Here is a 63,560-nt window from a genome sequence, read left to right as displayed (position 1 = left end):
TTATTTGATTTCAGCATTCTTTTTCAGTGTTTTCCTTGACTGCATGTTTGGAATGCATAATGTATTCTTCCACAAGTTGAAATAAATAGAAGAAATTTTAAAATTTTAAAATTATTTTAAAGGATTTATATTAATTTCAAATGTGTAGTCTTCCTATGCTACTGAAATAAAATAGAAAAATAGAAATAAGAAATTCCATAAACTAAAACTTGCGTTAAGAATTTTTCTGCTAGGGCAGAGTTCTAGCAGGTGTCTGCACTGCATGGCCAGGGCTGTTGCCAAGACATGCCCTATTGTACTCCTTCTTTATCTCTGTGAAATCCCCTTTGTAGCCTTGCTAATGTTCCATTTCTGCCAACACACAAATTTACAGAGGTAGTTACTGGAGAGGGCTGATAAGTATTCAGGTGTATTCTTGTGTTAAAGTGCAGGCTGTGCCTCTGATCCTGTCTTTTTTATGTACAAAATCCAAATGATCTGGACAAACCCCTCTAGATGCAAGAGAGAGATCTGTCCTTCCTTCCTCTCCCAACACCTCAACACGGATGCTTTTTTGCAGGAAAGTGAAGGAAAATAGGAAGGATTTGGTCTGTATGTCTGTCCTTTGTCAAATAGTGGCTCTTCATTAAAGAAACAGCAGATCCTGTGAGAGTAACAAGTAAGGTTAAAGTTTTATTTTATTTCCGTTTTTTGCGCTTTGTTTCATTAATGAGCTGCTAGAACTTTTTCATTTCCTTGCCTTCTGTCAATTTATGTTTTCTATTCTCATTATGCAGATTAGATGAACTTGAAGCCTGCAGTCAATCATATATTAGCCATATAATAAAAATTTTGGTTTAAAATTTTTTGCCATCAGTCCTATGTGCTGTTTGCAATATATTTCTGGAAATCTGGTGGGATTTGTTTCCCCTCCTCCCTATGCAATATGTGTTCATTTGTGCTGTGGATAAAAGTCACCAAGGTCTAAAGATAACTTGACATCTTTGATATAGAAGAGCCAAGCATCAAGCAAGCCTTTTCATCAAGACTATTGCAGACATCATTTCAAACTCAAGGTATAGTCCCTTTTTCTTGGAGAAGTGTTTGTTGGAGTAGTAGTTTTTCCTTTATAAAAGGTTTAAGGTCCTTCTGAAAAACTTTCTTTACACAAAGATCTTTGTCATGAAGTGGTAGCTGGATATCAATTAAAATAGATCTAATTAAGAGTTTCAGATGCAAACCTGGAAAATATTTGTCATAGTCTTATTTGTCACCAATCTAATGCTCTATGCAAAATATCCTTTATAAACCATTTCAGTGCATTTTTGCAATCTAATGTCAGTTGCAAGGAATTTTCAAGAAAAACACAGGAAAGCAAATTTTAAAAAAATAATCATTTTAGAATGTGACTTTCATTATGCTTTGATGAATATGCACTTTCTAGTAGTGTATTCAGTAATATATTTCTGAATGTATTGGTTGCATTCTGAATGTGCAGGACTTGTGTGTGTGTGTACATTTGTATTTTCATTTGTAAATTCACACACCTGTATAAATTCATACTGCCTTAAGGTACTGAGGAGGGTGAGGTGGCTTTTGGAGAGGAGAATCTTCTAACTTTACTGACAGCAAAGTTTGGATTCTTTATTAACATGTTCATGAGTCTGTCTGATATTTTCACATAAAGCAGTTATCATGACATACATGTGTTGTAATGTCATGATAACTGCTTTATGTGAAAACATCAGTCATGAATCCTGTGGTGGTTTCCTCTGCTGAGGATAAAATATGAGATATTTCAGTATTTCATTTTACCCAAACTTAAACAGTTCAGAGGCCAAGTATTGAGTAGATGCCTCAAGTTGGCAGAATTGATGCAGATGTGATAAGCATTTCTTTTTATCAAAATAAGTGATGTTTAGAGGGAAAAGAAATAAGACACACTGAATACTAATTCAGTCACTTTCAGCACTGAAATTGCAGCTGATTGACCTTTAATGATTTTTCTCTGTGAAGTTACTCATTCTTTCTGTTGAATGTGTCCCCTGTAATAAATGTAGAGTAATTTATGGTAATTTAAGGTTGAGCAGTTTGTGGGAATTTTCTGAATAACTGAATTATGCTTGCATATGTGGTATCTAAAATATGAGTGTGAGGTACAAGATGAATGCACCCAGTCATAAAGAGAGCAGGGACTCAGGCTCTTGATTTGATCAAGGGTTGGTGACCATCTGAGCAGAAATAAAAATGGATGCTTTAAAGACATTTTCATGAGTTGCAATTTCAGATTCTAAAAAGAGTAAAAAATGGGAATCTGTGCAGAAGCATTATAGAATCCTAGAATGGTTTGGGTTAGAAAGGGCCTAGTTACAACACTCCTGCCATGAGCGGGGGCACCTTTCACTAGACCAGGTTGCTCAGAGCTCTGTCCAACCTGCCTTGAACATTTCCAGGGATGGAACATCCCCATCTTCTCTGGGAAATTTGTTCCAGTGCCTCACCATCATCACATTAAAGAATTTCTTCTTAATATCTAATCTAAACCTGCCTCTTTTCATTCAATATCCTTACCCTTGTCCTAGTCACTGCATGTCCTTGTCCAAAGTGCTTCTCCAGCTCTCTCATAGGATTTCTTTAGGTACTTGAAGGTGTTCTAAGGTCTCCTTGGAGCCATATCTTCTCTGGGCTGAACACTATGCCTGTCTTCACAGGAGAATAAGCTAACTTACGTAATAAACCATACACAGAGTCCCTTTTAAAATCTAGGGATATATGCAATACTCTGTTCAAAGCAGCTGGATCAGTCAGAAAGAGAACTTGTTTGTTACAGAGACCTCCTCTGTTGTCATTTTCTTTGCATGTGGCAAGGGTAAGTCATTAGTAATACCATGGATGCTGTTGTGATTGTAGTCACTCTTTTTGTCCTCTTTCTTACCTGGTCTAGCTCCAGGTGGTTGCTGCTGTCTGAAAAATTCAGTTAATAGTCCTATGATATATAGTTAATAGTTATATTAACTATAGAAACAGATATATATATATATATAACTATATATATGCATGAAATTATAGTTTCATAATATATAGTTAATAGTTATAAGCTATAAGAATTGGCTTCTGTTAGCAACACAGTTTTGAGCCTCTTTGCATCCAATGTGACATCTGATAAAATCTGCCTTTTCAAATAAAACAAATGAACAAAAAAGAAGACAAAAAACCGCAATCAAACAAACAAACAAAAAAATGCCCAAATTAAAAACAAACAAACAAAGAAACATACAAAAAAGCCCCAAAATACCTAAAACTTGGGCTGCTTTTTTTTTCTCCACTTTTCTGGGGGTGGAAGTATGCCAATAATTTTTTTATTTCTGCTCTTAGAAATGTTTTCCTCTGCTATAAAGAAAGATGCAATACCCTCAAAGTTTAAGCCTCACGTCTCTTAATGCCATGGGGACAGCAGGGTATCTGTCACTGATTCAGCTGAGTTTCAGGGACAAATAATGTGCAACGTGGTTAGACTGCCAGCTGTTCCCTTAGGAAGTGGGGAAAAGTGAAGTCAGGTTATTTTAATAGGTTCACTGTGTCTGTTTGCATGGCTGCACTCTCTGAGATCCATATAATTCAACCTACTGGGAGGTTCAGGTGCCCAAACAGGGAGCTGTGAGCACATTTCACTGTGTGAACCCATCTGATGTATCTACACAGTGTGGTGCTCTTACTCTGTTACCTGCCCTCTCAAATTGTTTTCCATTAAAGTTAAGTTGCTGACTGACTGCAGTGTCTGCTGTGGAAGGAAAGAGCACACAGTAGATTCTTGAAGATATATTTCTATATCTAATGTGATTTATACCATGACAAATCAGTTACATGGTTTTGACTACAAGTTGATTAATGTTTACAGTTAATGAATTCCCTCAACTCACATTTTCTGGTGGAATTATTCAGAGATTTTTAAGCAAACATATGGGAACATTAATTCAGAACTGGAGATAATTAGCATTTCTCAGTTAGTTTTCAGTTGATTATTCTGCCTTCATTATATGAACTAAATCTCTTGAAACCTGTAAGAGCTAGTTTACTTTGTAATCTTAAGTGATACTGACTAAGAAAGTGGAGCTTTGCCTCCTAAGTACCGGCAGGGGTCAAAGTCCATTGGTAATTTAAAAGCATCCTGTTAAAAGCAACCTACCAATGCAAAGGGAGTGCAGATGCCCAAATCCCACCACTTCTGGATGAGGAACTCCTGAGTTTAGCAGCCCTCATTGTTCCAAAGCAAGATTATAGCCTAGGAAGAAGCATCCTGCAGAACCCAACCCTTCTGCTTTCCAGCTCTGCAGAGATTCTGAATGGGTGAATTAAAACAGTAATGTGTTTGTACCAGTGATGTCCAGCTGTGTCCATACCCACAGCACATTTCTCTGAAATGTGTGTGGTTGGATGTGAGATATAAAACATAGAACAAAGTGGTCAAAGCTCAATCTGTCCATCTCTCATTTCACTTAAGCAACCACTTTTGGGTGCACATTTCCTGCTGCTTTGTCATGAGCAGACAGGCAGCCAGAGCTGTGCTGTCTGCAGCCCTGAGCCCTTCAGCTGTGGGCTGCTGGCTTTGTAGCCAGCTGTGGTGCTGGTACCAAATGGCACAGCTCCAGCTTTCCTTGTCACCTGCCAGGTTGTGCCCAGCTCTTGGTGTCTCTGCCTCAGTTAGAGGAAACTGGCATGTGCTGGGAGTAGCCAGGGTTTGCCTTTGGTTGTGGCTGTCGTGGTTTAACAGTGCAGGGAGCTGAACACCACATGGCCACTCCCTCACTCCCCATTGCCAGTGGGATGGGGGAGAGAATCAGGGGAAAAGAAGTCAAATTTGTGGGTTAAGATTAATATGGGTTAATAATACAGAAACCGAAGACAAAATAATAACAATATTAATAACAACACCACCACCACCAATTTGTTGTTTTGTTGTTGTTGTACAGAACAAGTGATGCAAAATGCAATTGCTCACTACTCATTGACCAATGTCCAACCAGTTCCTGAGCAGTGGTCCTCTGCCAGATTTCCCCGATTATATGCTGAGCATGACACTATATGATATAAAATGTTCTTTTGGCCATTTGGGGTCAGCTGTCCCAGTTGTGTCCCCTCCCAGCTTTTGGTACACCCCCAGCCTCCTTATTGTCAGGGTAGGCTGAGAAGCTGAAAAGTTCTTGCCTTAGTATCAGCACTGCTCATCAGCAAATAAAGCAATGTGTTATTAAAATTATTCTCATCCTAAATCCAAACCACAGCACAAATAGCTAGGAAGAAAATTAACTCTATTCCAGCCAAAACCAGGACAATGGCAAAACTGAGCCCTCCTGTGCTTCAGGCAATGTGTCTGTGCACCCCAGGCACACCCAGGCAATGGGAGTGTGCTTGAACAGACCAGAGGGAACTGCTAAACTGCACCCTGGGGGATTGCTGGAGGATTTCCTCATCTGTGAGCACAGGTAAACTCTAAACATGTTTCCAGGGGCAGGGGAGTGAAGGCTTTAAGATGTTGGGAATGGGTTTGAAGAGTTGTAAAAAGAGGAGTTTAAGGTAGTATGATAGGTATGAGGAGGTCTGGTCCAAAGGGTTTCTGTGAGAGATGGTGCAGTTTTTTGAGCCATGGCTAAGCTGTGTTGCTTTAATTTCCCTTTTGAGCCAGCTTTCACTTCCTCCTCTATTTTAATGGTGGAAACTTTTGTGCCTTTAGCTGTGGTGTGGGTTACAATTCCTGTGATGCCAGCACAGAGCCCAGATTCAGGGAAATTTTTCAAAAGCCAGGCCAAGGAAGGTACATTGTCTTTAAAGCTGTTTTAAGTTTTTCCCATTAAAATTGAGTGGCCCGAGGGTATATGATTACTGCCAACTGAGAAAATTATTCAGAGGATGACAAGGGTGCATTTTAAATAAATTGAGTATCATATGTGTTTATATGCATGCAAATGTGCACAGAGGATGAGGAGAGAAGAGAAGAGAGCCATATGGCAGTGGGTTACAAATGGCTCTACTGCTTAGGGAAATTAATAACTCTAAGCTTTGATATATATGAGCCTGCTGGGGTTCAGCTGTTCTCATGCTGGTGCTTTAAGAAACCAGCTGAATTAATAAACAAACATTTGAAAGACAAAACACTCAGCCAGCATCCAGCTTAAAAATTCAGAGAAGATGCCTTTAAAAAAGACTTAGAAAAAAGGTTGGGGCTTCTGTTAAGACTGAAATTCATATAAGATTAAAATGAGCTATTTATTTTTATATGTTCTGCTATTGTGTAGCTACGGTAAATACTAAGTATGCTTCCTGCTCTTTACAGGTTTTTTTGTCTTAGCCTCTAAAAATATTGTATTAACATCAATATTAACTTCTTTAATTACTAAATTAGAGTAATTAAAAGAACTCTTTAGAGACACCAATCACAAAATACAGGCTTTCCATCTTCATTTTAAAAAAAAATTGTATACAAGATTCCTTCCTTTCCTCTGTGTCTTTGTCAGAAGACCAAACATTTATCAGGAAAGACATGCAGTGGAAATATCACAAAGGTAATTTCTCCACAGCAGAACATAAACAGCCCAGTAAAGGTTCACAGTAGAGGTTTCTTTGCACTTAGGCTGAGACTTTGCAAGGCCTATATGCCCTAAGCCACATGAGTGGGACTTAATGTTGTGCTTTCCTAGGAAAGAAAAGGAACAGGCATGGTAAACAGTAATAGTGCATCACACTCTTTGTGTAGATTTGCTCTGAAGGAATATTAAAAACCACATCATATTCATGTGAGACTGGAGAGTGGTATTGCCAAATTTATAAGGAGATGTAATCAGGTATTAATTAACTGACAGCCAGCAGCATTCAACGTCTCCAGTAACCTGAGGAAGTCCAAGCCATGAGCAGCCAGCTTTTCCAAGGGAGTGCTATTGGAAGTGACATCAAAGGCTTTTCTGAAGACCAAGCAGACAAAATCCACAGTCTTTCCCTCATCCACCAAGCAGGTGACCTTGTCCTAGGAGCTCAGGTTAGCCAAGCAGGACCTGCCTCTCACAAACCCAGGCTGGCTGAGAGTGATCCCCTGGTTGTTCTGCTGTGCCATGTGATGCTGCTCAAGATAATCTGCTCCATGACTTTCTCTGGCATTGAGCTCAGGCTGACAGGTCTGTAGTTCCCTGGATCCTCTTTCCCAGCCTTTTTGTCACACTTACTGAGCTCCAGTCAACTGGGATGCCCTGGATTAGTCAGGACTGCTGTTAAATGATGGAGTGTTGATGCTTTTGTAAGTGCAAGAGAGTTGATGCTCTTGCTGAGCATCTCTGCCAGCTCCAATGTGTCCTGGATAGACTTGATCTAAGTGGTGAACATGAAGAATGTGCTCCAGTCTCAACACGTTGCTCAAACCCATTGCTGATGTGACTGTCAATAACTTGCCTTCACAAGCATTTTTTTATAGATGTACATATCTGGCATTTTAATGTTTTTGTTTCTCTTGGGGGGAGGAGAGGGGATTAATTTATTTTTAGATTAAATAACTGTGCACATCCATTCTGACTTCCCTTTCTACCTGTATTCTTTTACATCAAGTCCTGAGTTGTCCTGTTTGCAAAGACATACTCTGTGGCCATCCTGTACAGATGCTATCTCCTGGTTTTCTTGTTATGTTTGGTTTGGGTTTTGGGTTTTTTTTTGCTTTTTTTTCGGGGGGGGGGCGGGATGTAGGTGGTTTGTGGGGTTTTTTTTGTGGGAATTTTTGGTTTTTTGTTTGTCTGGTTTTGGGCTTTTTGTTGTTTGTTGGGGTTTTGTTTGTTTGTTTTCTTTTCTTGGTTTTTTGTTGTTGTTGTTGGTTGCTTGCTTTGGTTTGGCTCGATTTGGTTTGTCTCTTTGTTTGCTTTTAAATTACTTTTTTTTTACCATTCTAGCTGCTTGGTAACATGCTTGGCAGGCTGAGCAGTTCCTAGCCAGGCTAAGTATCACAGCATGGATCTATACATGGATCTATACCACCTTCCAAATTTCACTGTAATCAAGAGAGAAGAATGTGTCTGGCTTCCCCTGAAAGGCAGCAATGTATTGTGAATCATTCAACAGGGACTGCAGTAAGGTGGGGGGGAAAAAAACCCTACAAAAATGTGATGCCCTCAAAGTTCGAGGTCCTTTGGCCAGTCAATAAAAATTTGAGTGGAAATAGAGATACAGAAACATGTTCTTTGTTGCTTCAGCTTTGATTTTTTTTGCCCATGATATTACTAGACAGATTAATTTTTTGAGCTGCTTTGGGAATTTTTTTGAGAACTAAATTTTTGAGCTGCTCCCAGGAACTTATGAACCCAGTGATTTCCTCAACAAAATAAAGACTCAAAATCCATTAGAAATTTTCAGGTTAAGAGTGTGCAAACATAGGTCAAGATTCAATATCCATAGAAAGCTCTTTCTTGTAACGATATTACATAAACCATCAATTACTTGGTTCAATTCATGTTCTCCATATGGATCTCACTTCTTTTTGCTGCTAGGGATTTTGTCTGGCTTTCATTTGCATGCCAGAAAGTAAATATTGGCAAGTTCAGACATCATCAGCTGTTTGGGATCCATGTATTTGTTAAGTACTCTGTACACCAATCTCTACATGCAGATAGAAATGATTTAGCCACCACTTATTGAGGATGAATTGTATCTTCACCCTGCTTCCCAACTGGCTGCCTAAACTGGAGGAGTTAGTGATTCCTATTTATGTAGAGCCAGTTATTTATGGTGCTTGCTAATAAATATGAGATTGGCAGAGCTTGTTTGTTTCTTCTCATTTTAAGGTTTTAAACACAGGTATGTGAAAGCATGACAGGTTTTCTCTGCTGGCAGAGGTGGATCAGGTGGCACCTGTTTGGCCACAGCTCTCAAACTAAATTGTATTTTGCTGGGTTTTCCCTTGGCTCAAATTCTATTGATGCAAGGTTAAAAAGTGATCCCAAAGGAAAATGCTAAACCTTGATTTTTTCAGTCTGCTCTGGCATTGACTGAGATGAGCAGTGTGTCAGGGCTTGTGAGTCAGCTGGAGAAATGGATGCATGGGCTGTCTTTTCCCTGGCATGTGCTGGCTCAGACACACCTAACAGAGGGTCCTATTCCAGATTACAGCACTTTCTAGAGTGGAATCTAGAGATTTCTAGTACTTGTAGAATTTCTCCTTCCTGGAAAAGATTCATACTTAGACACACAGCCTTTCTAGGATGAGGCCAAAGGAGCACTAAGGAACTGGCTGTAGGTCAGCACTGTTAATAGATGACTTCAGGAGTTCCTCTCTGCAGCTGTATATGAAAAAAGAGGAAGGGCTGTTTGAAAAAAGCCAAGAGAGATCAAGCTTTCTGCTCTCTCAATAAATTACAATTAGAAAGGTTTTTGATTTACAGCATTAAACATTTCTTAGTGAAGCAGTTACTCTTGGGGAGAATACCCAACTCCACCATAAATGAATTTGTGCTAAAATTTATGCTGTGAGTGAGAGTGGGAGAACTTTAATCCCACCTGGTTCTCCTGATGGGGTTTAGGTGTCTATGATTGCTCCTCAGTTAAGTAGCTGAAAAGAGATGGTGGTATTCTCCTAGAAAGCCCTGGAAGTTCACAGCAAATTTCTGTTGTGAGAGGAGTTAAACAGCACATTTTGAACCAATGGGGTTTTTTTAGTGTTTTATTTGAGATCCGAAAATGCAGTTATTCTGGAAAGCTCTCCTTTCCAGTGTTGTTCTCCCTGCATGGATTCTGACCTGTCCCTTCTGCTGTTTGCTGTGGGGCCAGGGAAGTTCCTCCCAGCTCTGTCCTGCCCTCTGAGACCCTCACTCAGAGACCACCAGGTGTGCATTCATTCCAAGGGATAATTCTCTGGTAGGAGAGAAGTTTCCTTTTCTGCTGCCAGAACAGAAGAAAATATTGAAGACAGTCAAAACTGAGACATAATTTTTGTGGTTTTCATGTGCCTTTAGGGGCAGGAAACCAGCCCGTGAGAGATTGCTTTTTGTCTGCCTGAGGAGCTTTGTACCTGCAGTGGGCTACTAGAAAGACTTGGGAGAAGGGAACAAAGACCAGTCTGAACCTGAGAAGAAGCACAAAAGAGAGATCTTTTATGTCCTAGAAGTATCACCTCTGTAGGAATAAACTTGTTATCTTTCTGTGACACTTGGAGAAACTCTGCTTGACAGGAGTTTGTTTTCACTACATCAAAAAAGATGGATCTTGGCAGCCTGGTTTATCCACTGCCTTTTTTTTTAGCTTTTTATTTGCAAAAGGGAATTGATGTGTTTTCTGTGCTATGCTCAGTGACACCACAAAAAACCATGTCTAACATGTTGCAACAATTCATTCATTCTCTGTGAGAGAAATTTTTGATCCTTTGATATGCCATGGCATTCAAGTGCTATTTAGAATTGTTACTCTCTGCATTTTTGGAAGATATATATTTTTTCACAAAGTACAAAGAATTCTCTCAGCTTGATTGTGCTCTCAACTAAATCAAAAAACATATATTCTTACTAAATGAAAAATTAATTCTGTTTTTGCTTGGTTTTCTACATTGATTGATTTCCACCCAGTTCAACAGTGACATGAAGAACTCTAAAAAGTATGTTTTCTATTAATTTTACCAAAATGAGATACTGAGAGGAGAAAAGAAACCCTAGTAATGCCACAGCTGAGGCAAAGCTCTGACATCTTTATTCAGAGCTCCTTTTCTTTCACACCAGTGTCAAAGTCCCTCAAAGAAATTCTCTGAAACAGGATTGACTTCTCTCTTCTTAATAAAGCATGGAACAATTTGTTCCAAAGAATGTGCACATCATTAACTAAACACTTAAATACTTCACTTACTTTAACACTTAAAAAAATAGGTGTAATCTGTGTCCAGTCTGGAGTCTGAATAGCAGAGACAGCACAGAAGTGCCTGAGGATGGGAAGGACACCAGACTGCGGGACAGCACGGACCTGGAGGATGATGGTGGAGGTTGGCCATAGCCAGCCTTGGCAACCAGGTTGTCTGTGGAAATTTTAGAAACTTAACCCTTGATATGATATCCCTAGGCCAGTCTTGCCTAGGAGCTGGATCTCCCTGCATGACATGCACCCTTCATTGTTGGCACAGGCAGCACTGGGAGAGACTGCGGCCGGGCAGGGACCTGCACTGCTCTGTGCCACTGGGCGCAGGGAGGGGAATCGATTCCATGGGCAGAAACATCATCAGGCAGGTGGAATTGTGTCCCCCCCCCTTCTTCTGTGCTGGCACACCTGAAATGCAAGGGGATTTTCAGATGAGATTAGGACTGGAAAACAAGAGTATCTTTGCCTTAGTTAGTACTTGACTAAATGTAGTGAAGAGGAGCTGCAGCACCGAAGTACTCTTTGCTCAATTAGATGGATTGCCTTTTTGTTCTTAGAGTGGCTTTGTTCAAGCTCACTTTTAGCAGTGATGACAGGAAGACATCACAAATTACACTCCAAATCATCATGGTTAAAATCTGGTTAATTATCTGGGTTTGAAATGAATTGAACTTCTGCCTTTTCAAGTCCTGCCCAGATGCCTCTTGATGGTTTGCTGGGTTTTTGTCCTTCCATGCTGCTCATATCTGCTTTCTGTCACTTCATATCTGGATGTTGCAGACTTTCTCCTACAGGTCTTAGGTGATGCATTGAACTACTTTGAAAGTCTCCTTCCCCACACACACTCATCCTGTCTGCTGCCCCTGATTTGTGTCTGAAGTGAATTGAAAAGCACTCCCACAAGTACCAGCACTGGTGACCAAAATTACCAAGTGCTCCATTACTCTAATATTTACTGTGACTGAAGCAGGTGAACCTAATTGTGTGGATTTATTTTTAATCTTTCCTAGCTGAAACAGATGGAATCTCTGAGACAGCCACTGTTTAGGAGATATCTTTCCCCAACTTTGATTACTTTGAAAAGCTGAACATCCACTGGCAGAAAACAAATCCTAATTCAAAGCCTAGATACTTACAGGGCTCTTTAGTTCTTCCTCTCTAGCTTCACAGAGGATTCAAGCTGCTAATACTAAAATATTTTCAAATTAGGCCTTGAGCATCTCATTTTGCACAGGAAAATATTCAATTTTAATTATTCAGCTTAACATGAAAGTGTGTCTAGCTCTAAGCAATGAGGCACTTTGGAGCTCTGATTAGCTACCCAAATATAAGCACTTTGCAGCTTTGATTACTCATCCAGTTAGGAATAGTTTAGTTTCAATACAGAAAGATTACATTTGCAGGAATCTTAGCAAATATTTTCTTTGAAAGCAGGTAACCTATGTAAAATCAAAGATGTTCTCTGATCAGTCCTTGTACTGATTTATTCATGAAGCAGTGGCCGCTGAAGAGAGGGAAAAGGAGCTGGAAGTGGGACATGTGATGGACTCTGGTATCTTTAATCTTATCTGTATCTTTATTTCTGGTTCACATCCTTCTCTCCTCAATTTGCAAGTTCTGAACCATTTTCTTGATATAAAATTCAGATTAAAAAATATTTCTTACTATGTTTTATCCTCCAATTTCATGTAGTATTATTAAAGGAGATACAGTATAGTGCAATCTTGTGTTTTTCCATTGTCCAACACTGCAATTCTGAAACTACTAATCCTGAAAGGCAAATTCTGTGCTACACAAGCAATTCACTGCTCTCTTTCATTTCTATTACCAGCTGGATCAACAGTCAGAGTAATTACTCTATGCATAAGTAATTAATACTCTATATTTCAATCAACTTGAAAAAATACCAAACCAATTTTTGACCTATTTCTTTTTATTGCTGGGATTGATGGTAACAGATGAAGAAGCAGAAGGTGTTTTTGCCTTGTCCTTCCATTCCTGATCAGTAAAACATGACAGCAATTTTCAATTAATTCTAATTAATTTCCAATTACTTTCCTCAAATGAGGGACTATGAAAAATGACATTCTGGAGATTGGAGAAATGATGGATTAGTTTGGTACAGCTCCTAGTCATGCTGACAAGGAATGATTCATGTGACATTATCTCTTCATGTCACAAAAATTAGGTTTTGAGCCCTTTAGTCATTCTGTAAAAGACACCACAGTAACAAACCACTTCAACCTTTACAGTGGTTCATAATTTAATTAAAGAGAAAATTTTCCCTTTTCCCCTCATAACTTGTTTCTGTTTTACAGAGTTACCCAAGGAAAATAAGCAGGTGGATCTGAACATTACATCTATTAATCCTTTGTCAAATGGATTAACTTGCAAACTTTAAGTACACAAACCTCATTAAGATCCAGTCCCTGGTAATGCAAAGAACCCATTGCTGAGCCACACATTCTGCATTTCATACATTAGCCAACTCCAGACATGTTACTGGGGAAACAACAATTGAACAACAGGGAAAAAAAAAAAGTTAAATAGAACCTAGGACATAAAGAAATACTCTACACAGCTTCTCTGAATAGTGGAAAATTTCCTGAAAATGAATAAATGAACTGGGAGAAATTTTCTGTTGGAAGCAGACATTAGGAAGATAGGAAATTTTAACTGCAAGAAGAATTTCTGTTCCAATGCAACTGTCTCATGCAGCATCAGGAAAATTCTCCAAGAAGTTTGTTTCCTCAGTGCCTTTGCACAGCAGGGCTCCCCTCACTTACCCCACAGTGCAGACCAGTGTCAGTGCCTCAGCAGCACGGGGCTGAGGGACATGGGCAGCCTGGCCACTGCAGCTGCCCCACGGTTGGTCCAGTTTGGCTGAGCAGGATGCAGGATGCTGCCTGTGGGTCTGTGCCTGGCAGCCAGGAGGCCAAGTGTGTCCTGGGGGCATCAGGCACAGCATCACCAGCCAGCCAGGAGGGGATTGTCCTGCTCTGCTCTGAGCTGGGGCAGCCTCACCTTGTGTGGAGAAAAGACAGAGAAAACTATCTGAGGGTGTCCAAAGGAGGGCAACAAAGATGGTGAAAGGCCTTGAGGGAAAGCTGTATGAGGAGAGGCTGAGGTCACTTGGTCTGTTCAGCCTGGAGGAGAGGAGACTGAGGGGACACCTCACTGCAGCTACAAGTTCATGTGAGGGAAGGGAGAGGGGCAGGCACTGATTTCTCTGTCTGTGGTGATGAGTGGCAGGACCCAAGGGAATGGCCTGAAGCTGTGTCAAGGGAGGATATTAGAAAAAGGTTTTTCACCCAGAGGGTGGTTGGGCACTGGAACAGGCTTCCCTGGGAAGTGGTCACAGCACCAGCCTGACAGAGCTCGGGAAGTGTTTGGAAAATGCTCTCGGGCACATGGTGTGAGTCTTGGGGATGGTGCTGTGCAGAGCCAGGAATTTGACTAAGTGATCCTTGTGGGTTCCCTCCAACTCAGCTTATTCTGTGATTCTGTGTTTATAAATGTATTGTGCCTTCATCACAAGTTTGGGCACAGTCTCAGCCCCTCTCTCCCTGTGCTGTGGCAATAAGTGCAGCTGAGACCATGAGCTTCCCAGAAACTGGGATAACCAGGTTATAAAACCTCATCAGAGTGGCACTCATGGAAATAAATGCCCAAAGACATTTTTGCATGAGCATCCCCATAAAAACTCACAGATTCTTACAACCATTATGGTGGAGTGCAGTGACTGCAAGATAATGCCCCTGTGATGTCCTCACTGATGCCAGAATTAAGAGGGTAGCATCTTTCATTAAACTGAGGCATAGGATTTACCAGAAATGTACCTGGTACATTTGTGTACCTGTCCAGTGTAAGCCTTGTACCAAGTCAGACTCTTAAAATAGCAGCTCCACAAAGCAGATGTTCTGGAGAGCAGAAAGGACACTTGGATTGTGAGGATTTATGCTAATTTTATTGTGCCCCAAGAGTTTCAATATTTTGTCTTAGTGAACAAAGAAAACCAACTGAAGTCAGAAATCAAACTCTGACTTCCTCCCAGCCAAAAACCATCAAATGAGATTTGCAGCATGGACAGCACAATTGGGGATAATAAATGACCTAGAGCAAAAGGGAAAGAATGCATGAGATAGTATGTTTTGGTGGAAAAATAAAAAAGAAATCCTTCTGAACAAACTAGAGAGAAAAATATCTTCACCAGAACTCTGGAGATTAAATCCCTGCTGCAGAGCTCAGGGATTACCTGTTTTTCATTTCTCTTACTGATGTCAATGTATGTGGATTACACCCACTGTTAATAAACACAGGTTTTAGCCTTCTGAGATATACATTCTAAATTTACATTTAGCTGCTTCGCTGATGGCAGCTGTCCTACATATCCACCATGTTCACTTGGGTTTACTGAGGGATATCCCTTCAAAGAGTGTCTTTTGAGTATTGAAGGAGAAGGAATTAAAAGAATGTGTTTCCCATTTGAGGTATTTTTTCATGCAGTCTTTTATTCCCCACTGTGCATTTAATATACTCACATAGACTTGCTGCTTCTGGCACTGTCTTAGAGATGAGATTTCTGAAATACTGACAGAAGTCCAGCAACTGTGCTGAAACCATAATCAGAAAAAACTGGCTTTCGACAGCTCTCATTAAGTGGGAAAAGAAAATCCATTCCAGTGTCTTTTATTTAAAAAGAAATTTGTAATTAATTAACCAATGCTGTTCTGCAAAGCTTTCAAACACACAGAGGTCACCAAGAGTGTATTTGTGTTTGATGAATTTGGTGGTAGAGAGAATTTTAACAGCACTTCAGCACAAAGTCAGAATCTTTGAGACAGGCACTTAAAGAACTGTAATTGTTTAGTGCTGTAATCAGATGGTATCGACCCCTTCTATACTGCTTTTTAACCATGTTCAGTCGGTCTTTCTTTGCATTGTAATACTCATTTCTATTGTCCTTTCATTAGCCTCTGGTGAATAACAACAAAATCTGCAAACACTATAAAACACTTTTCCTGTGAGAAACATAATTCCATACTATGGTAAAGTTTATTTTCTTATTCTTGTTTATAATAGAAGAATAATACTTTTAGGGAGAAGTAGTATCTTTTACCTCCTATCCAAACATTCCAGGCAGGAGACACTCTTTCCAGAGCACAAGTCAGGTTCAGATCTGGATGTGAAGGATGAAACTGCTGGCAGAGAACAAAACAACCACTGAGTTTAACTTTGTTATGGACACTGGGGGGAAACCTTTGGAGAGGAGAACTCATAAATAAAGGAGAGCAAAGTCATTTAATTCCCATGAGGTCGAGTGGCTGTGCCTATGCTGACCCCAAACTAGACCACCATCTGTTTGCCAGCTCCAGACCCAACAGGCACCTCATGGTCTGTGTCTGCATCACAGAAATTCCTTTACCCTCACAAACAGGGTGGCAACACCCAAAGTGCTTATTTGGAATATTGCCAGGCCAGCCTCTCTCCCTGTGAGAGCGTCACTTTGCTGGGGACTAGATGTGCTCCAGGGACTGAACAACAGCTTGACAGCGTTGGTGACAGCAGGACAGTGCCCAGTCCCAGCTGCTGCTTCATTCACTACTATTCACTACAGGCAATTATCACCTGCAGAACAGTATTCCTTAGGACCAAAACGTTTATTTTAAGAAGTCATAACAGAAGTAGCCTGTTGAACTTCAGCCTGACAGTCCAGAATGTCACAGCACTGGGAAAAAGAAACTGGAGTTTGTAATTTAGGAAAATGCAGTCTTATGATGTGAGCTCCGTCCATGGCCCCTTATGTTTTCCAGTGCATCAGACACAACAGTCTCTTTTAAATCCTGTCACATGCTATTTTAGTGTAACAGCAACAGCTTGTGAAGCTTCTTTGATGTGTAACTTGTTACTAGACATGATCTCTAAAAAATTGGACTAACCTGTTCTCACTGCAGTAGGCACGGCCATCTGCCTCTCCCACACATCCACTGTATCCTCCCACAGCCTTATTCACTCTCCTAATTGTTCTGCATGAACAGAGTAGGATACTACATAACATTTTAAAATGTCATGTTTACATGATAAAGAGTCAATTTTTGAAGATGCTTCCTCCCTTCAGAGCTGCCATTTCCTATTTCCTTCCTAAATGTGTATCCTATATGCTAAATAACTTATTAACCCTTTGTAATTTCTGCTCATTGTTCTCCTAAATGGCAGTGTCTGTCTGAACAAAATACAGCCTGCCTTTCAAGACGCCTTTCAGATATAAATCAGTGGCATATGAGGCAAATCTGTTATCCCAATTTGCTGTCTGTACTTTCCCCAGACACTGGGGCTGCATTGTGCTGTTTGTTTTCTTTCATACACTTATTGTCTAGAGCTTGATAGAAAAACCTGTTTGTGATCAACAGGGATTTGATCCATTGTTACAGGGCCTCTTTCTGCTGTGGAGCAAGCAGTAGAGTTGCATAATTACTTTCTGAAATTAATATAAATTCAAGGAATGCCCATCACAGATAGAACTCATCTCAAAAATCGTACTTGTTAGATGGGTAACACTTATTTTAGACATTACCTGTTTCCTGAGCTTTATTTTATTAGAAGCTATGAGTTCAGTTAAGATTTTGTGTGAGTCCATTACTATAATCTTATTTTCATTATTCCATATTTGTATATATCCAAGGAATGGGATAAAACTGGTAGTCATTGCTGCAGGTGGTTTTTGCTGCCTCATGGTCACTCTGTTCACAGGGTGCACAGTGCCTCATGTGCCCAGGGCTGCTCTGAGGCCAGCCCCACCACCTACCAGTGTATGGGGTTATCCAGCCCCATGTAGAAAACTTGAGTTGGATACAAATGAAAACATTGAGGAACCTACAGCCTGGGATTCACTAAAGTCAGCAGGAACCGACTGGAGAGGGAGCCCTCTGTCTTTAGAGCTAATGGCAAGCATTTACCTAAGAAATGAGGGGCATGAATTGGGCTTCAGTCTAGCTCTAGGGAGATTAGCCTTTCTGTATATCCTGATCCTCAGGAGACTGAGTTTTCTGTGCATTACCTTGAGGAAAACCAGCAGATCAAGTAATTCCACTCATCCTCTTGAGGCTGGGTTCAAGCACAAGTGGCTGACATCAGCAGGAAAGCCAAGCAGTGCCCACGGAGTACAGGAACCAACTATGCTGATTGTGGTGACCAAAGAACAAAGAGGTTTCTGGGCTCTGCCTCTACTCCCAAGATGTGTGAGTTTTTCTCCTTTTTTATTTGTTTGTTCATTGTGTTTAATGCTGTCCAATGGAAAATACATAAATAATCCTTGTAACAAGGACAAGGATTCCAAGAATCCCTTCCCATTTAAGCATTGTAACTACTGCTAGACTGCTCTTCCTTCAGGAATAAAACTGCATTTTACAAGATCTCATTCCTCTACCGATGAAAAAGGATGTTGTTACATTGTCCATTGACAAGGACAGCTAAACAAAAAGTTTTATTCAAGTAGTTGTTAAAAAAATTAAATTGCAGTATAATTATCTTGCTCAACCTTTTATTAGAGTAGCAACAAAAATCCATTACAAATTAATCCCCACAGTAGCATGCATCCAAGAACTACAAAATGCTTCTTTGGAACAAAAATTGTTCTACATTTATCAGTAGTACATTCCTCTGAACAATTTCACACTATTTATAATAAATAAATAAACCTCATGAAGTGACAGAATGAAACTGGAATTACTCTGGATAGGCGAAGAAAAAATTCCCTCCAAACCAGTTGCTCTTACATAGTTTGTTAGAACTCAAATTTCCAAGATTCAGCTCCCAAATTAATGAATTCAGGAGTCCAAATCACTTTGATTGAGCCAATTCACTTGCATTCTCTGTATCACTGTATCCCAGTAGTAATGAAGGAATCCTGAGAAAACAAACTCTTACCAAAAAGAACAAAAGAGCAAAGAAACAATTCTGTCTAAAGAAGATTTAAGATAAGAAAGATAATTTTTCAAATTTCACTGCAATTTGTTGTAAAAGAAACAACTTTTGCTGCAAAAGAAGCACACATAGCAGAGAAATTAATTCACTGTTGAAAGAACAATTTATCTTTTCACATTTCTGAAATAATGGTCTTTTTACATGGTGACAGTGCTCAGATCTGGGGTGTGTGTGTGTGTGTGTGTGATTTGTTTATTTATTTATTTATTTATTTATAGAATAACTTTTTAAGAAACAAACAAATTTGTCAACGTCAAAAGTTACTGATCCAAGCCTTCACTGTGTAGCTGGAGAGGTACTGCAGCAGCTCCTTCAGTCCAGTTTTCCAGATAACTGTTTTAGAAGTGATGCTAGTGAGATCTTCATCATCTGACTTGTACCATCCATTTCCACAGAAGCATCATAAACTCTTTTACAGCACACTGGAGCTTCTTTGGTAGATCCTTTGCTCTGAACTCAGGGAGGTCCTGTGACTATTTGAACTAAAGTGTGTTACAAATACACCTGACCTTTCTCAGCTGCACAATTTACCTTCACTGAAGGTTCTGAAATCTCAGCATTTCAGAAGGGAAGCAGCATAGCTCCCCAAGCCAGATGTGAAAGCAGCACCTCTTCTGTTACATTCTGAATAAACTTCTAAAGAAAAGTCCAATAAGAATGCAATCCCTTACAGGAAAGATGTTAAGTAAAGATATAAGCATGGATTTCAAGATTGCTACCAATCAGACAATTCTTCCAGACTAAATGTTGCAAAGGACTTGGCTATCCACAAAATAAATACACAAAGATATAATTATCAATAAATTTAAAACCGCATAATTTAAAAAAATACATTCTCACATATATCATTTAGAACATCTAGGTACAAGAAAAAAGATTGATTGCTGTTCCAAACAAAAGGACAAATGCAGAAACAATCACATCAGCATGATACCTGACAAAGTTTTGTAGTGTTAGCTGTATATCAGTATAAAATTAGCATGGATGTCACAACTAATATCTATAAAGACACAGTCACATCACATTATCAGTTAAATCACACCTTAGCTTAAATATGCAATTATAAATATTGTGGTTTTGCACACAGTTTTGCAATCATAATAATTTCTGTTAGCACAAAATAAATATCAGAAAGAAAGAATTTAATTTTTGTTATTCCCAGTGATGGTGGATACAAAGCCACCTACATAGATTTTAGCCCTTCATGAAGCATCACAAAGAATATGGGCTAAAACACCTCACTTGAGCATATGAGAAAGCAGACAGTTGCTTTTTGAGCAAAAAGGCAAATAAAGGAGAGAACTCACTTCTGGTACTGTTGGTCTATAAAAGCTGTAATTCAGTCTGTGCTCTGAAAGCCTTGAGATAAAAGTGTAAGTTTTACTGTCGTTATACAAACACTGAGCTCAGTTTTTACCCAGCCAGTTGTGCTCCTCACCAGACAGCCAGGTTTCCATGGAATGCCCTCTTTACCTGCTGCTAGACCTGCACATGTTGCTTTTTAAGTAAGAAAAGCCACTAGTTCTAGCACCTCTTGAGAAGTTCTGGAAAGAGGGCCTCCTCTGAAAGCACTGAAGAGATGCCTGGCTGAAAGCAGCACCAGAAGGGCAAAGGGATTTCCAGGCACCAGCTCCACAGGTGGCTGCCTCTGCAGCCTCTGCCCCAGCTCAGACTGGGAATCAGCTCCCAGCAGCTGGGAGCACTCCTGGCTTCAGCACAAGAGTTTGCAAAGTCAGACAGAGGAACTTGCCTTTACTTTGAATGTCTCTTGGCTAAGCAACCTTAAATTCCTGTGTAAGGTTCACAATAATTTGATTTCTCTGTGACAGGTGCTTTGGAGGAAATGTTAAACAGGTGGTGGTATCTCTCCTAGGCTTTCCCTTATCATGGCCACCTGTAGCTTCAAGCAAGTGTAAGCAGTGAGGTGCTATAGAACTCTGTATTATCACAGCAAGCTGCACAAAAGGTTTGCCCAAAGTGTATGTCACAGCTACAGAACTGTATTTATGAGATTAATTGCTAGGTACTGATTGGAGAATACATTGGTATCCTTCTCTCTGACTCTTGAGCCCGAGCCAACTTTGTTCACTTGGCTGACACGTGACTTTCTCTTGTCATTTTAGTTCTTCTTTGTTATTTTAAAAGCAGTCTGGACATTGCCCTTCCAGCCCTGTGGGGGTTCAGACATCTGCACAGAAATAGACCCCACTGCCTGTGCCTGCCTGGTGGCCTTGCTGCTCAGATGGACAGCGTGGCAAGCTGGGAAATGCACAGGATTTGGGAAAGATTGTAACATGGCCTGCATGGGTCCTGCTTCTGGCTCTGCTCCAGACAAAGCTCTGCCAGCTTCTGGAATTCTGTCACACCTACTCTGCTGGTTAAAACCTCCTTGCTGCTGCTCCCTTCCATGCCCTGCCATCACTCTGCCAAGCTGGAAAGTGCCTGTGGAGCTCTGCAGAGGTGGAACAGGAGAAAGCAAGGAGGCAGACAGAGCAGGATACAGACTGCAAAATCACAGAATCCAGAGTGAGTAAGGCTGGAAGGGACCACAGTTGGTCATCTGGTCCAACCCCCCTGCTCAGGCAGGGTCATCCCAGGGCACATGGCACAGGACTGAGTCCAGATGGTTCTTGAATATGTCCAGTGAGGGAGACTCCACAACCTCTCTGGGCAATCTGTTTGCTTCCTCCTTGCCGTGTAGAGAATGCCCAATGGAGTCCTTTGAGTCAGCAGACGTAGGTTCATGGTTTTAGCATTCAAATCTGAGGCCTATCAGGGTATTTTTAGTTTGCAAATAGAGTTGAATATTAGTGAAAGGGGCTTGAATTAGGGGAGTGGCTGTGTAGGCAAAAGAAAACTGGATAGGAAAGCCTTACAACGCTGTAGAGGCTGCCTCCTTCACCCACACTGGGCAGGATTGTGACTCTTGGGGATGGGGCTGTGCAGGGCTGGGAGCTGGACTCGATGATCCTCCTGGGTCCCTTCCAAATCAGCCTGCTCTGTGAATCAGGTTTTGTACAAAAGCTGTGCAAAATGTTCACGACACACAGGAATACACAGGCACTTTCCTGGCCTTCTGCAGCACAGAAGTGAGAAAATGAACTTCTAGCAAGAACGAGTGCCAGGCTAGAGCAAAGCCAAAGAAAGACATGGGAGACTATGGCCCCAGGCTGCTCATCATGGGCCTGGGTGGGAAGAGCAGGGAAGGGGCTCTGCTGACAAGTAGAAAGCCAGGATGACTTTTCCTCTGACAACACTTTATGTCCTAAAGTATTCTAGTAGATAAATTTTAAGAAAAAACATTTTGAAAGTGTCACTTTTCCTCTTTTCCCCAGACATTGTAGACATTAAAGCTCTAAACCCCTTCTAGTACTTTTAGGTACAATTGGTATTGAGCCAAGATAAAAGAAGCTGTTAAAAGCCTGTTACATACTCTTCAATATCTGCTAATTTCCAAGAGGATTCAGCAATAGCCGAGACTATTTATAGTTTATAGATGTACCACATTTAACATGGTACATCAATAAACTTGATTGCTGCAAAAAATCAGATATTTTCAATGCTTCTTAAAAAGTCAGTTCTTACTGACTTTTTAATTTGTTTGTTCCCTGCTGTAAATTCATTGAATAGTCTTCCTATTTCACACTGCTCAAGATAAAAATAAACCAAAGAAAGGAAAGATTTTGTGCTTTTTGCCATCAGACACCTGTTTATTGAAGCGTGCTGTGATGGCTGCAATGAGATTTGCACTGATGTGGGATGAGGGAGTCACTGGCAGGTAATTACTGCTATTAGCAGGAATTTTGGCTGCTCTTGGAAGGTCTTCCAGGTACTGCCCAGTGCAGGCACATATTAGAGCAGCTCCTCTCCTCACCTCTCATCTTCACAGGGAGTATCATCCCCTGCCCCACTCTGTGTCCATGGACATGTCCTGGCAAGCCTTGCTCTTTCTGAGATCACAGACCACTCCTCAGGCAGGTAAAGGGAAGAAGGATTTAGGTGTTCTCCTGGAGCCAACTCACCTGGCTAAAGTTAGGATGTATTAAGTACTTCATTCAGTTAGCCTACTCTTTTCACTCCCCAAGATGCTGCATTTTCTTGTAGGGCACATACAGGTATGAAAAGATTTCTGGTGGCTTCTGCAATTCTGTGAGCAGAAATGTCCTGACAATTCATACAGTGGGTGGGAACAGAGCATCCAAAGGTCTCACATGGCTGCACACTCAGAACAAGATGGGCCTCAGGCCTGAAAACAAGGAGAGAGGAAGCAAACTGAGAAAGAATATTTTACACTCTCACATAATCTGCAAAAACAAATGAAAACTAAGCCTCTTTGTAGATCATCCATATTTTTAAGATCTAAATATATGGGTTCACAAACAGCATTTAGGTAGTATTGTGTAAAAAAAGCATCATGAAAACAGTAACGTGCATCATCAAGGGAAGTGGGTTAAAGAGATGAGCTACACACTGCAGAATGAAAGTGCTGGTGTGTGGGAGAGCCTCTCCTTAGCACCAGCTGTGTGGTTAACCCCAGCTGGAGTCAACAGGGAAGGCAGAAGAAAATGCCCCATGGCCCTCCCTGCAGCCAGCCAGAGCATGCCCAGAGAATCCCTGAGCTCAGACACCAACATCACCCTCCTGCCATGTGTGCACCTGAGGCACCACGCTGAGAACAACTTTCTGATGCTCCACTAGAGCCCACTGCCCCTCAGAAAAGGAGGCTTCACCTGATTGCTTCTCCCCACCCTTCTGCACGCTTCAGACCCCCCAAGTCCCCCCACGCTTGGCACAAGGCACTTTGAACACAAAACTTCCCAGAGCTGGGCAGTGTCCCTGCCTGCCATGCCCTGTTTGGTGCATGGCCTGCCACTGCCAGCCTCTCCCAGCCCTCTGCAGTGCTGCCCTGGCTGAAAGCCACCCCAGCACAGCCCCATGCCCAGCAACGTGCTCTGGTTCTGGAGGACCCACAGCAGACACTGACATGTATTAACTATTACCTTGGATGACAAACACGTATCACCAATGGACAGTTTTGCAGAGGACAGGTAGGTATTGGTAATATCTTCCAGCTCAGTGCTGAAATGATCAGAATCCTTGATGACATTATAATTTAGGGCCATGCTGTGACTGGCAGGTTTCTTCTCCTGTTTCTGCTGGTAGTTGCACAGTTTCCTGAAGGCTGCTCTGAATTTCTGGGACATGAGATTGTAAATTACAGGATTGATGGCACTATTTAAATAAATACAGATTCTGCAAAATAGCAGGAACCAGTTTTCCTGGAAGGGCCTGGAAAGAAAGGAATTGACAACAACCAGGGTGCGGTAGGGCATCCACAGGAATGCAAATAGGATCACAACCACGGCCAGCATCTTGGTAACCTGAGGGAACACAGAGACAGAAGAGGGGCAGAAGGTCAGTACTCCCCTTGGCATGAACACGTGCATTCTTACACCTCCAGGGCCAAACCAAACCTCTGGACAGATCCTTCAGTCGGAATTTCTGATGAATATTTGGTTCAGAAAGGTTTGCTACAGTGGGAAGTACAAAGATCTTGGCTTCCAATTTTTCCTAGTTTTTGTTAAATTACTCTTTCCAGATGATATCCCAGTAAGCCAAGTGTTGTAGACCTTAGACATTTCCACTTCTTATTCTGGAAGAGGGTGTTGATTCAAATGGGAAAAAAGGACAAAGAGTATTTTTTTCCAAACACATTATATCTCTACCTTTAGACTAGTATAGCCTGTAGAGTAATTGAACATGAAGTATTTTTGGGTTGTCTGGTTTAACAGTCAGCCTAAAACAATGTCCCAAAGCCAAAAATACGGACAAAAAGAGAACAATTTAATTAATTTATTTTCCTCAAATCCTCAATATTTAATTAGATCTTAATTATTTGACGTTTACTCTGAAAAGCCAAATAAAGTTTACAGAGCCTGGGAAAAAAGGATTATCAATCAAACTTGATTGTTATAAGACCTTAATTCTATTACATAATTTTCTTTAGAAAAAAGAAAAGAACAACCTTTGGGAATAGTCAGCATAGCTGAAATGAAGTGAATGAGAAATAATAAAAAAAATTAAATCCACTTTAAAAGTAGTCTTTCTTTTGTAAATAATTTACTTCTGATGTAGACAGTATTCAACAGTCTCTACATTAAAGAAAGTCTGAAAGATATCAATAAAGAAAGTAGAAAGCACACAGAAATGTGACATGGGAGGATACGTTGGCACAGCCTCATGGAAGTCAGGAGATGACTTGGTTAATTGTGTGTAATAGGAAGTATTGGCACACATTTTGGTGAGCTACAACTGCTTCTTCTGGTTGTAGATTTATAAGAGTTTCAATAGACGACAACTCCACGAAGGTCACTCACACATGCTAGTTTTAGAAGTGGGCTTTAGTTTGAAGTTGTATCTAATTCTATTGTCCTCTGACTAGATAAGCTCATTATACAGAAACCAGCTATCACATTGCCTAATGAATGTATTTTCTCCTATCTTTCTAGAAAGACACACTTTTAAGCCAATTTGTTTGGTTTGTTATAGGTATTATAATAAAGAACGTGATGAAAATCAAAGTTACTCCACAAATTGAGGTATCTTTATCTATTTATTGGTCTTTGAATGTGCATATTCAAAGGCTAGAATTTTATCTTATAGTTCTTCCCTCACCCTTACCTTTGTTTTCTCTACAGCTGTGTTCAGTGGAAGTAAAAGAATAAGACTGAGAAATGCTATGTCCTTTTTTGTCACTTGACTGATACATTTCATTATGAGTTCTACACGGTTTCTTTTCTAATATTCTGTGCACAGTCATTGTAATAGAGCAAAATACAAACGTGAATGTTCCAGGTAACTCAAAGGATGATCTCTCCTTATCTCCACTTCTGACAGGGCCATTCCTGTGAACATGGTGGCAAGGAGAGAGTTGACCCAGTACGGACCCACTCTGGCTCTCATCCCTCCAGTTCAGCTCCAGCCTGTGCCTCCAAACTGAGCAAATCCATTCAGTGGAGAACAATCATTCACTGTAGAAAACAATCCACATTTAAAGGAAGAAAGCCACCATTTGTGGAGCCTGGGTGAACAATGGGACAGAGCCAACCCAACAGATGTATTCCATCAGCTCAGGCATTCAGGCCTAACAGCCTACACAGGCATCAGAGTACTTTGCTACCAGAAGCTCAGCAGGGCACTCCATTATGGTACCTACCAGTCATTGGCAATTTACATTTCTTTCAGGAAAAATTGCTCAGACAATCATTTGCAGTGTTGCAGCTATCAGCTTGAGTGTGGACTAGAAGTGAATTATTCTTACTGTCAAGGAGGGGGTAATTCAGAGTCACACATTTAACACTGTACAGCAGTGAAAAAAGACTGTTACTGCTCAAGTGCCTGTATCCCATACACTGCAAATACATATATATCTATATTATATACGTATGTTTGTCTGTATGTATGTAGTATGCAAATTATGAGCTGAATTTGTGTATATTGGCATTTGGATGCACATTTTCTTTCCAACACCATAAGCTTCTATTGCTGGAAACAAAGCATTCTGTAGAGCTGGTTTTCATTCTCCTCAGGTTAACAAACCAACTCATGTACTCATATGCCTTCACAGAGTCTGCCTGCAGTGCAAGAGAAGAGGCAGAACCCGAGGATGGCATCTCTTTGGTGGCATCTCTTGGTGCTCCACTCCATACAGGACAATGAGGAGAATTCACTATAATTTTAAACTATCTGCAGTACATATCCTTGCAAAGCTGCCAAAAATAACTAACCTCTCAGAAGGTCTCTAGTGCCTGTCAGAAATTCAGTTTCCTGATCCATCTGACCGGCTGTGCTTGTGTCTGAGACACACGATGAGGCCCCGAGTTCAGGCAGTGATTTGCTCCTTGGTAAATCCTCCTTCAGCTGGATCTGGAGGGGTTCTTCATGCTCAGCTACCTCAGACCACCATCTATGTGCAACAGGCAGCAGTTCTGAGGAGGTGTTCTGGCAAGGCTTACTTAGTCCCAGCATGGGGGTTGTCACCCCACTGCAGGGTGAGGCACCACTTGTCACCGACATGTTTCATGAAAAATCTTTTCCTTAGGATTTTTCCTCCTGAGAAGCTGAGAGGCCTCAGGAACAAACTGTAAACAGTTCTTATCTGCTGCTGTGGAATGCAACAGGGGGAATCTGTGATTGGTCTCATCTGGTTGTTTCCAATTACGGGCCAATCACAGTTCACCTGTCCAGACTGTCTCGGTCAGAGACAAGCCTTTGTTATTCATTCCTTTTCTATTCTTAGCTTAGCCTTCTGCTGAAATCCTTTCTTCTATTCTTATAGTATAGTTTTAACATATTATCTACCATAAAATAATAAATCAAGCTTTCTGATACACGGAGTCAACTTTCTCGTCTCTTCCCTCATCCTGAGACCCTTGTGAACAAGACCACACCACTCAGGACTTCTGACACAAATTCACCTCAATTTGCTTTATAGGTGAACCCATTATCTAAATACCTGACTGAGGCCAAAGCTGCATTCTAATCCACACCAAAAGTCTTGATTGCTGAACATAAATTGTTTAGAGGAAAGTTTGGTCCTCTTTGTTTAAGTAAAATGCCATATCCTTTTCCGAAACACTTCATATGAAACAGAACTAAACATACTGGGAAAAGGCTAATTATTTGACATCAGTGGAGTGCTAAGAGGATAAATTTTAAAGTAACATGTTTTTATTACATGTAAGCATACACCAAAGCTCCCTGAAAGCAGCAGCACTACATCCTCAGTTATGAAGGTGAGCATACACTGATTGCCCTTTTCTTGTGGATGTGCACTGTATGTCCTATGCTCAGGGTACAAATTATTCTGGGAGATTGAAAACATGGTAAAAAGACTTTGAGCAATTTCAGCTTTGTCCAAATTTCAAGTGAAGTTTGAATGGTAACAAAAGAGCTTGAGATTTAATATGGTCCTGCCTGCATATAAACATTCTTCAAGCCCTATGTTTTTATTTCTGAGGACATTCTAAAGAATATTTAAAATATATTTTACTAAACAGAGTCCAAATAATTTAATTCTGAATTAGTATCCTCTTTTTCCTTCCTGCTCCAAAAGCTTCCTATTCTAAGGGAGAGTTTTCATTAAACATTTTCATTATCCTGGTACAAACAGTTTAGTACTGCTTCCTTCTCCTTTTGAGTACTAATCTTTCTTACACTGATAGTGTAAAAAAAACCAAACAATAAAACAATAGTCACTCTGGTGTTTTAAAGCATGTAATAACAGCTTTCCTCTTGTACCTGGTCATGTTCATTGCAACACACAGAGACTGTATATCTCAGTCCATGATTTCCTAATCAAGAAGAAGTTGTGCAATGAGGAGGATAATTCAATAAATAGAAGGATTAAAGTCTTGATATCCTAACACCACAAGTGAAACCAAGTGATAAGACTGAAGATTTCATGTAAGCTGTAAAACTTATCTTGCACTGCAAGATGAAATCAGTGCTTGCTGTGCTGTGAGAGAACAGAGGGATTTCTCTGGTGAGCAGGTCACGACTGCAACACTGTCCAAGAGAGGACTTTCTCCAGAGGGTAATCTACCTGTTACTCCTGACCATGGATAGCCATGGTCACCTTAGATGATTTGATTGGACTAATCAACTAACTTTGTGAGATACACATACTGTTAAGTGAGCTGGATTCCATCTCAAGTTTAAACCAACATGTTTGCTATGTAAGGCTGCATTTATTTTTCTCAGTCACCTTGATATCTGAGGAAAGTAAGAATTCCTTTGGGGAAAGTATGAAACCTACATGCCAACATGTAATTCAGTATTCATATTATGAATGGAAAAGAAAAAAATATCTGTAATCTGTGGTCTGCAGGACCCACACTGAAACAGAGGAAAAGGGTGAGAAGGAAGGAGTGACAAGGGACCAACCTCTGGAACCTGACTGCAGCACTGGCTGGCCCCACACTGCTGGTTGCTGCAGGGAAGGGACCGAGTGTAACTTGTGGCTATTGCAGCAGCAATGAATTGGCAATTTTAATTTTCCCCAAGCTGAGTCTGCCCTGCCCATGACAATAACTGACAGTTTGTTTGCCTGTCCTTGTCTTGGATCATGAAGAATAGGAGCACTTCCCAGTTTCTTTTCCATTCTCAGCTGGAGCCAGCCCCCTTACAGAAACATGCATACATTTAATTTAATGGAAATGTTCTTGGACAAATATGAGAATGGCTACAGAAGTAGGAAGTTCACACCACATTTGCAGACAACTTTTTCTACAGATCACATGCTGGGTATTGTACACTCCTCAATCCCTGTAGTGCAAACACAAATCCAGGAAGACACAGAGTTTCACATTTCAGCAGGACTCACTGTCAGGCCAGACTATATTGTCAGCTACATGTGTCCTTTTCAGCATGGCAGGAAATTTTCCCTTTTGTGTCTTACTAACTGTTGAGATTCTAGAGTTTTTTTTTAATATATACTTGTTTTTATCTTGTTTTTCTTCTTCTAACACCACTGCCTATCTTTTGCATGTTGCTATTATACAAAAAATATTACTAATTGTGCCACACTATCCTTGCTTTTCTTCCTGTGTTGTACTATATGCAAATTCTAGCTTTACTTATAAGGCAGCTGCTTTAAGCAATCAGGTTGCTTAGGCTTTTAGAGAAAGCCTTGCTGTCTTTACAAGACATAAAAGATATCACATTATGAGCTTCACTTTTTGGTTTCACGATATAACAGTGTCCATATTCATCAGTGTTCAATATAAAAGATTTGTCTGATTTTCAAGTGATACTAGCACATGTAATCAAGTATAAAGTGATATTACCTTGAAGAGCAGGTTATCTTCTTCTACTAATTAATGGACAAAGAAAAACAACATTAAACACTTCCTGATTATTAACTATAATTGACAACATAATTAAATTTAACCTAGCCCATGTATTTGTGTTGTGTTTCTAAGCATAGCTCTAGTGGTCTCTGAGGGCTCAGTGCTCTAGAAGGCAGCTCAGTTAACTTTTGAGGGTTTTGCCATCTCTTTGATAAGAGAACATGGTCCCTATCATAAACAGTAGAAATAGAAGCAAAATAAGAAGAATATAAAGAATATTAAAGAATATTAAGAAGAATATAAAGAATATCTCAAAGCCATCTGCAAAAGATGCACCCTGTGTTTCCCATCACTGCACCAGCTGTGCTACCTGCTGCACACCATGTGGTTTACTGCAAACAGCCAGCAATTAATCTGCTAACTATATTTCACTGGTATTATTACACACAGCAGCATACATATTCAATTATATAAAAAGAAATTATTCAAACCTATGCCTCAGTTTTGAGCCATCAGCACAAAAAATATATAATTTCTGAGAGACAGAGAAACAAAGATATTTAGCATTTACAAAGCAATTTATACACAGACTTCCTTGAACAGACTTTTCACAGGAGAGTAGAGACAGGAAAATTTACATCTTGACTGCATGTGCTGAGTGACATAGTGCCTTAGCTGGGACTCAGCCTCAAGTGTCCTGAACTCCCAGGACAGCTCCTTCCCTTCAAATCTCAAAAATAAACCTGGAGTCACTTTGTATATTTGGCAAGATTACTAACAAGCTGTAATGTAAAGAAATTATAGTTTAAAATGTTTCCATCATATCTGACACTTCCTAATTGCTTTCTGATATAGGAAATAAAATACTGTTTCTTCTCTTTTGGTTTTTGCAGTATGTAATAATGTACAGGCAAGGAAAAAACCCCTATTTTTAAGTATATGTGTATGTGATTTTAAACTTGACTACTTAAAAGAAAGAAAGAATATATTTTACCTCTTTCCACAGCTTCAGACAAGTGAGCTTTAAAACAAGTTGTTTAGGTTTCAGAAAGCCATTTCAAATAGTTGTTCCTACCTGCCTTCGAGAAGCAATAGTGCTATTGAAACTCCTGTTAGTCATCTTGGAATTCACAGGCTTGCTTTGGTGAGCCACATCATTCCTCCAGGTCCTAGAGTTTTCTTTTGGGTCTGAAGGGATGGGGTTCAGGAACAGTATTCTTGCAATCAGGCCATAGAGCACAGTCGCCAATACCATTGGCACAACATAAAATATACCAAAGTCCATCATGTAGATAGGAGAGTAATAGCTCCTGGAGACCCTGTAGCCACAGGACACAACAGTGGTCTCTTTGTAGGCTACTGTGTTAAGGTCCAGCAAGAAAAACCAGAGCATACAGTATATGGAGGTGAAAGCCCAAACAAAAACAATGATCTTTTTGGCTCTTGAGAAAGTGCACAGGAACTGAGCTTTGATTGGGTGGCAGATGGCTATGTACCTCTCAATGGTGAAGGCAGCGATGGAGAAAGAAGAAGCGTTGATTCCCAGGTACTGGAGGTAAGTGATGCAGAGGCACCCGACGTAGCCGTACACCCAGGATCTGTACAGGCTCTCTGTGATATTGGGCAGTCCTGCAGCCACAAGCACCATGAGATCTGCCACGGCCAGACTCACCAGATAGCAGTTAGTGGGAGTTCTCATGTGCTTGGTTCTGAGCACCACCAAAACCACCATGACGTTGCCCACGATGCCCAGCCCGCAGATGAGGAGGACCAAGAGGATGGTAACCACTTGGTATTCAGCTGTAATGACCTCCTGGCTCGATAGTGGCAGCCCAGTCTGGTTTTGCTCGTCTCCTGTGCCATTCTCCATCTTCACCAGCCCAGCGCTGCTTCTGCCAAGCACTCGATCTCAGCACCTGCTCTCCATGGTCCCCTGCAAAAGGGTCACTGGAGCAGAGTGTGGGTGAGCTGCAGCCCCAGAACACGTTCTCCATGCAGTCACAGTCCCATCCCTGTACCTCCACTCCCCTCAAGCACCTGAACTTTCAGTCTTTGTAAAGTCAGCTATGAGATGGGTTAACCCCTCTAAGGCTCCAGCTCACTTGCACAGGCTGAAAGCTGTTTCCTCACAGCTGGTCTGAGGCATTCATGACAAGCCAGCCCGTGCAGGTGGGAGTTCCTGCCGGCCCCGGCCGGGGAAGCGGAGCCCCTGCCCCGCCGCTGCCGCGCTCCGCCCGCGCTGAGCCGGCCCGGGCTCCAGCAGCGCCGCTGGCCGGGAGGAGCCTCCGCGCTCCGAGGGTGGGGACAGCGACAGGAGGTGAAAAGAGACGGATTCGTGAAGTTTTTCTGCTTCACGCCGCTCTCCCTCTCTGCTCTCAGACAGCTGTCATCGATCGCATTGACCCACACTGGCAAACAAAGGAGAGCTGACTGGCGACAGAATTGCGCTGATTTTTAAAATTCTGACTGCAGCCATGCCATCGTGAAAGTAACGGCGATTTACATTTGCCTCCTGCTTTGCAATGAGCTGTAATAGTCCCTTCACGGCTTTACAGAAACAAATGCATCCCAGGTTTTGAAAATAGCAGGAAAAAATGTAGGGGTCTTTTTTACTTAATAGAGAATTCTGTTCAAAACCTCTATCGCTACAGCTGTCATCACTCCTGAGTCCTTTCAACCCTTTTGAATTGCAGCAGAGCAGCAATAAATGATCGCAACACAAATTGCTTCTTAACGAGATCAGTCACACAGGCACACGTGTGCATGCACACAACACACACGGTGTCACTAATCTACTGCTCTTTCCTCAATGTGCATTCTCCTCAGATTGAATAAACTCCTCCACAGTCAGTCAGGTTGTGTAAAACCACAGACAAATCAAAGGCTGCTGGAAATAACTGTTTTGAGCAGTGCAGATGAAACCCTACCAATTCGGTTGCCCAGCTGCAACTGGAGACTGCACTTTGCTGTCTCATTTGCCATCTAAATGCCTCAGTGAGAAAAACAATAGCAAACCCTTCTGTAAGGCTCTGTGAAAGTGCCCTTGTCAGCTCCCAAACACAATCCCTCAGCCCACCATTTCTCCTCATGCTATTGTGTTAAAAGTTTGAAGAGCAAATTTGTCTTAAAATCCCTTATTTTTCTGCATTTAGGGCAATTGGTTTTGCTCTTTGCTCAGGAAACAAAACCTTCAACAAAAATAAAGTGTTACACAACTGAGAAAAGGCATCTTGGATTTCAAAACAGACTGTGTTTAGCACTGGCACATGTTTGCAAAACTAGGATTTTAAGTAGACTTAAACAACAGGTGGTGACAAAAAGAGAGTATCACCTGAATGAGAGCTGAAAATCAGACTTGAACAATTCCAGAGGTTTGAAACCACTCAGTGAAGTTTTACAGTAATTTTTTCCATTTGCCTATGTTGTATCACATACTTTTTACCTGTAGATCCAAGAATACTTAATGAAGTAAAGCAAATATAATTTTTCCTGTTAAATAGATTAAGAAACGGGGTGAAAAGAATTAGAACATTTGGCCAGTGGTCTTGCAGTGGCCTGTGGGAAAATGCAGGTTGCTGATTACTAGAACAACAGTATATCAGCAGAAACATTGATTGTCCTTCATACCATCTTCAGATCCTGTTATTTTGGACACAGCTGAAAGAGGAAGAAGGTCAGTACTACTGTAATGCCTGGGTGTCATAAAAAAATATTCCTTCCAGCCCCTCTACACTCCACAGCATTTTGTCCTTCAAAATGGACAGATTTCCCCTTAGGACTCCATGCTTTTCAAGCTGTGTGACCACAGTGGGGGTAGCCCCTGATGTTCAAGCCTAAACCAGCCCCAGATGTTCACAGCATAAAACCACGAGGGAGCCCAGGACTGGGAGATCACAGAGTCAGTGTCAGCACTCAGGGACCCAGCAGGGCACTGAATCCAAGATTCAAACCAGGAAACTCAGTGAGATGGCTCTGTGGATAAACTCCCCAATTCTCAGGGACCTCAGCTGAATTAAAAGTTTTTGGCACCTCCATAGACTGATTTCTCTTTGAGGGGGGGCTGATGCCTTTCTGCCACACTGTCAGACAGTGAAGCCTTGCTGCTCCTGTTTCTGTGTATCCTGCTGGCTTATGCAGGCAAGCTGTAGGTTCTGATTTGGCCTGAGAATCAGCACATCTGAGAGCATGAAAGTGTTTGCAGTGCAGCAGCTAATGGCTGAGGACATGGCGTGCAGAGAAGCTGTGGAATATTCAAAAGGTCAGGATTTTGAAGTAAATATTGGAGCTCTGGAAGATGTGCAAGACATGTATTATGTGATGCTTGCCTCATTCTTCTGCATCTGCTTCTGGTCCGTGTCAGAGAGAGGACAGATGATCTTGTCTCGGTCACTTTTTATGAGTTTTTATCAAGTGTTGCATTCTGGTTGTAAAAAAGGTATAGAGTTGTCACTGTATGGCTATAAAGAAATAAATCTACAGTAGGCATTCAGAGGATTTTACCAAAAGCAAAATTTTAAGTATTTTATCAAAAAGTAAGTATTTTATGAAAATACTGTCAGTATTAAAATACTAAAACATTAACATGCCACCAGCATTAACATAAGGAAACATTTCCCTTTTCATAAAATACTTCCACAACCTACAATGTTTATATAAAACCTGCAGTAATTGCAGAAGGAATTTCAAGACTGGAAATTTATATTCTGTGTAATTAGAGCATCTGGTGCTGTGGATTTCACTGAAATGTCATATGATGCACTTTGCCTGATACATTCAAATTATCCTTTCGACATGGTTCTCAGTCAGAGATCAGATACTGAATCTGGGAATCAGTAAAACACCAAACTTTTCTCCCAGCTGATGCTGTGTTAATGCAATTCTCAAAACAGAGAGAATTTTGAGAAGCAGCTCAGCACAAATGCATGCAGGCCCAGCAGCTGTGCCAGGGAAATGTTGACAGAAGGTGACCCAGAGACTAATGTGAAACTTTTACTGCATATTTGTTACTACATTTTATGCCAGTACCTGTTGGTCCAGCATCAGTTGACATTGCATGTAGAAATGAGAACAGACACAGTTTGCAAGTCAACAACAACAAGCAGAAAAACAAGCCCTAGAAATGTGCTCACTATTGCCAGTGCATCTCTTTTAGTCCAGCTGTTGGGCAGGAGGGAAGGCATGTTGACACCACCTGGTTTACATACACTTAGCCAACAGCATCCTTGTCCAGATTGTTTTCCCATTTGTCTCAATTAAAATGTGTCTCTGCTCACTTGAGTCACAACTAACCATAATAAACTGTCTGATAACATTAAGTGCACACTGAGGTGGAACAGTGAATCATTATAAACAGTTTACTCCACTTGCTATAAATTATTGTTAATTTTGTTTCTCTAACTCAGATCACTTCCCCAGTGGGCCTGTTCTGTTTTGATAAACAACTCCAAAAAACAAAACAAAACAAAACAACAACAACAACAAAAAAAAAAAACCAAAAACAAAAAAAAAAAAAACCAAACCAAAAAAAAAAAAAAAGGTATTTCATAGTCTATTACCTCCTATACTCAGGATTCATAAAAATTCACAGCTGAGTTGGATGCTTTACTCTGTGTCCACCTCTGTTGGAGCACAGAGCACTTACTGCTGGTCAAGTATTTCCAAGGCTGCATTTTTTGAGAACAGAAGCCACCATTGGTAATTGCTTTATTACCATCCAGAGGCTGGCTTTTAAAATTTGTAACTAGTTACTGGCATGATCAGCTCCAAATGTGTTTGGGAGATTTATACTTGACATGGTTAAATACTGTAGGAACTGTGGTCAGCCAGAGTTTATTGTCCTACACCTGCTGAGCCACACAGCTGTGGTTTTGTGCTGATGAACAAGTGTTTGGTTTGTGGGAGGAACCTGCACCTGGAAAAGCCTTTTGTAAGTAAAGATTGTGAGGAAACCAAACACATCTTCTGAGAGATAAATCTCATTACCTACGGCAGGGATCCTTCTTTCTAACTTATTTTCTGTTGCCTGCCACTGGAGAATGCTGAACTACTGCTGAAAGCCTAGGTGGGTTTTCCAGACATGCCTAAGTGGTTTAGGACATGATGAGGTGGAGATCCCAGCTGTGTCTGAAAAATGCTGATGGATTTAAGGACTTTTAATCTTCACAAGAGTCTAAACCGTGTTTCAAATGTGAGGGGTTTTGCATATTTCTTTTCTTTTATTCTTCAACTTGGACTGGTATGGGCTTAAGGCAAGTGATAAGGAATCTTAATTTACTTGCTCTGAAAAAAACAGTTGCCACAAAAAGTATGAATATTGGATTTAAGCAATAAACTGGCTTACAAGGGAAATTTTGTTTATCTCTTGCCTGTCAACAAGGCCCCTGGATACTGTGGTTTGTTGAGACACATCTGGGATCACATGGAAAAGGAGGCTGGAAGAACTTTAGGAGGACTGCTCTTTTTTCCCACTAATTTCTATCACCTGGGGTGGAGATAAAGTGTTCAAGAGCCTTATGAAAGAGCAGGAAATTTGCCAGAACAAATATAGAAAGATTGACCAAAACAAAAATTAAAAATGGGAGAGGAAGACTTTTTTTAGGGATTTTTTAATCCCTTAATTATTTGCATTCCCTTCAACTTCTCCTCTTAAGGAACTGTCAGCTAAGCCATAATTACCACTGAAAGGTGATCTGAAGAAGGAGGAGGTGCAGTTCAGTAGAGAAAAACACAAAGTGGTATATTTTTGCAAGAGCAAGCAAGCTAGCAGCTTCTACAGAGCTACCTAGCTCTGTAGAAGCTGCTCATCTGACCCCAAGCCATGCAACCATCAGTACGAAGGGTGATGAGAAACTGATGTGAAATCCAGCTTTCATCCAAAGTGTATCAGCAGAAGCTGGGCATTCTCCTAGCTTCCATCATGTCTTTCCATCCTTTAAACACAACCATAATGCTATTTGGTAATGCAAAATTTCAGAGAAGAAAATGTATACGATCAAAGTCTGCTTTGTGCCTATATTTCATACACGTATTTTGGGTTAAATTGTTGCCCCTATTTTAAGAAAACACCATGGAAAGTCTTCTTGGTTATGGACAAAATTTAGATTATAATTCCAAATTCCTAATGAAAATAAAAGTGTTTTTAAATTACATTCTCATGAAAGAATGAGATTTCATTAAAGAATGAAATCTCATTCTTTAAGGTTCAGATTCTCTGAGCAGACTGTGTTGTAGGCATTAACACCAATTCCCTATACAAGAGATCCAATATTTGAAACAAATGAATAAGAAAACTGCCTAAAAGATCAAAGCAGAGCTCTTGTCTTTGGTGGTTATGAGTTTTAGATCTCACAGATCCCATAGTTTTACTTCAAAAACAGAACTTCCTAGTTCCTATGTAAAGCAAATTTTCTGTCATCTGTTTGTGTCTCTAAAGAGCCTCAAGAGAGGAGAATAAATACTAATTCTACCATGACTCTAAACAGAGTTTTTTCACAAAGAATATAGTTGCTTGTTTATTAGTCTAGAGGATAAAGTAATGAATGATCAGACAAAATTTCTGGATTTAAGGATATTAATTTAAATTTTTAGTAGAAAGATTTGTCATAATTCAACACAATACCAGCTTTTTATGCTCTGAAGAAAAGCAACACAAGGAAATCAAGTCACTCACTAAGACGCTATATTTTTGATAATGTTTAATGCAAATTCTTCCTAACTGTGATAATTTCTCAGCTCCCCTTGATCACCAACAGGCAGTTTGGCATACCTGTAATGAGATTTTTAGTGGGTTCAGCATGATAATCTGGGAGCTGGGGAGGAGGTTGTCTTGCTTGGCATTGTAAAGCAATTGACAGCTAAGCATTTTTTTTTCTTGATGAATTGATAACTCAACAAAATCTTAGAAAAAAGTAATAGAAAAGGAGTGTCAGGGACAGCAACTCTTAGCTCATGCATTATCAGGATGAGTCCTGACCAAGCACAGTCCAATGGCTCTCCAAGTATGGAGGGAGACCATCAGATCAGTTTGAGCCTTCTGGGTCCAGGTCCCTAATTAATGTACAGCTTGGTAACTTCTCCCTAACCAGCAATGAAAAACTGAGTAATACCAAGCAGCATGTAATATCTGGTGCCTGACTAACCAGTGTGCTCAGCGGTGCTGTTGATCCCTGCCTGTATCCATGGCAGAAGAGGCGAGCCCTCCATGTGGAAGATGGAGTTGTGATCCCAGCAGTGTCTTTACTGCAGCATGGCAAAAAGCCTCAGGGAAGGTTTCTGTCAGTCTGAGATGGCTGGTTATGGTGGCTGGTGGTTTGAATACAACACGGGGCAGACTGAAAGCTCTTTGTTCAAACATAAGAATACAATATGCTGTTGTACATCCTCAGCTCCATGTTGTGTGGTTTATTATGCAAAGGCAGTGGAAAATTGGTTCATGCCCTGATTTCTTGCACACACCTCTTCCATCAGTAGATGGGAGCATTGCTGGAAGGACACAGAACTACTGCTATAGCTGATTAAAGTGATCTCTAGGAATGTTTCATGTAGAAACAAATACAACCAGGATGAATGAAACAACTTCCAAATGTTTTTTTCAATCCTAGCAAAGTACTTTTGTTGGGAAGAAAAGAAAAATCAGTAGTTGCATATTTTCATTTCAAAATGTTTAAAAATTTTTAGTAATTCAGAAAAGAATCATGTTCACAGTTGAAAACAGAAATCTATTTGTTCATAACATGAGTTTCATAAAAGTTTTGAAAAGGGCTGATTTTATTTAACTTCAGTTAATCTTTCTGGGCATGTTTACTCTTTAATGCAAACAGTGAATCACAAAATCATTTACCCATTTAGACTTAAAAGTAGAACAAACAGTAGAATTGGAAATGCAGTAAAGTGGAGCCAGTGAGTGGTTGTTAGGGCTAGGGTGAGTCCATGACAAAAGATGCAGGAATGCCTTCTCTGGGGCCTGTACCAAACTGGAATCTAGCCAGCTGATTTTCATTCTGGTATGAGAAAGGAGTGAAGCTGGTGCCTCTTCTGTTCCTTTGTTCAACCTCAGTAATTCTCAGAGGTTTTAATGATACATTTGAGAGACAGGTTATCAATCTCAAGTAAATTAAGCCTGGCAAATATTACAAGTATGTACATGAAGGACAGAAGGTTGAGAACAAGGGCATCAGGAAAAAAAATACAGGGAAAAACTATTACACACACCATAAAATAGAGGAGAAACTTGGATCAGAATTCATGCCTCATTAGATACCAGAGAATTTAACCAAAAGACGCATTTCTGCAAAGAGCCAGCTACTTTTTTCTGTTGCTCTGACAATTTCTCCCTTGATTTTGTAAGTGTAGGTTTGATAAATTTGATGAGATGTGCAATCTAAGGGCAAAGCAGTGACTTATCTGTGTGAAACAGCTAATTAAAACCACCACAATGATATCAGAGGATCAGAGGGAAAAAAGACTGAAGTTATTAATTAGAGGTGAGCAAATAGGTCTGAATCAAAACCTCAAGCAGTAACTCTCTGAGGTAAATCCAAAAAATGCTGTTTCCTTCCTGGAGATTTGATTTTGTTCTCTTTTAATCTTTTATTGCTTAGAATGCAGCAGTGCAAAAAAAATGGCAAGTTTGGTCCTTTTGGATGTCATTCACTTCTGCTGTAATTGTATTGGGAATGAGCAGTGAACGTGTAGCTAACATGAAAATAGCTTTAATTCATTGTATTACACCATGGCTATAATAATGTCCTTTATGGAAAGGAAATATCTTCATTAGGACAATGCAAGACCAAAGTTTTTGGATGTATTGGATATATTTCTATAGATTATTATGGAATTAATAATTAAGAGTTGATGCATTAATTTACAAGACTGTAAAAACGTGGGGTTTTTTAATGGATAGCATAGCTTGAAAGACAATTTCCTAGCACACACAGCTCTTTCCCTCTGCTCCCCCCTCCTCTCATCCTTTCTCCATGATCCTCTTTATGACTGTGTATGGTACCACACACAATTCCACATGGTTTTCCCCCTTGCCCTTACCTCCACTGGCCTGTGACATTTTATGAACATTTTTCACAATCACCTTAGCAGGGAGGATCAGACACTGTCAGAGAGAGGTTCACAGCTGGAGAGCTGTCCCTGCTCTCAGCTCAGCAGGCTGGAGCAGCAAGGGAGAAGTCTGTCGTGGTTCCACCGTGCCCCCACTCCATCAGGCCCCCGATGTGACACGGTCGGGGCTGTAACAGGCACACAGGCACTCGGGGCTCTCACTGCTCACTTGCAAAGCTGGAGATGCTGAAAAGAGCCGGCAAAAATACCTGTGGCATTGACTTTGGGCTGGTATCACCCCTGGGGAGGCTTACCTGACTGCAGAGCTCTACCTTCTATCTCCAAAGTGATCAGTTGCACAGTGGGGTGTGGGTGGCTCAGGCGTAGCTAAAACCCATCAACACACAAGGTAAATGCAAGGCAGCAAAACATTTCAAATGGGACAGAAAGTGAAGAAGGGCTGATCCAGAGCTCAGTCACTGAAACAAATGAGCATCAGTGCAATCCCTAGCAGCTATTCCAGTAACTTTACAATGTTATGGAGATTTAAGAGTTCAGTGGAGCTGCTCCTCATTTGACTCCTGTTATCTTTTGGTTTTATCTTCAAGCTGAACTGCCAGACTCAGCTGTGGTGTGTTAGTAATGAGCTGTTACCAGAAAAATTTCTGTCAGAGCCACAGACTAAAATCAACTCTCCATAAATACAAACAGGGTGGTAACAAGAAACCACAGACTCTCTCCCTGATGCTTCTTTGTACTTGCAGACCGTGCACGTTTGATGAATGATATCATGAGAGCATGTAAACAGCACTTCCTACTATTTTCCAGTATCCTGGGAGAATAAATGGCTTTACTGAGAAAAAGAAACCATCAAGAACAGGTTCAGAAGGTATGACATCGCAGAAGGGATGCTTCACACTTGGAGATTGACACTTCATGTGTGGAGTCTGAAAGAGTTAATACTCTTCCTGAGGACAGAGAGAAAAATGGGAGTGGAACACAACAAGGAAGAAAGACACAAAAACCAGTGAGTGAGGACAAAGTAGCAGTGAAAATGGATGAAATAGTCTAAAAGAAATGTTAATCCTGTGCCTGGCTGATCAGGATCATCTAAATTGCTGGCAGAGCACCAGCACAGGCTTTTACTGTGGAGATCTGTATGGAGCCCAGCAGAAGCCCTTGGAGCAGGGCTGGGAAGGACCCCGATCTCCCCATCATGGCACAGAGTCCTGTTCCCTTGTGCTTGCATACAATCCGCAACAACACCTCCTCCTGCTTTTCCTCTCCATGGCTCTAGAGGAAATCTGGAAATGTTTCACAGATGGGAAAGGACTGCAGGAGGGGCGTCTTCGCTCCACATGCTGCCTAGGTGTTCCACATTGCAAGGCAAGATGTATTCTATTACCATCTCTATGGCAGTAGTCTGGTGTCAAGTGGGCAATTCTCCTTAGATCTCTCCCTGAGTGATCCTAATCACTCCTCCCTCAGCTGGGGACATCTGCTGATAACAAGCTATTGAATGTCACTGCATGACAGATAAGAACTATAACATCCCATTGAGGAGCCAAGCACTATTACATCCAGAGGGAGGAGCCAAGCATTCCTACCCAGATATAATCTGGAGATTCTGAAACACCAGCATGGCTTCCCACTGGATTCCCTAGAGGAACAGCAGCTGCTTCTACTTCCACGGATCTTTGGAGGAAGAATACACCCTTTTTCAACAGGACCCCTCTGCTCCAGCAGAACCACACCTGACACCTCAGGAGGACTGCAGCCACTTTTCCAACTGGACTGCTACCAACACCCTGACCAACAGGGTGTCAGGTTGAGTTCTGACTCTGTCAGGGTTGTTCTAGTGTATTGCATTGTTTTATTTTATCCTTTTATTTTTTTTCCCTCCCCTATTAAAGAACAGTTATTTCCTGCTCCCATATTTTTTGTCTGAGACCCCCTTAATTAAAAATTCTTAGCAATTCAGAGGGGTGGGGAGGGTTTGCATTCTCCATTTCAGGGGAGGCTCCTGCCTTGTTTAGCAGGCACCTCTCTTTCCAAACCAAGACACTATGCTTGCCTGCTCCGGGCTGCACGCTGGCAGTGCGGGACACAGCGAGGGACACAGGGAGGGACAGGGCAGAACAGAGTAAAGGACAGTGCAGGACACACTGAGGGACAGTGTGGGACACTGAGGGACAGAGTGAGGGACAGTAGAGGACACAGCGAGGGACAGCGTGGGACACAGTGAGGGACAGTGTGGGACACAGTGAGAAGGGACAGGGGGGCCCCGGCATGCAGCTGTCCCACGGGGTCAGCCCAGAGGAGCCCACCCCTCACCCGGCTGCCCCACGGACGCCGTCAGTCTGCCAGCAGCTGCTGAGGCCCCTTCCAGGAGCAGCCTGGCTGCTTGGGATCCTCACTGCCTGCTGCAGAAGGGTTTGAGCCAGCAGAAGAAGGAGAAGATAAATAAGGAAAGGGGATGTTAAGGAAAGCTGAGAGGGAAAGATGTGGGGGATAAGCAGCAGGGAAGGAAATACAGCTGAAGGCTATTTTTTAAGACATAGGAGGGTTAAGAAAGCCACATAACTCAAAAAATAAACTGGGAAAACCAAAAAACACCCCACCACCACCCTTGCCCCACACACATGAACACAAACGCACAGAAACCCCAAAACCCAAAAATGAAAACAAACAAACAAAACCAAGCAAAGAACAAAAGGCAACTTGGCTTGGGACTGGGTCTTGACAGCAGCACTGGAAGGAGACCAAGCTGTGGGTGAGCTGAAGGAGAAAGCACCTTCTTGCTGATTTGCTGTACAGAACAAAGCCAGCAAGACCTCCCATGGGTCTCTCAGGGGCTGGGGACTATTTCCTTCCCCGTACTCACCCCATCCATATTTGCAGCCCCAGCCCTCTCACAGAGGATGATGGAGAAAGATCTGGAAGCCTGATCAGCCTCAAGAAACACAGCCCACTGCCGTATGGAGGTCAATCCTCAGCATTCCAGCTGAAATGAAGAGATGGAAGTTCTGCTCCTCAAACCAATAATGAGTCAGTGGTACTGGGTGAGGTTGGGCTGTTCAGCCACAGTAACACTGCACTTCAGGTTCTATGGAAAACTGTTTGGATGACTGATTTGGAGACTCTAAACCTGGTGTGGTGTTTGTGAAGGTCCCCAGGATGAGGTGAGAGAATCTGACTCCAAGTTCTCAGAAGGCTGATTTATTATTTTATATTATATTAAAATAATGCTATACTAAAACTATACTAAAGAAAGAGAAAGGATACATCAGAAGGCTTCACCACAATGAATAATAAAAACCTGTGACTGACTCAGAGAGTCTGACACAGCTGGACAGGGTTTGGTCATTAAGCCAACACAATTCACATGGAACCAATCAAACATTCACCTGTTGGTAAACAATCTCCAGACCACATTCCAAAGCAATCAGATAATTATTGTTTTCATTCTTTTCTGAGGCATCTCAGCTGCTCAGGAGAAAAATCCTGGGCAAAGAGGATTTTCCAGAAAATATCATGGTGACAACCTGGAGATTTTCTGAACTTGCCTAGGCAAGGCCCTGAGCAGCCTGATCCACCTGTGAATGCTTTGCCCAAGAGGCTGGACTAGATGATCTCCAGAGGTGGCTTCCATGGCTCTAAAGGGAGATGCTGTAAAAGACTCTGGTGTATTCCTGGCACTCAGGGACTGGGAGGCTGTGCCAGGACCTGTGTTTGACTGTGGAGCAGGTTGGAACAGGAAAACCTGACTCCATTGCATGTGCATGGAATGGGAAGTCTGACACAGCAGAGCAGCACAAGCAGTGTGGTAAGGTTAGGCTTTTCTAAATCTGGATGGATAAACCTCTGGGGTTTTGTCAGTCTTGTTATTTTTCATGTAATTGCTGAGGAACAGTTAAGTCACAGCTGGTTGACAAGCCTTGGTCATTTTTTAAAACCACATTCTACCCTAGTAGGTCAGTTAAGTGACATCCCTGTTCAGACACACAAAAGATGCAAGGACCATTGAAAACTACATTCAACAAGAAAAACTACCTTTACCTAACACAAACCACAAAATGTGAAATATAGTTCATATAAACAAGCAGTCAAGGCATCCAGAAGCTCAGAACTTAAACTAAACAAGGACAAAATATGTCTCAGAATAAGCACTGCTAAGAGAAGGGGAGAATTTGTGACTCTTGGGAACAACAGTCATTGCTTGCACAGCTAACCCTGAGATGAAGCAGCAGCAAGAATCTTGAGGTGGAATGTGAGTTGTATATATTTATGCCTTCATTTAAACCCACAAGAAACAAAGTTCTTTTAGCCAATTTCAAACAGCTCTTGTGAATCTTATCATCACTTTCACACTCACAAAACTGGACAATACAAAGACACAAGTCCTAAAACATTGGTTTTTTATTTTTTCTTTAGCATGGATTAAAACAGTATTTTTTTTCAAGTTGCCACATATTCAGTTTTCCAACCAGCTTGTTAGTTGCCATGGCCATTTGCAATCAAAGAAGTTGTTAGTCTTCCTTTGCATTTTACACCATTGCAAAGGTTATTAAGGAAAAATATATAGTCCTTTAATTCACTGTAATACTTTTTGATGGAATCAGCTCATAAAGGTGGTAGGACACCTTGAAATGGCTGCACAAGACCCAGCATTGCACTTGAGTTTGAGGAGAGGTGGTACAAACATTTTTAGTTAAAATAATGTCCAGGGGAGGGGTCATACAGCTCTTTGGAGGGAGCAGCACCAAAGCACACAAATCCCACCAATGTAAAACAGGGAATGAATGTAAAAGCAGTATCAAATCAACACCTAAGGTCCTGAGGTCCCAAATATTTAAAATTAAATTTAAAAATTAGGATGGTTGAATATGTGCATTCAGCTGGATCAGTACTTGGCTGCATGTAGCAATGAAGATGCTGCAAGTCAGACTTAACATTCTAATGCTTGTGGTTTTTAATTCAATGCTGTGCACATCCCTTTGTGCTCTGAGGACAAGAGGCCTCATTTTTAAACTGCTTTTGAAAAACCAAAGAGGGAGGAAGCCTCCATACTTACAAATATCTGAAAAAAGGTACAGCTAGCCTAGCAACAGGAGCTTTATGAACTGTTTCAAAGCAAATAAGCTATTTGTCTGGTACATATGCATCAGAAGATGTCTGGAAATGTGATTAATTCAGAAAATAAGAATGGACATTCATAATACACACCGAACAAAGTGTTTCTTCATGTTTCCATGTCTGTGTCAGCACATGCTGGGTGTCATTTGGGATTCACTATTATGTGATGTCTTATCATTACAAATAGGTGTCCAAACTGCATAAAAGCAAAATATAACACAGACTAAGTCAGATCAAATCGGTCTCATTTTGCATCCATTTAGTGCTCACATTTTCCTGGGGCAATTAGAGGCCCAAATCCTGTGCAAAGGATTTTTAATTGGGAAAAAAAAAAACAAAACAAACAAACATTGGAAATTATTAACTGCAAATATCCTAGAACATCAACACTTTAAAACAAAGCCTGAGTTTTTTAAAAAAGTCTTTTTTTTTACTGCCTTGCCGAAAGAAGGGTGGAAAACTAATTCAGTGATTCACCCTTATGCTTGAACACTGGGAATGCTCTGTGGATGGAAAGCACATAAAAAAAAGATGACAGTTTATCTCAGCATCTATTCCCAACAGAGCAGGTTGTACAGGTACATTTCTTGTTGAGCATTCCAGCTCTGACACCACAGTTTTAAGTCATGATCTTTCATAGGATGGCAGTTTTTATGTGTACTGAGTAACTGGGGAAATGCATTTTGAATTGCATGTCCTGCCACAGCTTCATTACACAAGAAGGGCACAGGCAGCCACAGCCCTTTGTGTTGGCAAGTGCCCACAGAGCACAATTCAGCTGGAGATGTTTAGTCTTGACAAAGTAACAAAACAGTGACTTCTCTGAAAAGTGTGACTGCTGGATGGTATCAGTTGGTTGGAGAGCTCTAATAGTGTTGCTAACTAATTATTTCAATTTATTTTGTATCATACCAGGGGAAATTTTTTCTTTCAAAATGAAGGCCTGGCTCTGCTTCAGAGGTTGTGGCTTGTTTCTCTAAGCCTTGTTTTCCTCTTTCACCTGCCTGCAACAACTGTTTGCAATCTGGGTGTATCAGTTCACAATTTCTGTGGGAAAACCAGTGTCTCAAACCGATTTTGCATGTCCTTATACATCAGAAGAAGCACAAAGTGGCTAACCATGTCAAAGCAGTGGCTACTGCTGGGCAAAGCTGGGATGCTTCCAGCCTCACTTTACCTGTCCCTTCCACAATTTGTTATAAAGCCTCAAATTGAACAAGTTATACTGAGGGCATGTACAGCCTGTTCTTTTTACAGATTTTAAAGACATTTTTTCTTGGATAGCTCTTCTTCATTATTCTTTTTGGTCATGATCCTGTTTCTACACAGACTGGACCCAAAATGAGGGAGCTTTCCTCATTGACTCAAGAAGACATCAAAACAGAGCCTGACTGTGCAAAAAGACAAAGAAAGACTTTCTGTCCTGTTATTCTTAGGCATGAGAACTTCCTAACTGGACTGTTCTTACAACACATCATTCTCATAAATTCTCATGTGTTGCTACTGCAGTAATTTGCAGTCACAATTTGTTTTCCATCTTTTGCTCCCTGACAGCCATAAAAACCTAGAAGATTTTGTCAGATATCTTCTCTAGGAGGTCAAACCCCATCCAGTTTGGGCACTGTAAAACTCTAACTAGGATAATTGATTTTCATGGAGATAGAAAGAAGGAATTAATGTGTATTTCTTTTTGTACAGCATCAATGATTATGCATGGATGCTCTTTTAAAATGAATTGTTTATGCTGAACTTTTTGCTTTCCACACAGTGAACTCCATCTGAAAGAGGTCAAATAATCTCCTTGACAACACAGCATTAGTGGCCAGATCATTTCATCACAGCTGAAATTATGTTAAATATTGAAATATATACAGTTAAGGCACATGGAGGCTCTGTGGATCTTTTAAGTACCTGTAATACATTGAAACCTGCATTCTTTGCAATTTATATAGGCTGAAGACAGCAGGTTGCAGAAGCTTTAATCTTGCTTCACAAGGCATTTTCACAACAGCAGAACTGAAAAATCCAGGGGCTTTGAGGTAACGTATTCAAGGTTGAGACAGAAGGGGATGTGAACAGAGATAAAATAGTTTTATCTCTTACCTTTCAAAAACATAAATGCAGCAGCTATCTGTCAGAATTCCCCTCTCTGTTCTGATGGTGATGCAGATCAAGGATATCCTACTTGGCCCTGCAGAGCTGGGAGGCTCTCCTCATTCACAGTGAATCAGTCTGTTTGAAAAAGGTATTGTCTCTTTCCAGAAGTGTCATTCAGTTTTTTAGCCCCCAGACAAAAGAAACAGCCATTTTTCTTTACATCAAGTTTTTATTATGATTAAAGTTATAGGAAGAACTGGAGGCATTCTTCTTTAAACATTGTTTGAACACCAGACAAACACTAGCTAAAACCTATGGGAGCTACCAAAAGGAATCAAAATGAAGATGAGCTCTGTGTGGATGTGTAACTGGGCACAGTGCTGCTGTGGCATGACTGTCTGAAAGCTGCTCAGATCTGGAGCAGAGCCAGAAACCTTCATACATCTGGATTTCTGTGACTCTTTGCCTTTGCTGGGAGTCTGTAGTAATGAAATAAGCAAAGAACTTGGTTTTTTTTCCCTTGTCACATCTCCACACAATTTTGGTCCAAATTATGATGTGCTTGTGGTGAATAGGAAGACTGACCTGGTGAAGGCCCTAGCAAGCAGTGTGTGTGCTGGTCCCTTTCAGCAAATGTGCTCCTCCAAAGCCCTTGTCCCACAGCCATGGTGAATGCCCCAAGACCAGTCCTGGTAGTAGAGACAAGGAACATGAGGAGACCATTGATTCTGGCACAGGACTCCTCATTCCCTTCCCTTGCTCCAGCATGAAGTTCCTCCAAAGGAAATGGTCCACCACAAGCTTCTCCAACATGAATCCTCCTCACAGTTCTTCACAAACTGATCCAGCATGGGTCCCTCCTGTGGGGTGCAGTCCTTCAGGAATAGGCTGCTCCAGCATGTGTCACCCACAGGGTCACAAGTTCTGCCAGCAAATCTGCTCCAGCCTGGGCTTCTTTCTCCATGGGGCCACAGGTCCTTCCAGGAGCCTGCTCCAGCATGAGCTTCTCACAGGGTCACAGTCTCCTTCAGGCATCCACCTGCTCTGGCATGGGGTCCTCCATGGATCAGAGGTGGCTCTCTGCTCTAGTGTGCACCTCCATGGGCTGCAGGGACACAGCTGCCTCACCACGGGCTGCAGGGGAATCTCTGCTCTGTGCCTGGAGTCTCTCCTCCACCTTTTCTTCCCTGAATCATTATCTGCAGGTTTCTCTTACATATCTTACACCTCTCTTTCAGTCCCTGTTGCACCACTTTCTGTCCCCCATTAAATGTGTTACCCCAGAGGTGCTACCACCAACGCCCACGGGCTCAGCCAGCAGCAGCTCTGTCTGGGAGCTGGCTGGCATTGGCTCTCTCATACATGGGGGAAGCTTCCAACTCCTCCCACAGAAGCTACTCTTATAGCCCCTCCACTGCCAAAAAGCTCCCCATTACCAAAATATTGCCCCACAAAGCCAATACTCTGTCCTGGTTCCATCCAGTACAGAGGTGTCTATTTTGCAGTAGCAATGAGGGAATGCAGCCCAGACCTGGATGTGCCTGGCCAGGAGGTTATTCCACAGCTCTCACATCATTTCTAGGGCAGAAGTTAAGGGACTGTTGGACTTCTGAGAAGAAAGGTGTGACTTTCAATAGAGAAAAAGGTGTTCACCCTTTTGTTCATTGTCTTGGGGCTCACAATGAGCATTTTTGCATGGGAATCACTTTCTCTTTTGTAAAATTTTGTTATTAATATTGTTTCCATAACTATTTGTTTTCTTTTCTCACTGCTGTTTCCAGTAAATTGTTCCTATTTACCCCTGATCTCTGCTTTGTGTGCCTCCAGTTGGAGGGGAGTTATGAGCAGCAGTGTGTTTTTAGCAGGAGTACTAAACTGGAGAACATCCCTAAATTAAAACATTCACTAACTTAGAGCTGCAAATATCATCGCTTGCATGGAAAAAGGGATAAACCTAGATGAACCTGAGCAGGTCAGGACTGCACCAAAGGGATTTCCAGAAGGCTCTAGAAATTGCTCCATGGCAGGTCTGTCATATTTGCATGGGCTACAGCTTCATTCTGCTGACAATAATAATCACATTAATCATAGGGAACTCAACACTTATTTAGGAAGCCAGTTTTGGAAAACATATCATTACTTTCACAGAATAAATTGTCTGAGAAGGGTAATTTCAGACTGAAGTGATAAAATAATTTCAGAGGAGTTTAAATGGCTACTAAAAATCAGCAGCAAAGTCCATTCCATGATGCTTATCATGAAAAATAAGTAATTAGGATAGTACTTTGTTTGAGCACAAAAAGGAAGTATCAGAATCAATTGACAGTAACTCCAGAGAAGACTCCAGAATATGATTTGGAGATTCGCTCTCATCAGTCTGCATCAACATCTCAAACCTAGGAAATGCAGGTACTTCTGGTGCTCTCTGAGCAAATAAGGAAGGGACATAAGGCAAAGTGAGGTTCTACAGCAGACATCCACCAAGGCATTGTGCTGAAGATTCCAGTCCAAAATGCAGAAGAAGAAAGAGGCAGAGTGGTTGAATAGACAGCAGTTCCCACACTAAGGTAAAAAAACCCACCCGAACAACAAAACAAGGGTTCATGGTATTACAGAAAAAAAGAAGCCAAACCCAAACCAATTCTGAAAGGAAAAAAGCCCTGGAGCCACAAAAGGGAAACAGAATATTTTATCAGCCTCAAGTCAATGAAGATACTACTGTGCAGAATGAGTCACAAATGAAGAGATGTCCTTCTAAAATACCTCTTCTTTTATGAGAGAAGCACAGCCTGCCAGAAAAATAAGAAAGCTGTCAAAATACAAGCAGTAGTTGTTGTGATTTTTTTGCTGTGTGTTAAAGGGTTTGGAAACACTTCAATGGCACATCTATCAGTCAAAAAACCCCTTATTTATTCTAAACAAAACATAACATAAAAATGTGCTGGAAGAGTGTGGCCAGGACTCGTTGGAGAGCTGAACTGAGGCTCCCCACAGAGATATGAATTTCTCCATGTGCCTTCTGTTCATGTGGGCTGCAGAAGCTCATAGTAAAAGACAGCCCCAGGGAGACAGACCCACAGTTTTCTCCTTACTGCCTCTTCTTAACTCACTAACTCTAACACTAGGTTCTGCCTTTTCCCTTAAATCCAAAGATTTTAGTCACGCCTCCACTTGACTTTGAGGAGAAGTGGGTTTTGCTGTCAGCAGGCTATTTATGAGGTGACATGGAAGTAACAAGAGGAATGTCTAAATTTTTAACTGAAGTTAAACAATATTTTTTGTGCAGTTCTATCACATAATACATCTTAACCAAGTGAAATAGCTGCTTCTTGCTCTAGTGGAAGCTTTGATTTCTCCATCCAAACCTAATGGTATTCAGCTGTCATCAACTATTGATGAAATCCATTGATCCTGATCTTGTAAGGATCAGGAGATCTTTAAGTAGAGTCAATGCTGGCAGTTCTTAGTTTATACTTTTCCTGAAATAGAACAGAGGTCTTTTGGGCTAAAAGTGCAGTAATATCAGACTTGATGTTTATGCATCCAAAAACCTCAGATAAGTAGAATGTCTCTCAAAGAAAAATGTGAATGACACAAAATCTTCACAGGAGAATAAGGAATAACATATGATTTAAAGTTAATGTTGATATTTTTCCATGGGGTGTGTCAGCTTGATGAAAGGAAGCAATGACTTCCTCAATCTTTTGCCCAAAACAAAACAGTTTTACATGTAGGTGATTTCCTTCATGGAGGAAATATCTTGTGGAAAATTTGAAAATTAATCAAATATTGTGAACTAGACCTCTTTTGTTGTGGGATTTTGTTGTTGTTGCATCTCCAAGCTGAGCAACACCAGCTCTCAGCCTTTCCTCACAGCAGAGGTGCTCCAGCCCTCTGACCATCTTCATGTCCTTCCTCTGGACTCCAACAGGTCCATGTCCTTCTTATGTTGGGGACCCCAGGGCTGAGCACAGAACTCCAGATGGGGTCATACCAGAGCAGAGGGGCAGAATCCCCTCCCTCACCCTGCTGGCCACACTGCTGTGGATGCAGCCAGGACATGGTTGTGTTTCTGTTTGATTTACAGGATCATTACCTTATTAGAAAATATTTCCTCCTGATCTGCTTTAAAAGTTGAACTTGGGCTTGGTTGTTTTATGTTGAAATAGGTTATAATATAAGTCAGCCATACTAGTTCAGACCATCATGAAAAGAAATATGTCCACACTCTTGTTTTTAATTTTCCAGCTTCTTGCTTCATCTGATCCTCTTCTCTTTGTAGTAGAGACACTGAACAACTCTTCCTTTTTCTCTTGCCTTCTCTTAGCCATCTGACAGACTTTTAGCATCCCACTTCAACTGCTCTTTTAGTTGTTGAAATATATTAGTCTATTTAAGAGCTCCCTATGTCTTACATCCTTCTTTCATCTGGTTAACTCTTCCTGACCACCAAAACAAAACATAAAATGATCTGAAATACTTCCCAAATCTGCCTCATGACTATGAGTAGCCAGTTCAGAGCCTTCAGACTTGGATTCCCTTCCTGCTAACTTGATAACGTGCATAATTGAAAAGATCACATCATTATATTTTTTTTCTTATGGCAGACCTCAATTATTTAATGACCCATGCATGAAAACAAGTTTGTGTCTGCACCCACATATTCTTAATTTATTTAATTGTCTAACATAGAAGTAAAGAAAAAGTGAGATATTAAATAAGTTGGAACTCCTATAAGGTATTTCACCTGCTTCTGGCTCCAATGCCAATGTCATGATTTCAGAGACACTTTTTTTTTTTTCTGATCTGGTGGTTTTATTTTTAACCTGTGAGACAAGACAAATTTCAACACAAGAGAGACAGATAGAATGTACCCTCAGCAAGTTTGCTGATGTTATGAAACTGGGGCTGATACACCTGAAGGCTGTGCTGCCATTCAGTGAGACCTTGATTTTTTATAATTCATCAAAAAACACAGACCTTGCTAAACTTCTCAGCTTCCAGCCAGGAAAGTCAGAGGTGGTGACAAATTTCAAGTATTTCATCTTGGTCATATATATTTATTTCAAGTATTGACTCATCAGCATTCAACTCAGTATCAGAGGAAGTACTGAAAAAGGCTTTGGAAAGAAGAAAAAAGTAGGAGAAAAAATGGCAAAGAGAAAAAATGTTTTCTTGGATAACCTGTGCCTTCCTTCTCTTATTGTGCTCTCTTATATAACACAGAAGAGATTGTGAACACTGGTTTTGAATATTTAAATAGCTCTGGCTATTTTAATTTTCTTTTGCTTGAGTAAGATGCTTTTGAAAATCCACCTAAGTAATAATTTTTTTTCTAAAAAGCACTACTTTTTTTAAATTTTATATGTCCCTGTTTTATATAATACTGATTTTTTACAGGAGGGTAAGACAGACACATTCATTATAACGTTCTGCTTCCTAGAAAAGAATAGCTGTGGCTGAAATACTTTTCCTTGCTTAAAGGAGAATGGTGCTAATTACAAAAGCAGCTTTTATGATAATACCTGACAAATGTATGACTTCCCAGGACTATGCCCCATTACAACATGCCAATAGAAAAAAAATGATCTGGTAATAATGACACTTCTGGTCCCAAATCTTACAATTAAATCTCACTTGTTCATCATACTAAATTAATCTAAAAATAGCATTTTTGTCAATTTGTGCATAATATGTATATGTATAAAGTGCTGGACTAAGAGTTGAACCAGATCAAGAAACAGTAATCCACATCAATCATGACCTGAGTGAATGACTTAGCTGCTCTGTGCCTTGGTACCCAGTTATAACTGAGGATATTGTGTCCTACTTTTTGTCTCTGCTGCCTCTTTAGACCACTCTCAGTCAGGTATTTACCCTTACTGTGTGTTTGTATTGCACCAAGAACTAAGAGGGGTTTCTCCAAGAGTTAGTCTAATAAATGGAAAATAAAAGTGCAAGAAATTTGCTAATTAAACTTTGTTTTGGAGAGTGGAAAGGACCACATCTTTTCCCCTAAATGTAAAAATGAAAAACTTTTCTGTTCCCCCCTCTTGAAAAAGCAATCAATTCTTTCCATCCCAAAGACCTGACACTTATCAATGTCAGAAATTTGCACAGCTGCTGTTGTGACACAGGCAGTCCTTTCTAGTCCAGCTCAGTGAAACTGTTGCCAGTTCTTGGATTCACTTGCAGTTAAAGGATTTTTCATGAGGTCAGGGCAGAGACCCACATGAGGATGTGCACCTTCTGCAGTGGGCTCCTCCACCATATCACGGACTGCCCGTTTTGAAATCTGGGAGTTTTCAGGGAGTTTTCAGGGGGTTTTCTCTCCTTTAAGCTACAGCTGTGTGGAACTGATAACAACACATTCTTCCAAAGTAATTTTATACTGCTGGCTTGTTTGAGCAAGTGAAAAAGAAAAGGGAGAAAAGCATTTCTGCATTGCAGACAGAGCAGTTTTTGTTAGTTCATTTGTCTGCATAAATTATTAGTGTTTCTGAGTCTCACCTTCACTCCAGTGACCACTTAGGGTGCAGCAATGTGGGTGTGCTGCACACTGGGCTCACATCAGGAACGGCAGGCTGCAGGTTAAGCCATCTCCTATTTCCACTGTCAGAAGAGAAGCTGGCTGGCTCATTTTGGAAACCACTTTGCTTACTGTTCTTCTGCATGGAGAGGAACACTAAGTCTCATTCCTACCCTGTACTCTTCATCACACCTTTCCATCTTGTGCTCCAAGAGTGTGGCCAGCAAAGTCCTCCATTGCAACCCTACTTCACAAGGGCGTCCCAGTGCTGGATCCACCAGCTGCAGAGGAGGCTCAGCCATTCAAGGTGGCCTCCTCCTGCTGGTGCTCCTCCCTGCTGGCTGCCAGGGCAAGCAGAAGTCCATCTGCTTCTCCTTCCCTCTAGATTGCTAAAGATGAGGGAACCTGGGAGAGTGGGTGGCCTTCTCCTGGTGAAGATCAAGTCCCTACAGACACATTTAACAGTCTGCCACCAGCGGGTCTTAATCTTCAGAAAAGATGTTTTCATCTTTTTCAGTTTCCCCTTTCTTGCATCTGTTATCACCAGCTATTGTGGCCAGTAGAGGTGGGCAATTCATCCCTCTTTTCCTACCAAATTTGGTCATTCTCTTGGAAGCCCATCCTTGCATACCTCACTACCAGAGCATGGCGAAACAGCAACCTCTTGTAGCTCCCAAAGATAAAGTTGACAAAGATTTTTCTGTTCTGGATTAAACCGATCAGCTTCAGTTTTGTGTAAGGTCATCCTGGGTCCTTGGTTTGTTTGGCATATCTGTTGTCATTGCACGGTTGATTCAGCTCTTATCATTTTTGGAGAATTGGGGTAGAAATGTTTGGTTATATAATTCACCTGAACTTGGAGCCAAAGAAGGTAATCCATTCTAGCAGATAGTGCAGAGGGTTCTAAATGTGCTTGGAAAACAACAAAAGCCATTATGAAACAGTAACTGTTCTGTACAGGAGAGCAAAACACTGGGTCATGAATTCATAATTACTATATTAATGGACTACACTTAAATCAATATATCTAGCCAGAGGGAGCTGAAAGCATCATTTGACCTAGCACTCACATTTCCCCAGGAACACAAAACACTGCAAAATGCATTCTGCACACCAAGGATTATTGTGGAGCCTTTGGAGGGAGGCAAAGGGCACAGAGAATCAAGAGCATGATAAACAGTGCAGCCTGCTGAATTCTGGACTGCCAGACTCCAGCCCTCATCACAGCTACAGTACAGAAATAACCCCTCATGCAAACAGCCACAGACTCCTAGCAGTTTAATGAGGCTCTTACTCATCATTCTCAGGCATGGAGGCCAGAAAAGGCACACACAGGTGCATCACAGGTCAGAAGCATCTCATTATGGTTTCAAGTTGCCATGAAAAGTAGAACTGGTTTTCCTTACATTTCAGATTAGTCTTTCAATAAACTGAGCTTCAAGCTATCAGCACAGACTATTGTACTTTGGAGAAAATATAATGGAAAAATTACTGATGTGTTGGACAGTTCTCTCTCTATGGAAACTCCATTGCTTCTTGTCTTCCAATACATCCATGCAGCATTTAAAAGAATAATGACAGACTACTCTCAATAAATTGAATTTGTCTGTGAAGCTACCAGGCATTTAAATAGATCTGCTTTTTTTAGAGTTGTACACCTGTAGTGCCTGAAGTAATGTTCTCTTCTGCTGCTGAAGATAGAGGTCAGTCATGTCAAACATAAGGAGATAATTCCCTTCTTAACGATAATCTGTCTTACTGTTCAGGTCATAAATTTCATCATGTTTTGGGGAACGCAGGGGAGGCAAGTAGGAGGTGAGAAACAAATCCATCACTTAGGACACAAGAGAAATATTTAACAACAACTTAAAGATTCAGGAAAATTCAGTATTTCTGTAACCTTGTTGGCTTGGTTCAACAAATTAATGAAGTAATTTAGACGAAATGTGACAAGAGGAGGTGTTCCTGTGAGCTGGAAGCACATTTCCTCCACAGCAGAGTTATGTGTGCTACCTAACAGGGACAACAGAGACATGTATGCTCCCTAAGCATGCTGTATTTATTCAATTCTAATTTACTGCTGTGCAGCACTTATGTGCTGGACATTGAGCTGTCCTGTAAAGAACATACACTTCCACATTTGCTCACTAAAGCAAATCCCAAGCAAAGTTTTGTGCAAACAACAGTTACAGAGCATTGCAAAGGGAAACCGAGAGCAGAGAGCGTGAACAAACACAACTTCTGATCATTTGAGATGACATTTGATCTGACTCAGCAGTCTGGCCAGCCTGCTGACAGCCTGGGGACAAAAGAAAGTCCTCTTTAAAGAAAATGACACATTTTGTTTGCAGAACTTCAACATGATCATGAAATTTCCTTCTCCCTTCCCCTATTTCCCTTTTTTAACCAGTAGATGATTAGTTTTACTCAGTAGTGAGTAGTTTTCCTGTGCTTTGAGAGGGATGCTGCACAACTTGCCAAAAGCCCTTTGACTAATGGCACATGAAGCCTGTCAGCTTGCAGGTGGTGGAGTTTGCTTGCTTCAAAGGAAAGTCTCTTGAGACTGTAAAACCAAATATATTTGAAATACTTCATTTTACCAGCTGACAGGTTTGCCTGTAATGTAGAAGTGCAATAGCTCATGTATTGCACAAAGATAGGATGAGCTGACATACCTTATTGTCACAAAAAAAAGAAAAAAACAACATAAAAAGAATTTTGGGGGGGCTACAATAGTGACAACAGTTCAGTAAGGAATTGCTATGTTTTGTAGCCAAGATATTCTCCTCCCTGCCTTTTGAGACTTGAATTGTCTGTAATTAAAAATAGGGCTGCTTTTAGCTTAAAAAACAATAGATAAAATTCTAATTAGAATACCAATCAAGGTTATTAGGGATTTTTATTACAGAACAGAATGAAAACATGACAGGGTTATTGATTTTGCTAATGACACATGGGTGTGAGAGTCAGACACACCTCCTGAAAAGCTGTGCTGCTTTCAGGCAGCTCAGCACTGGGGTTTTCAATGCCCCTCTGCTGCAGCTCATTCGTGCTTCTGACCTGGTGGCAAGACATCCCTGTGATGGGAACATATTGTGCTCAGCTGAGGGCACACAGCCCTAGCACTCTGCTGGGCGAGTTAGCAACACTTCCATGCCTGTTTTCCATGCCTTGGGAACGGTTTTGGAGTGTTGAGTTCTTTCTGTGTGAAACTGAATCCATCTGGATGAAATGAAAGCTGAGACACACTCCAGGAGTGCAGCTCCTGCTCTCCAGCTGCCTGTGGGCGTTCAAAGCACAAGGTCCAGCCAGGCACACACTGAGGCAAAGCCTTCTGACAGCCTCCCGTAAAACTAGGATGACATCAGGAATATCCACAATTCTAGGCACACAATAAACTGCAAATAAATACAAAAATGTCAACACTCTATGTTTTCAGGCTGGCATGCTGCAGGTATGCATTGCCCAGAGTGCTGCTGTCCTGTCCAAATGGGCACAGGCACCTGCAGTACCCTCAGGAATGATGCTCTGCCTGGCTGGGCAGAGGTGATGGCGATGGTGGGGCAGCCTCTGGCTGAGTCAAACCCAGCTCTGTCACAAAATTTTACATGCCTTTCTTATCTCTTTTCTGTGTGACTCCTTTGTGTCAAAAGTCATGGACAATTCCCTGGCTGCTGCTTTATCTGACTGATGGCCATCTCACACGTCAGCACCATCAGATGGGGCCTGGTGGCATCCTCCCTGTTCATGTGATCAATTTTGGGCAAGTGCCCTCGGGGCACTGCTGTGTGCTTGTTGCACACACACTGTGCATATGCTCACATTTGTGTCCTAATGTGTGGTGCTTTCCAGGCCATTGCTGAGCATCCCCCAAGGTGCTCAGGCAGCAGGCACAAGGCACAATCCACAGGAAAACCAAACACATGGGAACTCTGTAAAAGGAAATGTGCAGGGACAATGCTGCAACAGGGCAGCAGACAGCAACACACCCTTGAAGGCAAAACTGTCACCATTTCCCAGCCATCTCGAGGGCTATGAAATAAAACACATTCCACTGTGGGACGCTGCAGTTCTGCTTTAGGATTTCATCTTCTCCTTTCTATTCCAAATCCAAGAAAGAAAAGTTAATCAAAGCATTTCACTGGAAAAAGGAGAAGCAATGGAAATTAAATCTGGAGGGCCAATCTCTGAATACAGTGTTAAGTGCAGTAGGTCTTCCAGGCATTCAGCTCCCTGACTGTCTGCAAAAGAACTATCCACACACCACAAAAGCCACAAAGAGGTCCCAGACTCCCTGCCATCAAGTTTAGGACACTGACTCAAAATGTCACTGGTAATATTCCAGTATTTCCACCAATAACTTCTCAGCCAGGAAAGCTGGAACACAGGAATCGTTAGGTCTACCACGGGAGCTGGTGCATTTCCAATTAGGCTGAAACCCACCTACATTTCATCAGAAATAAGAGGAAAGAGCTATTCCCATGAACCATTTCACCTTGGAACTATCACCCAAAGCAGTGCTTTCCAACAAAATCCAGTTACGCTGTTCCGATGCAGGCCAGCTCCTAATATGCTTTAAGAATTTGTGTGCCAGCCTAGTGTCTGAGAGTAAAAGGCAACAGGAACACAGTCATGACTAACTCCCCTAATTAACCTGACCTGGCTCTTACAATATGCATCCTTCCTCAGAGGAAAAACCTCCGGACAGTAAGTGCTTTTAATTTGTAAATGAAACATTTTGTCAGAAAGATAAACCTGCTCTAACCTCAAGTTCTGCTCTCTCCTGCATATCTGCCTTACTTGAGATGTCAACAACTGCAGAGGTCCCTTGTTGATACACTTTTCAGAGATGAAACATATCTCTCATGTTTCAGATTTCAAGAATGGTTTTTGCATTATTATCCATGCAATTAGATGAAAGAGAGAAGGGATATCAGAGGTAAGAGTCCCATCTATTGGCCAGAGGAGGAACATGATAACCAAACGTTTTCTGAATCTCAAAAATTTCCTACTATGAAAAATCATAAGCAAAGAAAAATTAGCAGGAAAAAATGAATTCTCTAAATGCTAATAATGGATATTAGTGAGGGAAAAAATCTTTTAGAATGTCTTTTTTTTCTTTTAGGGAGGAAAGAAAAGGAAAACTTATTATTTAGGATAAGGCAGAAGGAATTTTTGTTGTCATGACTGTGCATGCAGTTGGGATTGTTTCTCAGGAAACTCTTTCTAGAGTACAGTCATTTTTAAATAACTGCTATTGTTTACTCGAGTTTCAATTCAGGAAACATTAGTCAAAGCAGAGACATGGTCTGTTGCATAAACAACAGTTCTAGCACCATCTCATCACTCTTACACGTGAAAGAGTTGCTTTCAGTAGCTTGTTAAGTTACACAACCATAATCTGTTAGCCCATGTCTTCTGAAGCTCAGCACAGAGACAAATGTTAGTTTTACACAAAAATGCCTTAACTTGGAAATGAGCAAGAGTTTTCAGGGGTGTTTTTGTTTTTCTTTTTAGTGTGTCTGTTGAACAACACCATCAAATACATCAACTTCTTAATTCTGAGCCAAAGCACACAGTGCCTGGAAACCTGGACCTGCACAAAGCATTTGATACTGTTCTGCACAGTCTCTGAAATGGAGAGAGAATTGACAGTGGATAAGGAATTGGTGGGAGATCCTAATGACAGAGGGCCAGTCAATGGCTCATTGTCTGTGTGGAGACCAGTGCTGAGTGGTGTCCCTCAGGGGCTGCTATTGGGATCAGTATTATTTAATCTCTTTGTCAGGAACATGGACCTTGGGATTGAGTGGACACTCAGCAGCTTTGTGGATGACACCAAACTGAGAGGTGTCGTTGATAACAGAGGGAGAGGATACCATCCACAGGGACCTTGACAGGCTTGGGAGGCAGACCTGGGTGAACCTCATAAAGGCCAACAGGGCTGAGGGCAAGGCCTGGCACCTTGCTGGTAGCAGTCCCAAATATCAGTACAGACTGAGGGACTCAGTGATTTGGAGCAGCCCTGAGGAGAAAGTCTTAGGTTCTTGATGGGAAGCTCAGCATGACCCATCAATGTGCTGCAGCCCAGAAAGCCAACTATGTCCTGGGCTGCATCAAAAGCTGCGTGGGCAGGAGGTTGAGGGAGGGGATTCTGTCCCTTTACTCTGCTCTTCTGAGACCCCACCAGGAGTTCTGTGTCCACTATGGGGTCCTCAGCACAAGGTTGTTGTCCTGCTGGAGGAAGTTCAGAGGAGGGTCACAAAGTAGATCAGAGGGATGGAGCACCTCTCGTGTGAGGACAGGCTGAGAGTCTGGGGTTATTCAGCTTGGACAAGAAATGGCTCTGGGGAATCCTTAAAACTCAGTTCTAAAGCCTCTCAGTACTTAAAGGGAGCCTATGGGAAAGACTGGGATGGACTCTTCATCAGGGAGTAGAGTGATAGGACAAGGGGTCATGATTTTAAATAGAAAGAGGGCAGGGTCAGATTAGGTATAACAAAGAAATTCTCTGTTGTGAGTGTGGTGAGGCACTGGACCAGGTTGCCCAGAGAAGGTGTAGATGCCCCATCTCTGGACATGTTCAAGGCCAGGCTGGATGGGGCTTTGAGCCAGCTGGTCTCAGGAAAGGTGACCCTACATGTAATTAGATGACCTTTAACATCTCTTCCAAAACAAATAAATTCTGAGTAAATGAAACTGCTTCCTACCATGCTCCCTTATGTTGGTTTAGGACACTGTACCTCATGCTCTGGGCCAAAGTCCTGCCTCTGTCTTGGTGTGGTTCTACAGACAGTTCTTAGTGCTAGAACATGGGAGCAAACGTACTGAATCAATCTAAAGTCAGAAATGGGTGTCTAGGCAAAAGCAGAAGAACAAGACTTACAGGTCTTCTCCAGTCATTTGCAGCTCATTAACTTCACAAGATTTGTAATTTGCATGCATTTAGGAAATCCCAAAGGATTTTGCTTCCATGAAATTGTCAACTCAACCCTTAACCCACATAAACTCTTATCATCTGCAAGAACTGCTCATAAAAATCTACTTCCAAGATGCTTTAAGAATATCTTACCTTTCCTGCAACTTTTGGTATTTTAGTGAAGAGGCTCACCTTTTTGGATGTCTTGAAAGCAAAAGACCTGTATTCTAGAATAGCTTTGATATTCTATCAAAAAATCCAGAGTAAAGGAGAGTTGCTTGTTCTTTAAAAAGTGGGGATTTAATTTTTTTTAATGGACTAAGACTATAGTAAATGGAAGGAGTTGAGCACACTGTGGTGCAGACCTAAAACCATTGCAGTGCCATATAATTCAGTCCCACTCTCCTCACATCCCAGTGAAAGCCCTGGGGGTGAATGGGAGTTCACTGCAAGTACCATGCTGTACTCTAGCATCCCTTTTTTCACTTTTCTGACCAAAAACAATTTGCAAAAAAGAAAATATGGAGCAAATAAAACAAACAAAAACTGAGAATGCTGCATGTATTATGTAAGAGAAGAAGAAGCTGGGGGAGAAAACTGAAGTCCCTGAAGATCCCTGCCTGGGCTGCCCCATAGACAAGCCCACAATGGGAACTGTCAGGCCTATAGAGGAGAGAGATAAGATAAAAATTGCAGTCAAACCACTGCATAAATATCATGGTACACTGCACCTTGGCTGCTCTCAGAGACCAGGACTGGGTCTGTGCCATGTGAGGAATGCCTGTTCCAGGCATGGGCCAGGGGAGCCATTGGTGCAGGTGCACTCCACCAGCTGCACAGGCATCCAAAACTCCCATTTTACTGCCCCAGAGCACAGACACAGGATGTAGAGGACAATTAAAAACCCACATTTGATCTTCTCTACTTGTTAGAACAGAGTAGGAAAAGGCAGAGACAAAGACTCACCTGAGCAGTAAACTTGGTCACAAAAATATAGTGTAACATTTTCCATCTTAAAAGCTGCTGATTCACAAAAATATGAATGTTTAATTGTGGTGATGAAAAAGATCTCCAAACTCTAAACCACTTTGTTTTTGAAAAATTGTAAAACAGGACTAGCAGCAACCTGTTTAGTACCATTTAGTACAGTGGAACTCAAAACAGGAGGTTCTGCATTATGGATCACTGGTATCTTCCTAAGCAACAAGGAACAAAATGTTTTTAAAGGTAATGTAGCAGAAATGTGTAGGCAGAATAATGCATTTTAGGGATTTAAATATGTATTTAACTGTGGGTTGACCTCTATTTTTCCATGAAAACTGCCATATCTGTTTTCTCCAGAAGGCTTATTAAAATTGCATCTTTCTTGGAGAAAGATTACATTTGCTCTTATCCTGATCACGTATCAGGTGATGTAAATTGATACAAAATCTGATGTTTGGATCAATACTGTGATAATAAAACTAAGAGAACTGAAAAATGGATAAAAGCACCACTCTCCACAGAAATGTTGATTCACTGACCATCTGTCTCACTTCAGCTAAGTGCTTTACCGCTTTAGTTTGGCATTAGACAAGTCAGTCAATAAATTAAATAACTGAAGTCACACTATAATTCTTGGCTACCCTGCTCTATTTTTTAAGCTGTCAACATCTAAAATGTCACATGTATTCCTTTTTGGGCATATAGTGAGCATGTGCCAAGTCCTGTCTACTCATCCAAAGCATGAACACACAGAGGTTACTAGCAATTATCATCTTGGTTTCTACTACTCTCCCAACTGCCATAAAAACTCTTCAGAGTGTAAATATGTGCCTGAATTATATTTCTATTTTTTTGCTAATGAACTTATATGAATGCAGTCTGACTAAAGGCACCTGCATAATACATACTGAGAAAACAAAACCAAATTCACCCACATGTTGAAGCACTGTGCCCATATTGTGCACTCAGACAGCAAGAGAAGCAAGAGAACTTAAAATACCACAATAGAAGGTTCATTTTTACAGGCCATTAGAATTCCATTAGTCTCATCTATTCATTTCCAGGCTGCCCTCAGACTGAAAAGTGAGTATCTAATAGGATGCTTTCATTAGATTAAAATGAACAACCCCCCAACACACTGCCACACTCCAATATGATTTTAACAGAGAACACGATGGGTGGCTGCTCATCCAACTGAAAGGCTGAAAACAAGCTCAGAATGATATTCGCATTTGTTTTTGGGACAAACTTAAAGCATAAAGGGCTGAGAGCAACATCTAGGATAAACAAATATTTCAGTGATGTGACAAATGATATATATTGATTTTAGAGTAACAGTCAAAATGCTGTCGACATATTTGATACCCTCACATCTGCATAAAGAAGCTATACCTAAATACAGGAGAAAAAAATGTTATATTATTTCCTAGATGACAACATCTCCCTGTTGATCACTTAAACAACATCTACAAATGGCCTAGATCAGATGCAGAAATAAAAGTTAAAAAGCTCACTGCTGGAGACACCAAACCTGCAACTCCAGGACAGCAAAGAACATGAACAGCTGATTCAAAGCTGAATGAAGCTGGTCAAGTTTAAAGATTCTCATCTTTAATAAGACATATGGGCCTGTGCCTGGTGGGTTCTAAGTGTGCTCCTGCAGGTGACCACGTGCTCAAAGAAGCTGGTAGCACCTGTGGCCAACAGGAATCCCTACAGCTGTATGAGTCCATGCAAAGGTGTTCTGGAAAGCAGTGCTCTTTTAGCGCCTCATCCTTCTCCTGTAAGGTGAGCATGGCATCCTCTGGCTGAAAGAAATTTCTCCTTCAAACCAGCAGAAGTACCTGCATCTCCTCTTGAGGCCCGAGGACCCTGCTGCTGCAACAGCTCTGCTCACAGGCTGAGTCCTAAGCTCCTCAGCACAGGATAAATGCTGTGCTGGAGAAAATATAAATGGGTCCAGGGAGTGAGCCCATTTTCTGCTCTCCTCTGCAGAAAAGGTGTTTATAGGAAGAAAAGGTAGAAGATTCTTTTAATTTTTTTTTAACATATCAATAGATGAGTAAAAATCTGTGGGCAAATAAACTATCCAAACCATATTGCAAGATGACAGGGGAACAAAAATTCCAGAAACCAACAGAGATTTAGAGATTTTCTGAGAAAAATA

At 41.2% G+C, this 63,560-nt stretch overlaps 1 protein-coding gene across 1 annotated transcript; it reads right to left on the bottom strand.

The window, feature by feature from the left end:
• Positions 1–23,051: 23,051 nt before the first annotated feature.
• On the bottom strand, positions 23,052–31,548 carry TRHR (thyrotropin releasing hormone receptor). Its single transcript, XM_050971039.1, has 3 exons — positions 30,754–31,548; positions 23,813–24,209; positions 23,052–23,074 (listed from the first exon to the last, which is right to left on the bottom strand). The coding sequence occupies exons 1-3, from the start codon at positions 31,546–31,548 to the stop codon at positions 23,052–23,054; spliced, it is 1,215 nt and encodes a 404-aa protein (XP_050826996.1).
• Between the last annotated feature and the right edge of the window lie 32,012 nt (positions 31,549–63,560).

Source organism: Serinus canaria, chromosome 2 (genome assembly GCF_022539315.1).
Source record: "Serinus canaria isolate serCan28SL12 chromosome 2, serCan2020, whole genome shotgun sequence".
Classification (NCBI taxonomy): Eukaryota; Metazoa; Chordata; class Aves; order Passeriformes; family Fringillidae; genus Serinus; species Serinus canaria.
The sequence above is the reverse complement of the archived record's forward strand: the minus strand, read 5'-3'. Positions and strand labels throughout refer to the sequence as shown.

Bases quoted from the DNA above. Each gene is read 5' to 3' on its own strand.
- TRHR (XM_050971039.1), bottom strand. From the start codon at position 31,548: ATGGAGAATGGCACAGGAGACGAGCAAAACCAGACTGGGCTGCCACTA. The intron at 24,210-30,753 runs GTAGGAACAACT...GTGTTCCCTCAG, and splicing joins CTATTGCTTCTCGAAGGCAG to GTTACCAAGATGCTGGCCGT. The intron at 23,075-23,812 runs GTCAGTGTCTGC...CCTTGTTTTCAG, and splicing joins CAAGGTAATAGTTAATACAT to GCCTGAGGCCCATCTTGTTC.